This window comes from Prosopis cineraria, unplaced genomic scaffold, assembly GCF_029017545.1.
Source record: "Prosopis cineraria cultivar Desert tree isolate PC_DT_omini unplaced genomic scaffold, ASM2901754v1 PC6, whole genome shotgun sequence".
Classification (NCBI taxonomy): Eukaryota; Viridiplantae; Streptophyta; class Magnoliopsida; order Fabales; family Fabaceae; genus Prosopis; species Prosopis cineraria.
In genome coordinates, this window is record NW_026555337.1 from 37,881,311 (window position 1) to 37,953,399 (window position 72,089).

At 30.2% G+C, this 72,089-nt stretch overlaps 5 protein-coding genes and 1 pseudogene across 14 annotated transcripts; 3 read left to right on the forward strand and 3 right to left on the reverse strand.

Moving 5' to 3' along the window:
- Positions 1–776: 776 nt before the first annotated feature.
- LOC129314281 (ADP,ATP carrier protein 1, mitochondrial-like) lies at positions 777–3,954 on the reverse strand. Of its 2 annotated transcripts, XM_054957673.1 has the most exons (5): positions 3,797–3,875; positions 3,381–3,438; positions 2,048–2,558; positions 1,585–1,956; positions 777–1,384 (listed from the first exon to the last, which is right to left on the reverse strand). In XM_054957673.1, exons 2-5 carry the CDS (start codon positions 3,401–3,403, stop codon positions 1,088–1,090), a joined length of 1,203 nt encoding a protein of 400 aa, XP_054813648.1. In that variant the 5' UTR covers positions 3,404–3,438; positions 3,797–3,875; the 3' UTR covers positions 777–1,087. The 2 variants fall into 2 exon arrangements, with proteins under 2 accessions (XP_054813648.1, XP_054813649.1); XM_054957674.1 differs by lacking the exon at positions 3,381–3,438 and having other exon boundaries at positions 3,797–3,954.
- Positions 3,955–32,172: 28,218 nt separating this feature from the next.
- Positions 32,173–36,851, forward strand: LOC129314601 (zinc finger protein WIP2-like; annotated as a pseudogene).
- A 3,813-nt stretch (positions 36,852–40,664) lies between these two features.
- Positions 40,665–42,330, forward strand: LOC129312340 (uncharacterized). 2 transcript variants are annotated; one of them, XR_008593533.1, is made up of 2 exons: positions 40,665–41,047; positions 41,995–42,330. XR_008593533.1 is itself a non-coding variant. In XM_054954897.1 (2 exons), the coding sequence occupies exons 1-2, from the start codon at positions 40,870–40,872 to the stop codon at positions 42,305–42,307; spliced, it is 408 nt and encodes a 135-aa protein (XP_054810872.1). In that variant the 5' UTR covers positions 40,734–40,869; the 3' UTR covers positions 42,308–42,330. The 2 variants fall into 2 exon arrangements, 1 of the variants encoding a protein (XP_054810872.1); XM_054954897.1 differs by having other exon boundaries at positions 40,734–41,047; positions 42,078–42,330.
- Positions 42,331–43,928: 1,598 nt separating this feature from the next.
- On the reverse strand, positions 43,929–44,916 carry LOC129314353 (thylakoid lumenal 19 kDa protein, chloroplastic-like). Its single transcript, XM_054957770.1, is given in 2 exon segments — positions 43,929–44,624; positions 44,627–44,916. Coding segments are annotated over 2 exon segments (726 nt in total). The 5' UTR covers positions 44,832–44,916; the 3' UTR covers positions 43,929–44,103.
- Positions 44,917–49,689: 4,773 nt separating this feature from the next.
- On the reverse strand, positions 49,690–53,771 carry LOC129312528 (uncharacterized). Its single transcript, XM_054955173.1, has 5 exons — positions 53,629–53,771; positions 52,081–52,153; positions 51,694–51,779; positions 51,362–51,597; positions 49,690–50,969 (listed from the first exon to the last, which is right to left on the reverse strand). Exons 1-5 carry the CDS (start codon positions 53,763–53,765, stop codon positions 49,831–49,833), a joined length of 1,671 nt encoding a protein of 556 aa, XP_054811148.1. The 5' UTR covers positions 53,766–53,771; the 3' UTR covers positions 49,690–49,830.
- Positions 53,772–57,436: 3,665 nt separating this feature from the next.
- LOC129313485 (uncharacterized) lies at positions 57,437–63,614 on the forward strand. 8 transcript variants are annotated; one of them, XR_008593970.1, is made up of 3 exons: positions 57,437–57,559; positions 57,688–62,620; positions 62,740–63,614. XR_008593970.1 is itself a non-coding variant. In XM_054956642.1 (3 exons), the coding sequence occupies exon 3, from the start codon at positions 62,472–62,474 to the stop codon at positions 63,132–63,134; it is 663 nt and encodes a 220-aa protein (XP_054812617.1). In that variant the 5' UTR covers positions 57,437–57,559; positions 57,688–57,892; positions 61,290–62,471; the 3' UTR covers positions 63,135–63,614. The 8 variants fall into 8 exon arrangements, 3 of the variants coding, with proteins under 3 accessions (XP_054812617.1, XP_054812618.1, XP_054812616.1); XR_008593969.1 differs by having other exon boundaries at positions 57,688–60,679; positions 61,290–63,614; XR_008593971.1 differs by having other exon boundaries at positions 57,688–57,892.
- The last annotated feature ends 8,475 nt before the right edge of the window (positions 63,615–72,089 follow it).

Sequence of the window (72,089 nt, forward strand, 5' to 3'; positions counted from 1 at the left end):
CATATATTAACAGTCAAAAAATTCCTAAATGATTGATTTATAATTTACAACTAACTCTCATAAATTTTTAACTAATATTATAAATAATTTCAAATATGCTTATTTAATTTTTTAAATAATTTTTCTATATATTAAAAGTAACATCAAGATTAAATTCCCATTGACATTACATGTTATAAATAATTTTCATTAGTGATAGATTTCTCAACTGACTATTAATATTTTTTTAATTGCAAGAAAGAACTATAATTTTTTATTAAAGTTTTAATAATTTAAAATTTATAATTATCATTAATATTGTCATTTTCTCAAGCTAATTTGCTCCGTATCACATTGCATGTTTCAATTCTCAAAGATAACACTACAGATCTTTTTTCTGGGGGACCTGACGATTCAAAAAAAAAAAAAACCAATACTCTCCACACTTTCAGAGGAAAAAGAATAATTCTGTACAATAGAATAAATAAGAGTTAATAAATTTGGACCCAAAATTTCTACCAACAAATCCCATTAGATCATGTTTTTCCCTCGTACAGATAGATGTTACGAAGAGACTTGCCAAGAGGCATAATCCAACAATCCCTCCAAAAGTAATAATCATTTTGAATATACAAGTATTAAAAAAATTATTTTCAAAGAAAAAACTTGAATTATTTCAATCAACTGATGAATAAAAAATAACTCAAAATAAATAAATTTTCATCCTACGGAAATAATACAAACTTAAAGAAAGAACAAGATTAAATCAACACCGAAACTATACTACTTTCACCAAATAATCAAAAGGCTCAGCTGCAATTTATTCTAGGAATGAAAAGAGATAACTCTAGAACAATGTGTAATAGCATCTAAAGGAAAACTCCACGAGTGCCAGCTAATTTTCCAGACACTCAAATAAATCATCATGTCTATAGGACCAAAATTTTTGATCCAAAATTGTAACTTGGGTTCTGGGATTCATCTCCCATTGAATAAAATTATTAACCAAAATTTGCCGCAGCAATTAGTCAACAATTCTGTGAGAGCTCAACCATTTTCATCACCATCTAAAACTGGAAAAACGCATGACTAAGACTTGAACAAGAACTTAAGCACCGCCGGAACCGTACTTCTTTCCAAAGACTATCACCTGCAACTTGTCATAACCGGCGAGCACACCAGCCCCGGCAACGGCACGGAGGATGTTTGCACCAGCTCCCTTGAACAGTGACCTGGCACCCTCGTTCTTGAGGATTTGAGAAAATGCATCCAAGGAGCTCTTGTACTTCACAGCTTCTCCAGAGGTCATCATCATTCTTCTTCTAACAGTGTCAATGGGGTATGATGCTAGTCCTGCGCCATTGGTGATAAGCCATCCGAGGGCAAAGCTAGCAAAGAAGCTATCCTGAAATCATCGTTAAAGAAGAAAATTGACAAGAGGTTTCAGTGCATGATTGAAATTGTTCATGTAAATTGGGTTTAGAAAAGAAAGAACTGGTAAAATTTGAATAGTCGCTGTTAAGCTTGTCAAAAAACCAGCGTTAATTTTCCATATTCATAACATTAAAAGCAAAGATGAGGCAAAAAGAAAGGTTGAGAACCAACCTGCAATTTTCCAGTGAGGAGAACTGGCTTCAGGGAATCGTACATTCCAAAGTAGAGACCACGGTACACGATGATTCCAACACATGAGATGTTGAAACCACGGTAAAGTCCAGCAACACCATCAGATGCCAATGTCTTCCTGTAGACATCGACAAGTCCATTAAATTGCCTTTCTCCACCCTTCTTCGCAGCCTTTGCATCATTAGCCAGACGGGTACGAGCATAGTCAAGGGAGTAAACAAACAGAAGAGATGAAGCACCAGCAGCACCTCCAGAGGCCAAGTTTCCAGCAAACCATTTCCAGTACCCATCCTTGTCCTTCTTGAAGTTGAAGAGCCTCTTGAAGTAATCCTTGAAAGCAAAGTTCAAAGCCTGCAATTACGGTTCAGTTGCAGCATTAGTATCACTCTCATTAAACCAAAAAGTACTGGGAGAAACTATCAAATGGTACTGCCAGACTAACCTGAGTGGGGAAATAACGGATGACATTGGCAGTGTTACCTCTCCATAAGGAAACCATACCTTCATCCTTGATTGTTCTCTTAAAGCAATCACCAATTCCCTTGTAGGGCTCAGAAAGCCTACCGGATTTGATCATCTCATCCTGGTTCTGGATCAAAAGCTTAACACGCTCAATGGGAGCAGCAGCAGTTTTGGATACAGCTGCTGAAACACCACCCATGAGAAAGTCAATAAGAAAGTTTCCTTTCTCTGCTGGAGCTGCAACAAAGATCGGGGAGGCAGTTGTTGCAACAGAGGAGAGATCAGTAGCAGCTCTGCATGCAGGAATCACAGGATACTGCAATGCAGCATTTGAGTAGTTTCCAAATGAGCGCCTCTGGTAAACAGAAGGCTGATGGAAACTGCCATCATAACTCTGCATATTAGGTGAGAGACCATAACGGAGATGGAGCTGACTTGTGACCTTCTCAACAACTGTGGGGTGCTGGACCTGATCAACCATGGTGGCTTCCCTGAAGAAAGCAAGAAGCCGATACAATACTATGTTAGAATAGTCCTTGGTTTTAAGGATCAACCATAGTAGGAATCTAACATTTAAAACAACAAACACACGCAAATATGCTAATGTTGAAACTTTAACCTTAGCACCAAGAAACTAATGGAGCAAAAACTGTATAGGTTCAATCTACCAAAAGAGGAAAATTTTTGTCGGAATCAGAAAAATAATCTGCCATGGGAATTTTGAGAACCAGAAATGCAAGAAATACCATGTTGAGAAACACTCTTACTCTTACACTAGTCAGATGCACATTGAGCTCATATAAATAATAACATAGATGTCGAGCAACAACCCTATAAATCGTTGCTTGGAATAGAAAACCAGGACTCTGTAATGAAGGCTACTACACTACTTCACCCCAAAAATAAGAATAATAAATTACACGGGGCATGCTGATCATCTAATGCAGTTAATTAATGCATAGCATACAATCTTGAGTCAAGCTGGAACACAGGTAAATTGCATACTGGAGAAAAGGAAGTCAGTGACAGAGCCAGACAGAAGAATCTTGAAAACAAATCAATACAAACATATAAATGATGGTAGCAAACGAATTATTCGGCAAAAAAAAAAACGATGATCCAAATCAATTTTAGGGACAAATCAATTAATTTGAAACATAAAGAGCAGGCAAACTGGAGATCATAAACAAAAAGGGCTCAAATGTCCAGAGGCCACCAAGATCTAATACGTTGGTGGTCCAAATTCTTATGATATATTATTTCAAATTAAACAAATCATTGAAAGATCCAATCAAAGTTGAAAAGCAACAAACCTTTTTGGATCCCCAAGCAACATATAAGATATAGCTTACAGATCAAGCCAATCCAGATCTGATCATAAGAAAACAAAGAAACCCACATGCAATGGAAACTATAAGAGAAAAGAAAGATCCAAAGTTTACGGATTCAAACAAGATAAAAAAAAATCCCCAGAGGCCCAGAAGGGGGGGGGGAAAACAATTTCATAGACTAAAAAAAGGAGGCCGAGATGAGGGATCTGAAAGATAAAAAGTCAAATAAAACAGTACATGGCATACAAAAACACCAGAACAAGAACCAAAATTTGAACCTTGAAACTTGAAACATTATACAACAACAGATCTGAAACTCAGAGAAAATGGGGATACGAGTTAGATCGTAGATCTGGGAAAAGGGGGGGCCAAAGTGAGAATGATAGATTTATGCATACCTGAGAGAGTGAAAACAAAGCAAAGCGAAGAAGATTGGCGGATGAGCGAGAACCTTGGAGAGACAGAGGAGGGTATGGAGAGGGAGGCGACGTCTGAAAGGAGGTAAGTAGGTTTTTATTGGCTCGATGCGGACCGGAAGGAGTGGGCGGGCTGGGCTGGCCGGTGCGTGCGGCGTGCATCTCACCGCACACTCCTTTGTGGGCTCCACTCATGCTCTGTACCTTCCTATCATTCGTTGGATTCGAAGTTGCGGTTCCCTTTCGTTGCGTCTTTCTTTTTTCTCTTCCATCCTTTGAAATCTCTGAGAGTTTTTCGAATTAATTAATTATTAATATTTATTATATTATATAGTTTATACAATATAATTTTTAATCCCTGAAATTTTTTTACATTATCATATAATCCTTAAAATTTAATTCAATACAACTTAACTATTATAGTTTATTGAATTAAAGAATTTTGGAGGTTGAGTTGTCTCAATCAAAATTTAAGAATTAAATTGATAATTGAAAATAAATTCAAAAACTAAAAATTATATTTTTTGTGTGTGACTAAAATGTGAGAACTAATTTCTCTCATAAATCATAATAAGAAGGACAAAAAAGTGAGAAATTCTTAAATAAACTTAGTGCATTGAGTCATCAATGGTCCATCCAATAAATTTTTACCAAGTTAATCGTATTTTATTATTTTTTATGATTTTATTTTTATAAAAGAATGTCTATTTAATTTCTTGTATTTTCTATCTCTGCTATCATTAATGCTAAAATTAATTTATATTTAATGTTATCTAAATGTTCTATTTTTATTGGATGAATCATAGATGACGTTATGCATTGGATCTATTCAAGAATTTCTTATAAAAATATATTTTTACCAACTTGATGTAAATATTATGATGAATGGATGTTCATAACTCTATAGTCTCATCGTATTCAATTCTATAGTTAATATCATTATACCTTATAGCTTTTAAATAAATGGTTTTTTAATTCCTATAATCTCCAATGATATTATGTTGCACCATAATGTATACTAATTCTATTTATGAAATTATAACTCTTGGATATTAGATTAGAGGCCTGTAAATAAAAAGATCGTAGGCACATCAAAAATTACATTAATATGAATTGTCTCCATTTCTTATCTCTACGTTTCTCTCTTGTTTCTATTAAATTGTTAGTATTTCTTCATACTTTTATAACACAACTAAATTTATTTGACTTTATTGTTTTGAGCAGAATTTTATTATTTGCTTTTTCAAGAATTTGATTACTCTTCAACAAATTCTATTAAAAAATTATATTCCCTTCAAAAAAGATAAGCCACCAGAAGGTGGGCGCGTTTGGTCAAAAGTGAGCCAAAAGGACTTTTCCGCGTTTGGTCAAAAGTGAGCCAAAAGGACTTTTCCCCTGTGAAAAGTCCTCGATGAAGCGTGATTATAAGTTATATAATAATAATAATAATAATAATAATAATAATTATTTGTCGACGTAACATTCGGCTTACGTTTTTGATGTACCAGCTTTGATATTCCCACATATGTCGGAGTTTAACCATAAAATATTGTACATTAAAATCGGTAATCATGATAGATCAGAGATTAGACTTTAGCCATGAAATAAAAATAAAAATTATATATTAAAATTGGTAATCATAATAAATCAATAACACCTATATAGTATATTTTATTAGGAGAATCACAGGATTATTTAAGTAAATTATTTATAGAAAAATGTTGATAACAAGTACAATTTGAGAAAAAAAAATCACGTCCTTATTTCAATAACAATTCATTCTTTATCAATCCTTGTCTATAAATAATTCACGTGAGTAATTCTTGAATGTGATTCTTCCTATTTGATTTTTGAAATAATGGTAGTTAGGTCCTACATTTTTCAAGGAGAATCATATTCAAGGACTTAATAAGAAACTTATTAATAAACAATGACCAATACGAAATGAATTGTTAACACAAGAACATGAATTGGTTTGTTTCTTAAACAAAACTTATTATTAGTCATTATTTGTAAATAAATTTCTCTCCAAATTCTTGGTCGTGATTCTTCCTTTTTTATATATGAACTAAAAATATCAAATTTAAGCAATTGTAAATTTATAAATCTCAATTATAGATAAGATATTTAAACTTCAAATGCAACTTTTATCAAGAGATATTTGGTTTAGCTAGTCAAGAGAGTTGAATCAACTTATACTAGAGCCTCAAGTGAGTCATGAGATATATAATCTCATTAAATAAATATATTAAAACGACTCTTGTGGTATCTGTAAGGTCATCATTAGTAACAATAGTCTCCTGTAATAAGGGTTCGAATTAGTTTGAGCTAAAGGTGATAATGCTTCCTAATTTTTTAAGATATCGAGTGATGGAATCTAACAAAAATAATTCCAAATGCAACTTTTACGGCCTAGTTGGTTACACGACTTTTGGTTTTTGGAATGTAATTTTGCAATTTAGGACTTGAGATGTTGTTTGAAAATTTTATGATAGGCCAAAATTAATTTTTTGAATGCAAATTAAAAAAGCCACTGTAAGTGGATTAGAGAACTCACATTTTTGGAGGTCCAACTTTTAACTTTTTTGCTTGTTTGTACCCTCTTACAATAGTTATTGCTTGCTCTATTTTATTTGAACTTAGAGATCAAATTGTACATCTTATATTGAACAATTAATTATGTTAATGTTTAATATTAATGTATGTTAAATTATTTAGTATACATATTTTTTAATACATTAAAATTTATATTTTTATTCTTATTATTTAACATATCAAATTTTATGTTATTTGAAATTTTTTATCACATTTTTAAACATTTATAATATATTACACTTGAATAATAAAAATTATAAATCATCATAAATTAATGTTTTTTTTTATAATTGTACATTCAGATATATTTCATTTTATATAATCTAAACAATTTTTAATTTATCAAAATAACCTTTGAAAAAATATATTCAAACATAAATTTTGTTATAATAACTAACTTTTATTTAAACTAATTTTTATCAAATAAATTTTTGACAAACTAACTTTTGACTAAAGGAAAACCAAACATGCACTTAATTTACAATTGATAATTGAAATTGTTTATAATTATTTAAATTAATATTTATAATTTATTTTTTAAAATATTAGGAAAAACTTATTGTTCTCTTGAAACTTAAATATCATCAATTATTCTAATATGTTACATATTAAATTAAATTGATGATCCAAATTTTGTTGTATTTGTTTACTTTTTTCTGAATATATGAGAAAAGAATCAGAAATACATTTTTAATTTATTTGTCACTTTTGAGTCAAAACCAGTTGGCAACAATAAATAGAAATTAATTATTATAAAAAATAATCATCTTGCTAAGCTGATTTCTCCATATTTTTTTTTCTTCAAAAAGCATCTGGATATTCAAACAAAATGATATCATTCATCACCCCCCACCCCCGGGGGGTCGTCATTGCTCACGGAGTGTTTTCTTTTGTCATTTCAACAAAATTCCTCCAAAACTGCCTTTTGGCATTAGCCTGTTTTGATGGAATCTCCATGAAAATGTCACCTGGACAAATACAATACAACTACGAGTTGATGATAGCCACATGGCCTTTTGTCTATTAATTAATAATTAAAGAAATTTTGTTTAGTGATTGGATCGTTTTAATTGAAAATTTTTTAGAGAAGTTAAAAAAAATTTATCAATGAATGCTATATATTCTTTAACAGGCTCAACTAGAAAAGAGATAGCTATGGCCTGTGTAATGGTTAAGAGATTATACTAGCATAGTAAAATAATGTATAAATATCTGTTTTGATTTTATTACCATTTTTCAAAAAATTATTTTGTAAATTAATTTTAAAAAAATCATTTTAAAAACAAAATAAAAAATATGTTTGTTTTTAATATATAATGGTTGGCCTACCATGACAAATAATGGTTTAAAATAATCAAATGTAATTTGCTTTATTTTTAAAAAACTAAAGCATTTATAAGATCTTTCTATTTTTTGTTTTTCAAATAAAATATAGAATAGTTTTGGAAACATTTAATTTCAAAACACTTATCCAAACAATTTTTATATTTTTTTAAAAAATAATTCTTAAAAACGTAAATTAAAGAAACCCAAAATTTTGAAAGTAAAATCATAGATCTAACCCAGCTTTATCCATGGCTAAAGTTTCGACGGTTCACGAAATTTTTTATTGTTTATAACATCAATGGTATCCACTGCCTATACTTTGACTAATCTTGACCTCCACATTGTGGGATCATTCGTATACTTATTTGACTCCTTCAACTAAGCAAATCAAAATCAGTCTTCCCTTGGCATGAAATTATATTGATTGGCATGGGATATTCTTTTGCATAAGCTCTGGTATCCATTTCTTTCACCCGAGCTAATTCGATTAATAGCTTGCGAGCACCTCTTTAAATAGCTTGCCTTATATTGAGAATCTAATGATTGCTTCATTTTCAAGACTCAAACTCAACATTTTTTATCAAGATGATCAACCCCTTACTATTCGATCAAATACCATCAGGTTGTTGATGCCCTTCCCTATCAAAATTGGCCTCTAATTAGGTTCTTTGTTGTTTGCTTTTAAGTTTCTGTAACTTGCCTTCTAATTCCCCAAAAAAGAAGAAGGAGAAGAAGCATTTAGCATGAAATATTCCTATAGGCTTGCATAGAAATGTGTGAATATAAGAAATATTCTCATGCATTGGACGAGAATATGTAAATTTCAATTCTTTAGAAGTGATGCACCGCTTTAAAGAGTATATAGTATTTATCATTGAGGGGAAGAAAAAAAATTACTCTAGTATAGTAAATGGTGAATAGATGGTAAAGGGGCCGGAAGAATGAGTATGGAGTGAAACGAATGAAAGGGCAAAAAATCTTATTTTTCATATTTGACATGAAAGAAAAATAACATAAAATTCATGTTCAATTGGAGAAAATATTAAAAAATGTATATGAATAAACTTACTTGGTTTTGACAAATCAAGTAAAATTTATATTATATATATATATATATATATATTACTTTTTCTAATATTTATGAATATTGATTGATTTTATATGATTTTCCCTGATAGGTCTTATATAATAGGACAAATAAGTAAATTATTTCCTTAACTTTTAATCCAATAGCATCTTAAATCTATAACTTTTATATTGTATCAATTATTCTTTTAACTTTTAAAGACGATACAATCCGCCCTTTGTCATTAATAAAAGTTAACTTTGACTGTTAGTTAACTATAAAAATAATAGAAAAGTACCTTAAAAATTATAGAAAATGACAAAAACCTACAAAAAGGGCAAAAAAAACTAAATCAAGGACCAAAAATTTTTGGTCCTTTTTGTTATGTTTTAGTTAAATAACAATCAAAATTATCTTTTGTTAATGACAAAGGCTAGATTGTATCATTTTTAAAACTTGATATGGAACAATTTATACGATAAACAAGTTCAAAATCTATATGCTACTAGACCTAAAATTTAGAGAATGATTTACTTATTTATCCTATATAATATTTTGCCATAAAAACAAGTATCGACTAATAGAGTGATTATAACACAAAAACTTTTGAAGATGTGGATCCTTCAATTTTGTTTAAAGTTTTAAGAGATAGTGAAACTTTTAATCATTTGAATTTATTTCAATGATCAATTTGGTCCATGTAATTTAATTTTCATTAAGTGCTAATTGTGTAAAGTTATCCAATTTTAAAGACTTGCATATAAAAATTAAACTTCAAAGATTATATCGATAATTGAGGTAAAATGAAGGGATCAAAAGTTCTATTATCCAAAGTTTTAAATTTTCTTCTTAACTTAATATTAAAAAAATACTACCTTTAGTCCTTAAATTTTTTTCTAAATTATGATTTGATTTTTAAACTTTAACTCAAAAAAAATTAGGTCCTATAATTTTTTATTTAAAATGAGTCAGTCCTTCTATTTTTTTTTAACTCAAACAACTCAACTCTAGAATTTCTTAACATATAATAAAGGGAAAAATTTAAATATTTATCCTTATGTACTTAAAGTGTGTTATATGTAGATCTTTTATAGATTATTTATTTTAAAACTAACTTTTGTTATTAACATTACTAATACATTAAAATCCACTTTCTTGAATTAGAACTCATTTTTTGAGCTTATTTTATAATAAAATCACTTATTTTTTGGGCAAAAAAAACTATTTTGTGAGTTTCAGTTAGGAAAAATGACAGAAAAATCCATATGAAATATAGAAGTGACAATAAAATCTCGTGAAATGTCACAATTCTTCTTAAATTTTTAGAAACCTTTCTAACATTAATAATTTTTTATAAAAGGACTAAAATACACCCATTTTAAAATAAAAAGTAACAGCTTTGGCCCAAAAAAAAATATTAGTTATTAATTTAGTTTAAACAACGATTATTTTTTTTGGTAATGAATAAAACAAAACAAGCAATTATAATTTTTACTATGTAAATTTTTGATTCATTGAAATTCAAATATTATAAATATATAATTACTTTAGTTTAAGAAATAATTACTTTTCTTATGACAATTACATCAACAAAATAAGCAATTACAACTTTTTACATGAAAATTATTTATTTATTAAATTATAAGTATTGTAAATATCAATGACTACTTTGATTTAGGTAATAACTACTTTTCTTCTAATAATGATTAAAATAGAACAAGCAATTACAACTTTCTCTATATAAACTTTTAATTCACTAAAAGTGTTGTAAATATCTGTAACTACTTTAATTTAAGTGATGATTACTTTTTTTCTTGTAATTATTATAACGAAACAAGACATTATTACTTTAGTTCAAATTGGGGTATTTTAGTCATTTTCCCAACTCAAGAATATTCAAACAAGAATGCAAGACAAAAACTGAAAGTTTAAGAAACTTGAGAATGAAAGTTTGACACAAATCATTTATTCTAATTCAATTTAACCACTTGGCCTACGTTCAGTCTTCAAGATCATTATTGAGATTTTAAACTATAATCACAAGTTTTAATGGATGCTTATTACCACAGTACAACTCTTAAAACTACTCTGGCATGTAACCTTTCAAAATTTAACCCAAGATTAATTAACTAATCAAAGGCAAATGAGTAATTTTAAAGTAATATTTTGAGATAAATAGTTTTAATTAGGGAATTATTATTGAATTTAATTTAGAATGAAATCCAAATCCCAAGTTATAATTTTTCTAGAAAATAAAAATATTATTATTATTATTAAAAAAAGGACTATAAAATTGGGTTAATGAGGAAATACGACCCTGAACTCTTGCTTGAAAATTATCCTAAACTTTGAACTCTTAAAATATATAAATAAAACCTAAACTTTTAAATTCATAGCAAAATAAACCCTGACCACTAACTTTTTAACACAGTTACTATCCACACAAGTACTGTTCAGGATTTATTTTTCTACAAATTTAACCTTAACTGTTACAGTATACATATGAACAGTAACGATATTAAAAAAGTTAGCGATCAGGGTTTATTTTACTATGAATTTAAAAGTTTAGAGTTTATTTTATATATTTTAAGATTCAAAGTCTAAAGTGATTTTCGAGCAAGAGTTCAAATTTTTATTTGCTCATTAGCCTTATAAAATTATAAAAATGAGGAGCAGGGACGGATACAAAGAGTGTGTGTGTGTGTGTTTAGTGTGAATATTTTTTTAAAAAAAGAGAGAGAGAGAGAGAAATGAAATAAATAAAGTGGTACATACATCACTTTATTTCACACCCTTCTCCTCTTTCTTCTTCATTTTCTCTTCCCATTTCCTTTCATTCCTTAGGTGCGAACAGAGAGGAGAAAATAAAACAGAGCGTGCGCATGACTGAAGCTAATTTAAGAGGTAAGACTTTATAATAGAATATTTTAGATAATATTTTAAATATTTTAAAACTATGTAAGTGTCTTAAATATTTTTTTTAGTCATATTTCCTCTTTAGTTTTAGATTTTCAGATTATGCAAAATCTAAAGTTTGAAAGAGGGATAAATTTTTTATAAATAAATATAATTGTTGAGATTGTTGGTAGTATAATAAATATTTTAAAGTATTATTTTATTGATAAAATTTGAATTTAAGACTTTTGGGTTAAACCCTAGATCTCTATAGGTAGATTTTTTATTATATCTAAAAATATAAATTAATTTGTTGATGTTTAGGTGATTATTTAGGATGAGAAATAAATTATTATGACCATAGAATAATGATTCTAGACTTGAGACTAAGTTGGCAATTTTTGGATATTTTTATATGAAAATTTTTGGAATAACAAGGGAAATTTTGATATTAAAAAAATTGTTGAAGAATGATTTTAGCCAAAACTTTAATGAAGCTATTGTGAAGAAAGCCATTGAATTAAGTAGATATATTTAAATATATAAAATTGAATTTTAAAATTTAAGAGGCTAACACTAAGGTCTTAAAAAATAAAATGAAATAAAATAAATACCTAAGTGTTGGAATATGAATGAAAATTACATTAATAATATCATTGACACATTATGATATGATTTAAATATGGATTAATTGTTATTTGGCACCAATCAAGCTTTGAAAAGCTTTGAAAGTGTTGTAATTTGAGGGGTAACCTTTAACCTCGCAAAGGATGAGATAATCGAGAGAAATTTATTTTATGTATTTATATGTTAATTAATTATTTATGTTTGTAAAACAAATGAGTGTGTGTGTGTGTGTGTGTGTGTGTGTGTGTTCAAATCTTGAAATTGTTGCTTGTAATGCATAGGTAGCTTTGTTGAGATCTTATAATTTGTGACCAAATTAATTGTGACATGATTTGAGTAATGGGATTGAGGGTTAATTATAATGTGCATACTCTTGATTATAAATTATGGATTATGCATAGTGATGAATTATATATGAGCATGTTGAGTTTTTATATGATGCTAGTATGATTTATGTGGTAATATAAAAATTGATGCATGAAGCATGTTTGAAATATAATGATTCTTGATGCTTGTTGAGCAAGAAAGTTGATAAGCATGTGGGATAATTGTAAATTACATATATGAGTTTTGAAATGCATTTTTTTATGAGTATGATCATATGACGAGAATTTGCCTTAGTGAAGGATCTAGCAGTTGTACAAAATCCATATAGTGCTCAGCTATTAATCAATAATCTTAGGAGTTATAGCTGCTACTTACCTCGTAAGGTATTGTAGCATTGTTCACATTAAGGGACTTAGCCATACTAGCTTACTTGAAGTTTTAGGTAGAGCTAATCTTGGGCATGACACCCCATAATGTGTGATTTGGGGGTAACCGTATTCATAAGTGAATAAGTTAATCCTAAACTAGTAGAGCTAGTCTTGGGACTTAACCATACTAGCTCACTTGAAGTTTTGGGTAGAGATAGCCTTGGGCATGACACCCCATAATGTGTGATTTGGGGGTAACCGTATTCATAAGTGAATAAGGTAACCCTAACTTGATAGTCCATCACAATATGATTAAAACCTTGGGTAGTTTCACCATATGAACGATCCCTTCCGGTTGGTCCATGGATTTCATGTCAAAGGAAACAAGGAGGGTATAAGAAAAAGATTGATCATGCACATCATCATCATCATCATCATGCCATTTGAGTAATTGATGGTTATGTTTAAGATTATGATTATATTTATGGAAATGAAAAGATACAGTAAATATGTGAATAATATATATGTGGCCACTTGTGTCAATTTTGTACGAACATTTAGTATTTGTGAGCAATCATCCAATTTTATGCTTGACTGTATTTTTGAGATTATTCACATGAGTTATATGTTAATGTAATTAATATGATCTTGATATGATTATTTATATGGTTATCTTAGTGAATTAATTAACCACTTACATTCATGATTAATTATCATGCATTTGTATAACTTAAATGTACCTTGATTACTGAGTTATTGTACTCATCCCTTTATTTTAACATATTACAAGAGCTAACTCATCTAGAAAGAGCAGAGGAAATGAGCATTAGGCCAAGTGATAATAATTACTTTTGTAGGCCTTTCTCTTTTTATTTTGATATGTGTATTTAGTTTATAACATTGCTAACTAGAATAATATATTCTTGATCCACTTGCATTATAGGTTTTATGTTGGGTGGCAATGTATTTTGGGTCTTTGTGAATGTGATTTAGTGCTTATATTTATATTAGTGGGCCAAAATATTTGTACAAGTGAAAATAGTTATTATATATATGATTTGAGAACTTGAATATTGTTTTTGCCTTCCCTTGTGTTTTGTTGTCTAAAGGTGAGTAGTTGATATTAATTATATATGAATTAATTCTGGTTATTATAATAGTGGTGTATGTTGTGTTCTGGTAATGTCAAGGTAAATATGACAGTTATGGCACGACATTATATATGTAAGCTACTGCAAATACTTCTATGATTGAGAGATGTCATTTTTTATCCCTATTTTAAAATTAAGTTTTCAAACAGGCTGATATCCCATGCTTCTAAAAGCTCATAACTCTAATTTATTAGTTCAGGTGTTTGTTATGTATTGGTTCGAGTTGACTTTTTTTAGATCCCAATAAATTATGTATTTGTATTGTCTTATTATAGATTTAATGTTTATTTTAAATAATTATAGTAGGCCATGAACCTTAATCTTTCCTTTTTTATTATGGTTAGTTTTATCTAATTGCAGTTAGTTTCTTTTTATCATGGTAAGGTGATTAGGATGATTAACTCCTAATTATCATGGCAAGTTGTAATTTTTGGTTAAGTCTTTTGATAAATTAGGACAGTTTTACACCCTTCACTAGCAATGATGATGACCCTCCACCAACAACGATGGACCTTTAATAGTAATAATAGTGATGATTCTTTGTCGTCCTCCACTAGCAATGCATAGTCTAAAAATCAATCTTTGATATTTTTGATCTTCTCCATTACTATTGAGTTTGCGACAATGCTTGCTATCCTTTCAGCTGCTTTAATGATTTTCTTAGGTTATTGATTTTTTTACTTAAGACCTTCAATTTCTACCTTCGTTTTATGCATTGGTGTGACAAATTAAATATGCCTTTGATTTAAATGAGGTGAGTGAGATTTGCAAATTCTAAAAATCTAACCCACCATTTCCAGTTCAACTCTAAATTAGGTAGAGTAGAGGATTTTTAGTTTGATTTCTATCTTTGATTACTCCGTTGCATCTAAAGGTCAATTTCATGGTGAAAAAAGAAGAAGAAAAAGATAGGGTGATGGAGGAGAGAGATGCAAGGAACAATATTACATGTATAAAAAATTCGGTCAAAATATGATCAATTAACGTTCGTCCATTAAAATTTAATGGGAGGTACTGGATGCTTCATTTTGTAAAGTTTATAATTTATTTTGTATCACCTCATGATATATGTTAGATACTCCTCAAAAAATAATTTATAGTTAAATTTTCACATTTACCCAAAAATTTATTTTGTGAGTTTAAACGATATCTATTTAAACTTTTAAAAATAATCAAAATTTTTTAAAAAATATTTTTAATTATTTTAATAAGTCACTTTTGAGTAATTTTAAAAATAATTTGATACTGTAAATAAGAGAAAATGTCTTAAAAGATGAGATATGTGAAGACATCATAAAATTATAAAATAATTAAATAATAAATCATTTTTATCAAACAAAAACCAAAGATAATATACAACTTAAAAATAACAAATTAATAGGTACTTTTTAGTATTGTAATTAAACATAAAATAATGTCTATTTTTTTTATAAAATCTTTAAAATATTTAAAAATCATTCATTTGTTTAATTTTAAACAGGGCCCTTGATAAGAAATCAATATTCTCATTTAATTCCAGTAAAACTAGTTCTCATGATTTTAGCTTGGATAAAAGTACAATTTTACTTTTGAAGTCTTGAAGTATTCTATGAAGAATACCCATTGCTCTAACAATTAGTTTGAGTAATTTTGATTTTAAAATAATTAAAATAAAGTAATTTTATTTTTATTGTCAAATTCTCAATATTAATAGTTAGAAGTATTAACTAGCATTCCGAGGTCAACCATTAGAAACTTTAATGGAAAGAATAAAAATATTCTGTTTTAATTATTTTAGAGTTATTCAAAAAATATTTTAAAAATAAAAATACATCTTTGACTGTTTTAGCATTAAATGCATGGTCCCATAGGCTTTCAGTTCGATCCATGGTAATGAAATAAAAAAAAATAAAATCTCATTTGATACCGCTTTGGGATCGCGCAGACAAGTTCCACCACACAAAGTGATATACTATGTAACTACGTAAGTATGTATCATGACCTGACAGGATTTTTTAGCTCTTCAAGGAATAAACAAACATGCTAATTTTTTGTCTTGTCCCTTAGTATCTTTGAAATGCTAAACCAGCTAAATGAAAAAAATTAAAGAAAAAAAATAAAAACAAAAACAATCAGAGGCTATTTGGGCCCATAACGCTGTTGTTTTTGTTATCCACAAACTTGAAATTGGGAAACCATTGGGCTAACAATGTTTTGGTATTACCAACAAACCAACAATGTTATGGTATTACCAATGAGCGACTTGATCCAGTTGGCAAGGGCTACTATCGACATTTCTTAGGACAAAAGTTTGAATCTTGAGGAGTGACAGACGCGATAATTAATGCGACTTCAAAAAGATCGTCTCATCGACACCTCGCTACCACCGTAAGGTCTCCTCGGGAGGGTCCGGATTAGTCTGGGGTGGATAATGAATTTAAAATACCCTGATGGTTTATACCAAAAGAAAAAAAACAATATTATGGTATTGTTTCTCATTCTTTCATGGACTTTGTGTTTTTTAAGGCTTTTTTATTTTTTTCTTTTTGTGGCCAGAATCTGACCGGAGAGACAGAAACCTTCAAGAAGTTACTTGAAGGTGGGCTTGCTTGTTCCAAAGGTCTAGGCTTCATGGGCTATGAAAGAAATAGACCATTTCTCTTTCTCCCCCTGAAATATCTTAGTTCAATTATCAAAACACTCTTTGTTGCCAACAAGATGGTCAACTCTCAACTGTACAAATCCTTTATAATGTACAATGCAAAATAATACATACACACATTATAAATCTAATTGTCAAGCATCTCCACTTATTAATTCTACATGATTTATTATTAGTAACTTAACAATAACTTATGAATATTTGAGCATGACTTGTCAACATTCAAAAGACAAGTTATCAAATTTTAAAGATCAATTTGTTTGAATTTTTACAACTTGTTCTTTAGATATTGACAAGTTATCAATATTATGCTAAATAAAAATATGTATATTATAAACTTAATTTTTAAATATTGATTTATCACATTATAAAATACTAGCTTCTTTTATTAGATTCAATTTTGTTGATGTCAGGTAGAATTTTTTTTATAAATAGAGTAAAATGTTATGAGAGAGAAAATATTTTATTTATAATATACATAAATGCTCGAAAAACTAAATTTATAATTTTTCAAAAATATAATTCTTTTATTAAAAATGTAAGGTATTTTTTGAAGGGTTAGATGTTAAAAAATATAAGACATTTTTAATCTTTTAAGGTGTAATCATTGCCTTTTTTTTAAATATTCCTAATGAATAAATTATTTTATATTTATTTTATGATAAAATATCTTATTAAATATGGATAAATATAAAAAAATATAATTAGTTTGAAGATAAATAATTTTTATTAAGAAGTGAGATTTAGTTAAAAATATAAAGGTATGTTAAATTGACTTTCAAAGCAAAGTAATTTCCACTTGCATTATTCATTGGCTTTTCGGAATTGTGGATGGCCTTTTTCGAAAAATAAATTTTGTTATCCAATCATATGTTTAGTGAACATAATTTTTAATCCACTAGTCGTTTTAGTTTTCATCAATTTTGAATTAAATTTATTTCATTTTAATAAAGTCCTTATACTTTAATTGATTAAAAATATTAGTCCCTAAAGATTAAAATTATTAAGGAAAAATGAAACAATTTGTCTTTATAATTTTATTGAGTTTTTATTTTATTTTCTATAGTTTTTTAAATTTTTTCAATCCTTATAGTTTTAATAAAATTGAGTGATATTTATTATTCAAGTCTCTATAATTTCAATATTTTCAGTCCTTATACAAAAAAAAAATTATAGAGACTAAAAAATTACTTTTTTAAATTTTTCAATCCCTATAGTTTTTATGTTTTTAGTCCTTATAAGGATTGAAAATATAAAAAAAAATCATAGAGACTAAAATTAAAGGGATTAATGATTATATTTTTTTTCAATTATTAATGAATAGTTAACTTTTTTAAAAAAATACTTTTAAAATTTATAAAAAAATTGATTTAATTCTTCTAGACAAAAAATAAAAAAATTTATTTAATACAATGTTGACATTTTTATTAATTTTCTATGAAAATTCTACACATTTAAAAGTTATTTAAAATATATAATCTAAATATATAAATTTTGAGTAGTAAAAATTATCTAATTAATTTTAGAGTTATTTGATATTTTAATAACAGTATAAAAGTTTTTTAATTTCATTTTTAAAAAATAAAAAATTCAAGGATTTTAACTTAGAGAATAATATATTTAATCAATCAAACTATAAGGATTTAATTGAAATAAAATAAATTATAAGGATGTAATTTAAATTTAATAAAATTAAAAGAACCTACAAACAAATTCCTTTTCTAAAAGAACTTTTGGGTGTGTTGAACGATGCATTCAAACGCCTAATAAAAGCTACTTCCTCTATATATTTTATATTTTTTAAATAGTTGGATGTTTAAAAGTATGAAATATTTTTAATCTTTTAAGGTATAATTATTATTTTTTTTTAAAATATCCTTATTAATAATGATTTTATATTTATTGTAGGATATTTAATAGAAAATAAATATAAAAAGATAGGATTTGTTAAAAAGTAAGTAACTTTTTTATCATGAGTGAAATTCGATTAAAAATACTTTATATTTTTGAACAGAGGAACTATCAGTTATATACAAGTCATTTTTAATTAACTTATTAAAATTAAGATTAGTTAAAGTAATACAGCTGTTATAAAATTAAAAAAAATCATTTTTTCCAATAAATTTAAATAAGAATGATTTATTATGAAGTGGTGCATCAAAGATTGCAAAAAATAAGAGAGTGTCTTATATTAAAAATTAAGAAATCTTCCAAAATATGACTAACAAATAAGATTGGAGGCAGTATGTTTTTTTTTGGACACTTTATAAAATTCCCTTGGGCCTAACTCTTTTTTCTTTTGTTTTTGGTAGGAACTCTTTTGTTCTTGTTATCCTCAAACTTGGTGAATTGTAAACCTTTGGGCCAACATTGTCGAAACATTTTGCAGATCCATGATATCAGTTTTGGTTTATAAAACCCGTTCCATTTCCAAAAGAAATTCCCCTGTGAATCTCATAGCCCAAAATGCTAATTCAAATTATCTTATTGCTTCCCAGTCTTTTCATTGGCTTGTGTTTTTGTATGTAAACTCACCATCAGACAGCATACTGTAAAAAGGTTATTTGATGATGGATATACTTGTTCTTGTTCTAATGCTCCAACAGTTTTGTCAATAACAATCAATTCAATTAATAAGAATTTGACTAATAATTAATAAGTTCGTGAGTTCAAACCTTTTTATCGATGTGAGGATCTTATTATTGAGTGAAGAAATACCATTATAAGCACTTTTTTAACATAAAAGAATGCCTTGATCCTGATGAGCTTCCAAGACTTTTAATTCACTTAAATTTGATTAGCTTTCAAAAGTTATACTAAACTCCTATTAATCCAAATCAAAATGAATTTGATCAAGTGTGTGTAAAGCTCTCATGATGACATTTTTCCCATGCATAAAACTTGGATTCAAAAATTTGCTTCAAGGGAAATAGATGCTAAATCATTTGGAGATAGCTTTTGCACATCTCAAGAGTTCAAGATATATGATATTATCGCCATAATAATTTAGGAGTCATATTGCTCATTAACCCTAGATGTTAAATAGTTCGAAAAGATTGTTGTTAATTTATTTAATTAATTTTCACGATGTTGAATCTTCTTCAAGAAAATAACTCATTTTAAGTTAATCTAATTGTTATTATTTTTGACCAAATATAATTAATTATTTTAAACAAATAAAATATCAAAATAAATCATCACCTCCTGTTCTCCTTTGATAATATCGTTCTCTTTAATTTCAACATTTTATTTTATAATAAATCCAAACATAAAAGTAATATAGACTTTTAATTTTCAATTTCAAAAATAATTGGGATTGAAAATAAAAACAAGACATAAACTTCTTAATTATAATTTAAATGGTTCACATATGAACAAACATACCCGCTGTTTCAGAATAGAATAACATAAGACAGAGAATATAATACTTTTTATTTGGATATGATTTTAGAGCCAAATTGGTGAAATTGAAGGAACACAGAGAATATTATATTTGATTTCATATAAAACAGGAACCACTAAATTTGGACAAGGAATATGAGTGAGTAAAGTCTCATTGTCTCATCACCACTTATTAACATTTCTTCAAATTAAAGCTTGTCTTTAGTATTTGTGGCCACACAAAACATTATGTTTGGCTTTTCATAGTTGACAAGGAATTTAATTAGTGGAACTAGCTATAACAATATGATTATATATAAATATATATATATATATAATATATATATATATATATATACTATATTGATGTTGACGTATCATTATGTCCAAATAAATACTAGTATTGGTCTTAATCAACCATGAATAAATGAACTATACGTCCTAACAAATACATATGGTAATATTTCATTCTTTAAAATTTAATTAAGTCACATGTTACATAACTATTGGTGTAAAATGGTCTGAGTCACCCCATGCACACTAGGCATGTTAAAGGAGCAAGTCCCTAATCTAGACATCGATCCATGGTTCCTAAAATCTTTTACCTCAATTTTATCCAATCACTAGACTTATACCACTTAATGAGGCTCAAGTCAGTCAAGAAATCAAATTGCATAAAAGAAAATGGGATGAGTATATTGCTGAGAAGGAAAGTACTCTTCCGGTCTTATGTAGTAGTCATTAAGTATTCTCCTTTTTTTTTTTAATAGAAACCAAATCCTTGGTTCCAAAACAAAATTTCACGAGTCCATTAATTAAAAGCTTATATTTTTCTTTTAATCTTTCACCACCTTCTTTTAAAGTAAGACAGAGAACTAGAGGTTGTAATCAATGTACAAAAACCAAAGCCAATGTCATAAGATAACCAAGCTAGCAAATGAGCATCACTATTACAGCTTCACTATGCATTATATATATATAAATCAAATGTTTTAGTACTTTTTATACATCCTAGTCAACATCATCGTTTCAAAAAATTAAACAATAACACTGAAAGCTTCTTGTGGAATTTTCCTATGAAGTTCGGTTCCACATGTTTCCATGAAACAAACAAAAACTTAAAGCTTGATTTAGCAATATATTAGATAACTTTTTGTGCTCCACACGCACACACGCACACACACGAACATGATGAAAGGGTTGTAAGATGAACCCTAGTGAAAGAGAGACTGGGCTATCATTTTCTGAATAGAAATCAGAGCTGGCTGGAAAACACAGAGAGAGAAATCAATGGTCTGTAATGGAGCGACAAAAGAGCAGTGACGCTCGATGTGTATGTGAACAGTGAGTTCCAATTATGGTTTTGTTTATACATATCAATTGAGGCCTCTCATGTGTCAACTTCACAGCTCAGTACTCTCTCTCTCTCTCTCTCTCACATACATACACATAACACAAGGCGAAGAATTTTCTGCACACTTTGCTGCATGCACTGATACTTCGCTTTCAAACCGTATTAAGGGGACATATATATATATATATATATATATTATGATAGATAGAGACAATGTTTTGGATGGAAGAGAAATACTATTATAACCGGGTCAATCCAGCCAGGTAAATCGATAATGAATGTATGTTTATCATGATAGATAGATAGAGACAATGTTTTGGGGTTGAGGTGAAATAGTTTTGAAAACCAGGTCAAATCTAGCCAGTTGAACTGATAAATTATTGAATCAATATTTTGATCAAGCTAATAAAATGTTTCGTTGTTAATGAATTGATTTGACTATAATTTAATTATAATTTTGATAATTAACTCTTAAATTAATATTTTAATTGACTCAATGATTGGTTTAATTTTTAATATGCTGGATGGGAGAGAGAGCAAGCTGGCTAGGCTCTCCAATTTCAAGTTAATGAAGGTAGCTACCTCTAGCGGGTCTCTGTGACTCCTCAGAGAAACTTTTTATGAGGGAGCAGCGGGAATATAGCATCTTGCCACACATTTAACTCCAATATTTATCCTCACTATATATTAATTACTATTCTTATTATACGCAAATAGGTTCCATGTGCAATCTCTATAATATTAATTTCGTCTGCCTCGTTTATATATATTTTGGAACTTAATTAATAATTCAAACATATGCCCCTTAGAAACAAATATTTATATATTTTTAAGTAGAAGAGGTTATATAGTCACTAAAGCACGTTTAAGTTTGTGTAAATATAGTAAATGTTTTTAAAAGAGTTATCTCCAATCATGTTTGATAATATCAAATAGTCATAACTAAGATGTATCATAATTAAAATTGAGTGTGCTAAATTCGGAGGTGGTATATATACTTCCAAATTTTTTTGTATATGACTGTTAAATGTTGAATAGCATTTTGGTCAGCGCACATCTGTTTTTGAAAATGACCGATGCGTCTCAAGAATAATTTCAGAAACTACAGGTTGTTACAAATAATTAATTATTTAAAATTATATTTTACAATTAATCATACATAATAGAAAATATTATTATTTTATTTTTATTATAGTATATCGTGAACTAAATAATTGAAACAGGGTATGTCTTTTGGGGAACAAAATTTATCTTTTCATCTTAAGGTTTCTTGTTTCTTAAATAATTAAGTTGTTGGGAGTTGATTTTCAATCACCTGACATTGGAAATTAAAGTGTCCATTTTTTACCTCCATTAATCTAAGAGAGATTGTTTTATTTTCTACCGTGAACATAGAATATATTCCCTGTCCATCCATGTCAAAACAAAATTTTCTGTCAATATTTTTTGTTTAAGTTGTATTACGTTGAATTGTATATAATCAAGAATATTGATATACAATCTATTATTTTAATATACGTTTTTTTTATTGTGCATAGCTGTATAGGTGTCCTACTATTAGAGATAATTTTGTTTGATATATAGTTGGGTACTAAATAATATGTAAACATCTCTCATGATAGAAATTTAAACCTTGATTTTTTATACTGTTCGTTGATTACCTTAATATTAGTTTTTTTACACGGAAAATCTCCAAGTGATAACAATCGTAATGGAACAATGTGCATGTGCGAGAGAGCATTTACTATGCCGTATATTAAGAAACATTTTGAAGCAGAAAATAGTCTCAATCTTGAGAGAGAGAGATTTCAGACAAGCTATTTAATATAAGTCTGGCTTTGCTGGGCGCAACGTCATTTTCAAATTAACCTTATTGTCTATGGGAGCAATATAGATAGGTATTAAAAGAATTAATTAATTTAAATGAGATCCTAAATGTCAAACTTCAGGAATTTATAATTTTATTATGATAAATTTATAATTTATTTTTTCAAACTTTAACATAGTTGAAGAATAAATAAATTTATTTTCTTTGTTAAAATTTAAAACATAAGTTGTAAATTTATCTAAATAAAATTTAACATTTGAGACATAATTTAAATTAATTGGTCCATCTAAAAACTCTTTGTCATTCTCCCTTAAAATTTTGATGTAACCCTTTTTTTTTTTGAAAAAAGTTGCTTTTAATATTTTGTGATAGAATTCTTTTTTTTTTTTGGTTTTTTATATGGCGTATGATGACTTAAACCACTTCAACAAATAACAATTTAATAACGATTAGTTATTATTTTATTTTTTATATAGCACATTGTTTGATGAGATATACTCACCGTTAAAAAATGCAAGTAGTTAACTGCTTTCAAACTAACTCTACCTTTTTATATTTATTTCTATTAAATACCCTGCAATAAATATAAATTCATTCATTAATAGGAACACTTTAAAAAAAAGGTAATGATTACAATTTAAAATACTAAAAATGCTTTACATTTTTTAATATTAAACTCTTCAAAAAATGTCTTATATTTTTTAAAAGAAAGAGTATAGTTTATCAAACAAAACATTCAAGATTGTACAAAATTCAAATTTGGATCTCTCCATTAAAATGCTGTTTTGAATTTTAGCCTCATTTTTATTTTAATTCATCAGATTAATTTTTTATTACTCGTTTAAGCAATTATAACCCTTTGATTAGCATCAATATACTTGTTACTTAGTCATCAGATTATCATTTTTTTTTTGTGAATGTCATTAGATTACTTTTAAAAGGCCGAAATCAATACTAAAAATTTGTTGAGAAATATTTTTGGGAATTGATAGCCATCAAAATTGATCCATCAACCAAGAATTAAATTGAAGAGAAAAAAAAGAGAGAATGGAAGAATCTTTGTGATCAATTTTTAATTTAGATGTGTTTGATTATATGTTTTCAGTATAGTTTTTTGTTCTTTAAAAAATAAAAAAAAGCTTATTTAAAAATATGTTTTCTATTATCTATAAAAAATTTAAAAGTTACTCTCTCTGTACAAAAATATAAGGCCTTTTTTAACGTGTTGAATGTTAAAAAATGTAAGATATTTTTAATCTTTTGAGGTGTAATCATTTTTTTTAAAGTGCCCCTATTGATAGTAATTTTATATTTATTATAGGGTGTTTAATAAAAATAAATATGAAAAGATAGAGTTGATTGAAAAGTAAGTAACTACTTTATTGAGGGGTAAGATTCGGTTAAAATTATTTTATATTTTTAATAGAGGGAGTATTTGAAAAAAAATCAGAACATGAAATTTTTTTTTCCTTTTTTTAAATCACAATAAAATTAATTTATAAAAGAAAGCATAAATTAAAGTTCATTTTGGTGTACGAAGAAGATAATATGGTCCAGGAAGTTATGGATAGAGTTTGGGTTTTGGATATGATGGGTTTCTGCATGTTGCCTGAAATTGCGGGTTACACCACATCTGTTTTAATTAAGGATGTGACACTTTACACACACACACACACACATATATTACCCAATTCTTTTAGGCGTATTTTCCTTCTGGTCTTACCCGAAAAAAAAAAAAGCCCTTCTTCTGGTAAAAGAGAACTTAATTTCAGGCTATGTCAGTGATTTCAAGTTTGGCTCTTAAAAATGTAGAGTAGCGTTAACATTCTGCAGTAGATCGCCTATCGCTGGAAAGGGACTGTCAATGCTAAGTCTGAATTAGTATGGTTCTTGTTAAAATTTTCTCAGCTGTTATATGGCAAAACCAAGACATCGATGTTTTGCCACAATAATAAGAGGTTTTATTTCACTGGATGGAATCGCTACATAAATTATATAATATTATTATAATTTATCACACACACACATATTAAGTTTTTAAAAATGTTATTAATTAAGAGGCCTTAATGAATGATTTTCAAAAATATTCTTTTTAACATTTCTCTATCTTTTTTAATGGGGCTCAAAATTATTTATTTCACTCTCCTCATTAATGCCTACACATATGTTTGCACATTTATCTCAACATCTTTATTACTGCTACTTTATCTTTATGCTATTACTGTCCTGTTAAAGCCCAACATTTACTATCATATAATATAGTCGGTTTTATAGCAGTTCGATAGCACTTGCCTTTAAGTTTATGAGGTACTTTACAATCGCAAATAACTCCTTTAGTTTTTCTTTAGTTAAACCACCTAATTTGTATCATATGTGTAATATCCTTATTAATTTCTCCATCATATTAAATAATAGCTCCCAAATATTTAAACTTTTTCATTTGAAATATAATCTGATCTCTTAATTTCACTTTTAAATTACTACTAATTGATATCTTATTAAAGTTACAGTGCAAATATTTTCTTACTCCTATTTAGGCAAAAATTGTTTGATTTTAATGTTTTTATTCATAATTTAAATTTATAATTAATCTCTTCTCTTTTTTCCGCAACTAGTTGTTGCCCTTTCACACATATATTGTATAGTACTAATATAGGGAACCAGACTCCCTTCTTTTCCAAAGTTACTTTTCAAAGTACTTCTCCTAGCATATGATTATAAGCTTTTTTTTGAATAAAAAATAAAAATCATATGTAAATTTTTATCTTTGTATTGATACTTTTTTATTAATCCCCTTAATAGATAAATCACTTCTATAGTTGCCTTATTTAACATGAAGTCAAACTGATTCTCAGAAATACAAGTTTTCAATCTTAATCTATGCTCAATCACTCCTTCCTGTAATTTTATTTTATGATTCATAAGTTTAATTTTTTTGTAGTTAGCACAATTCTAAATATATATTTATTTTTATAAATAAGAACTAAGGTACTTTTCTTCTAATTGTTAGGCATTTTTTTAGACCATAAGGTCTCATTAAATAACTTAGATAGCTATCCCACTCCTTTTTCATCTAAACATTTTTACACTTCAATAGGAATACAATTAGGTCTTAGTTCTACCATTTATCATTTTGTTATTAAGAGTTTTCTTTACTTTACTATCGCATATTTTTCAATAAAATAATAAATTTTATTTTTTTTATGAGTTACTAAGTCCTCAAGACGTCGGGTGTTCTGTACAGAAAAAATAATTTCAGAGCTTTGAGCACTTGGTTCAACTCATAAGAAATTGTTCTAACATAATTAGTGATCTTGAATTCAAATATTAATAATTAAACAGTGTTAAAACCCTTATTTTATAGGGCATGTCATCCGAAAAGTTCTGTAAATGCCTGATTTGATTTAGTCTGATCCTTACTAAGTCTTCTCAACTGGATCTGGGACAGTGCTATATATAAGATCAGGCGCGCGAGCAATGAAAAAAAAAAAACGTGATTTTCTTTGTCTTTTTTGCTGTCAATCCATGGAATAATGCATTCACAAGGACAAAGGGAATTATTCGTCCTTTTTCTTCTCTAACCCAATGAAAGCGATCGGATCATGAATCCTGAAATTATCTTTAAAATTACTTTATTTTTTTCTCGTTATGATTTAATTATGAAATTTGAAAGTTTATATGGTACGCACAGATTCTTTTTGCCAACATACATGGTACACGCAGATTCAATCAATGGTTTTGCAGAGCATTTTTATTTTTTTGGGCATGAACATTACTTTCACACATACAAGGTAGATGCTATAGCAGAGAGACAATTACTACTGAAGTCATACGAGACATTTTGTTTACTTTATTATATGTTCTAATAATCTTGTTATTCGGCTCTATCTTATTTTGTTTTATATATTCCATAAATTTAAAGGTTTTTTTTTTCAATTTTTATGCTCAAGAAAAAAATTACAAAGAAGTAATTAATTGTTAATATGTCTCCTACAATTAACTTATTACTATTTGGTCTTATAGAGAACCTGTGGAAAAAACAAATGGGGTAAGTTGTAAAATTCTCAATTTCAGTCACAAACGTCAGAGGAGGAGTCATCATAGCATGAGGGAAGAAAAACAAAGGAGTCATCATAGGATGTTTTGGGTAGAAAAACAATGTCATAGCTGAGAGGTTAGCTAGAAATAATGCTCGTGAACTAAAAGACTTTTTTTTTTTTTTTAAATTTTGAGGGAGGTGGAGTTGATAATGAGTTGTTATTAGATCTTTATGTTTCTTGATATATAATATTTGTCTAATTTATTCTAAGTTAATACAAGCTTTTAGTTTACATTTCAATTAAAAAAAATTATCTACTATTATAATATAAAGCTTTAAATACACATGATTGATCCAATCATATTTTATTCAGACTAGTTAGGGCTCCGGAAAAGAAAAGTTGCCATTAAAAAAAAAAAATCAACTTAAACCCTTTACTTCTCATTTAAGTGAGGTTTTTTTTTTCCTAAATAAATTTTTTATTTGACGAGTTATTTGCCAAGGTTTAGGTTTGGGTGAACCCAAGAAAACAAGAAAATTTTTATTTAAACATCTTTAATTAGCTCCGCATATATTTTATAGCAAAAAACTTAAAATATAAAGAAGAGAATTGCGTTAGGTCTTTGATAGTCAATATAAAACTTTACCAAATCTGATATTACAATCCATATAGAAGTAGCTGACTCCATCCAATAATATAGCACTTTTTGTTTTATATATATATTCTTAATAGAGTGAAAGGAATATTATATTTTAAAGAAAAAATTAATTATTTAATTAATGTAATATAATTTTGATTTTATTGTAATTCAATCCTTAAATTTTGACTTGTTATAATTAAGTTTTTAAAGTTTTAATTTGATTATAACTCAATTCTTAAAGTTTTAACTCAGTTATAAATCAGTGCCTCAATTTTGACTCTTACAGCTCAATTTTTATAATTTTAACCACTTAAATATTGGGTACTATATCTTAAAAAATAAAATTATAATGATTAAAATTATGTTAAAATTTATTACTAATATTTTAAATTACTAAACCATTTTAATCTTTATAAGTATTATATATTATAAATATTAAAAGTTTAAAATATTTTTAATCTTTATAGCTTTATTTTTTAAACTTTAAGGACCAATGTTTAACTGATTGAAATTATAGAGACTAAATTATAAAAAGTAAAGTTCAATAACTGAATTAAAATTAAGTTAAAATTATAAAAATTGAATTATAACGAATACAAAATTTAAAAACTGAATTACAATTAAATTAAAACTATAAAAATTAAATAATTAATTTGTTCTATTTCAAAAATCTTCAATCATCACAACACACAAAGTCGATCATAGCCAGCTAGCAAATAAATGTCACACACACGCACACGCACACGCAAAAGTATGTGTTTCTATCTCTATATAATACATAACTTAAGGTGGAAGTTTTCCAAGAGATCATTTTCATTTCTCCTTGCAAATTAAGCCCAGAATGATGTGTCATTATTAGACCAAAACTTAGCTTCTGGCCATCGCTGTTTCTTCACTGTCCTCTACTTGTTCCATATCTATGTCTGTATAAATAGAGAGACGCACAACACTCTTCAAGCTCACATAAAAATGTGTGTGATGTGTGGTTTTGGTCTCTACGCGTCCAACCTGTAAAAAATGTCACCAAATTGAGCTGTGTGCTTGACAAGATGAGGTCCACGTGTTCGAACTTGAAAGCTTGGTTGTTTCTTTCAGGAAATTTCTCTCTCTGCAAAAGGTTTTTCTTTGTAAAAGGGTTTGACGAATTAAATTCACTAGACGATATACATGACACTCATATCTGCAAACTCTTTAATATAAATATAAGAATGAAAATTAAATTACAGACAATTCAAACGTCATTCTCTACTTGGTGCCTTTGCTATTTTTTTGTGTACAAGAAATGCACCTTATTAAATACTCTCTCACCCCCAAGTTATAAGAGAATTCCAAATCAGATTACGCATACCAAATAAAATACAATAATACTTTTTTTAAAATAAAACTATAAGCTTTTAAAAATTTACATACTTAATCATTACATTACAAGATCATTTTAATTATCTTTTCACTTGAAGGATATTATTGAAAAAATATCATGAATAAAACCTTATTTTTTAAATTATCTTATATTTTGAGATAACAAAATTACTTCAAAATTATCTTATAATTTAAGAAACAGGGAGTAGTACATATGTAGCACGATGCTAAAACCATGGAATGCTTATTTTATATATAATTATATTACCTTCAATATCTATATGACCCTCTCAACTTCAAATTATAAGACATTTCTAATAATATTTCACATGTCAACAAAATATTTATTTCCTCACTTTCATGAAAAAATAATATGCCTTACCTTTTCCCCTCCTCAATCAGCCCTTTTATTCTGCAGAATGAGAAGAAGTGTTTAGTTAAATTATATTTCTCATACCTATATTAATTATTATATAGAAAGGTGAATTTGAAAATATAATTTCGATATGCCAAACTTAACCAAGAAAAAATGTTTTAGAATTTGAACAGGAAAGAGTACATGTTCATTGTGCTTGTGCAACGTGGGATTTTTTTTTTTGGGGGGGGGGGAGTATAATAAGTTGATGATTTGGAAATGATCAAAGAGGGCAACAAATTCAGACTCGCACTCTAGAGCCAAATGATAACATATCGGGAGAATGACATTAAAGTTTTAAAATAATAAATTTATAATAATTAAATTCCAGACAAAATAATTTTGAAATTTTAATTATAACTATTAATTTAGATAATTATAAATTCAGGGATTCTCACTACAAATATAAAACATTTAAATTTTAAATATGCTTCCTCTATCCCTATATATAAGATATTCTTAAACGAATCACGCGAATCAATAAAAGTTAGTTATCTACTTAAAAGCATAGTAATATTTCAATTTTACCCTTAATTATTATAAATAAAAATAATTTTTTAAGTAAATTAATAAGTACTTATCTTTTTTCCTTTCCAATGTAATAAGGTACAATAATCCATTTATTGAAACAATAAAAAAAATATTCTAACAACTTTTTATATTTAAAGATAAAAAAAAAGATTCTAGAAAGCTTCTTATATAAATAGGGATGGAAGGAATAACTCTTAGGTCCCGTTTGCTTACTAAAAAAGAATAAAATGGAATATATTCAAAAAAATAAAGATAAAATAAGATGAATCAAGGGGATAGGCAAGCATATTCATAAAAAAATGAGTAATTTAGTTTATGAAATTGAGAATCATGATTCATGAAATTTTTAGAGGATGTGATGATTATCACATTTGTAGTATATATTAATAAGTTTTATCATGCTTCTTATGAGGAAAGGATGATTTAATTTATTTTTATTTTAATTTTTATAACTCTTTCTATTCTTTTATAGTAATCAAAGGAGATCTTAGTTTACAGTTGGGATTTTTTATTGTAATTGTTTCAATTAATATTTATAATTTATTTTTTACAAAGTGTCATCTCCTTAGATAATATGTCTAGGAAGTAATATGACAATATAAGAAGGGCTAAACAGTATAGACACGGGACCCAGGCAAAAGGTGGAGGCTGGTAAAGCCTGAAACAACTACTCGTTTGCTTGCTTATTGGAGGAAGAGAGAAATTAAATAGAGAAAAGTTAAAAATTAATTGCACAATATAATCATATGTTATATATATGTGTGTGCCTCTCTCTCTCTCTACAGGGAGACAACCTGCAAGTCCAATTTCTGACTCCGGCTTTGCCTTTCTCTTTAAAAAGCCTTTAATTCCTCTTCTTGTTTCGCAGGGGGTAATTTCTTCCCTCTTTTTTATCTTCTTTTACCTTCCACCCCATTATTATGTTCCACAGCACCCATAAACTCATAATATGTCTTAGACCTACATGCTTATTAAGAAAACATCACAACTAACTAGAATGCTAACCCATGAATCGTACATATGTATATGCTAAGTTTCTGGCCAGTGTTTTGGGTGGATGTTTTTTAGACGTTGGCTTGTGTAAAATCTTCAAATTAAAAATGAAACTTATTAACATGACAAATTATAATTATTAATAAAATAAATAGTTCAAAAAAATATTACAAATAAACAAAGCATGTAGCCTATAAATATTAACTTGTAGAATGACAGAATTAGTTCGCATGAATCCTTAATTAAACTATACAAGAACAATAAATCATAATATAGTTAAGCTAATGTTCAAGCCACTTTATCAATATTCTTAAAGATGTTTAACAGACGAATACATCAGTAATTAATTCTAACTAATAAGCAGTGCAATACATCCTTAGCTCTACTGTCATTGGTTCAAAACGTTATTAATATCAACACAAAGAATTTATTTATATAGATTACAGGGTCGATAAATTAAATAAGTATGTCAATCAGTTTACACTTTAATTAATCCCAGTAGTGAAAAATAAGCACATACACCAAATTAATAATAAGTGAATGTGCATAAATATATGGACACGAATCATATGGAGTTTCTTTACATAAGACCGACTTCCCTGCAATATATATATATATATATATATCATATATATATAACCTTTGTTGATTTTACCTTTTTCTTGTTTGACCTAATCTACCTCAACTTTTCCTTACCTTGAAACATGCCCATATGGCTCTCCATTTCCCCTCATCACCATATCCTCTCTCTCTCTCTACAGTATTTAATCTTTTCCCACTCACATATAATTAAGCGCACAAAATAATATTTATACACTGATTTTCCAACACTGGCCAAAGAAGCAAGCCATCCAAACCAAAACATTCACCATGACAGATCCTCAGTCTTGGTTCAACTTCATCCCTCTTCTTCATCCTCCTCACTGCTCTTCCTTCTCTACTTCTCATCAATCCAACGTCGTCTGTAATTCCTTATACCCTCTTCATGCTCAGTTCTCTAATAATCACTCCACATCACCAGCACCATCTTCCATTATTCAACTCCAAAGCTCTTCTTCTAGTTCCTCCACCTTAGGCCATCCTCCAAATTCCCCTCCTCTCAAAGAAGCCCTGCCCCTCATAAACAATTTAAGCCTCACAAGAAGTACTGAACCATCTGAAAGAGCCCTAGAGGAGGAAGATGAAGAAAAGAATGAAAGAATGGAAAAAGAATGTGGAGAAGATGACGACGAAGACGAAAACGATAGAGGAACTGTGACTGTAGCCCTAGGAATAGGGCTTCCTACTAGCATGAACACTTCATCATCTTCTTATTCTTCTCATATGGGGTCATCAAGCAGGCAGATCTCAAATTCTGTCGAAATGACTGAAAAAGAGGAACTTGGTTTGGTTTCTGGATACCCTTTGGAGAGATTAAACAAGGGCCAGTATTGGATTCCAACCCCTTCCCAGATTCTCATTGGTCCTACTCAGTTCTCTTGCCCTCTATGCTTAAAGACTTTCAATCGATACAATAATCTTCAGGTACTTGATTCTTGTTATTTCTTTTCCTTTCTCGTTAATTCATCTGATTTAAGAGAAGTCCCTAATTTTTTCCCTTCTCACAGATATGTTCTTTCTTTTTCATAGTTTTGAACTTTTCTTCTTTAATTTTTTGTTTTTGGCACTCTCATCTAAAGATTCATATCTGAACGTGCGCTGTTTGGTCTGTCTCAGACTTCTTACCAGTACTTTAACTGATTATCTAATGTTGTTTTCTTCAAAAAAAGTTAATCAATTACAATTCTTTGAAAATGTTATTTCTATATATACTTTTATGTGTCACCTAGAACGTTGTGCTGCACGAGTGAATGAAAAGAAGCTAGACACATTATTAACAGCCTCTTTCAGGACTCAGATATTTCTTTTATCAAAATTCAGTTGTCTGTGAGAGTCTGAGCTTATTCAGTCTGTGAAAGATTTCAGTCTGTAAACAAAGCACCTGAACAGTAAAAAAAATTATATAGAAGACTTATCTTTGATCAGATGAAAGCATATACCTTGGGACCTCATGTGTCTGAAGGCTGATGATCCACTCTTCCTATACCTTTGATTTGCATATTTCACGAAGAATTGAGAAAAAGAAAACCTCAGCGATAGATCTGAGCTATAATGAACTTTCTGTACAAATCGTACGAACTTCAAGTTTGTGCTAATTTGTCTCATCTTTTTCTGGAAATCTGAAATCAGGTATAACAAAACTATCTTAAGAACTTCTTTTGTTTTGATTTTATTTGTTGACATGAATCAAGCTTGTGAGTTCATCTTTCACATATTGGTTATATATATATATATATATCGGAGAGATCTAAATATTTACTCCTCAACGTTGGAAATTAGAGAACATGATGAAAACAGTAGCTAAAACACTTGGATATATAATGAGAGCGAGCTTTCTCATCAATTTTTACAGTTATGTATATCAAAGAAACTTCAAATATTTACTAGGTTTTCATTGTGCCTGTCTTGACTTTTCTCTTCTATGTTCTTTCTTTCTTTCTTTTTTTTTGGGACACTATCTCTAGATGGTTTTAACTTCTCTAGTTATCTTTTCTAGCCACAACATAGTTAGAGAGAAAATAATAAGCCATGTCATGGCATCAGCTTTTAAGAAATAAGATGGTAAATCAAACTTTAAACACTTCGTTTTGCTTTCTGCCCATTTGAGGGCTTTCATAAAATATTAATTAGGACTTTTCTTCATTTAAACAATTAATTTGAAGTAAATAAGATCTTTTAGTGTTCTAGAAGCATTCAAATGGAAAGCAACAAATTCTACATTTTCGTCCCCCTTTCTCCTTCCTTTCATCTCTTTATCCGTACATACAATCACTTTTTGATCGTAGAACATCTGGATTGAATTTGAAAACCATCACAACAATATACAAGCAACTAATTAACCTATATCTATCTTGATTTTGTCTGTAACAACTCAGAAATTTGCAATTGAATGAAACTAAGTTGAAACAAAAAGAGGAAGCGATTAATAGGATGGGTTTGTGCATGTGTTTGTAACATGAGAGAGAGAGAGAGAGAGTGTGTGTGTAAATTTATACAGTCACACACACGTTCACTCGCTTGTTTCCTTTGTCGGTGGTTCTTCCACTTTAGTCTGCAACTTTGCTGCGTTATATTTGAGTTTTTGATCAATGATAATATTTGTCTAGGAAGCAAAAAAGAAAAATAAAATAAGGAAAACATAGACTAGTTTTAAATATACTCTTTCCATTAAAAAATGTAAGGCATTTTTAGCATAATCTCATTCTCTAATAAAAGTTTATCTTCAAATTAATCCTATCTTTCTATATTTACTCTTATTTAATAGAATATTTCACCCTAAAATAAATATAAAGTGATTTATTTAATAGAGACACTTAAAAAAAAAGATAATAATTTCAACTTAAAAAATTAAAAATATTTTACATTTTTAAATACTTAATTCATTTAAAAATGCCTTACATTTACTTACTTGATAGAGTTTAAACTTCATAGTTTCTATAGGGACTATCATGATAGCACTAGCCGACAACAGGGTCAGTTTATCAGTTACACACACTCACACTAAATTAAGAGGAACATTAATTATAGATTGACGAGAGAAAGGTTTGGATGTAAGTCTACTTATATATGACATTTGAACGCCAGCTAACAGTTAAATCACAGCGTTAATTTGAAAGAGAAAAAAGGCCTAGCTATAAGTGTAATACATGGGGCATGTGCGTGTGGATATTTAGATAGGTGTAATCTCTCATGTACCTAAAAATCAATGTTTTCGAACTTTATTTTCATGTTTGTGAGAGACCATGTTCTAATAACACATGGTAATAAGGCCTATCCAAGTGTAGTATTAGTATATTCTACTCTATAATACCTGTAACTATAATATATGATGTGTGTAAGAGAGAGTATTGTAATAGCACAAGCAAAACTAATCAAGGGTTGATTTACCCAAGAAAAATAGAACAAACATTGTAATTGAAGACAATTTATGATGTGGGAAAGTGTGATTTTTAAAATTTTGAAGAGTGTTGTGAGTCTCATGTTGTGAAGCATCATAAAGTGGTTTATAAGTTTAATTGGCTCTTTAACTCGACAAAATAATCTTTTGGAATGGATTTTTTTTTTGAACTGTGCTCATAATAGAAAGCTTTTTTTTAAATATTTTTGTGTGTGTGTATCTTTGTGTAATAACAACACTTGTGAAGTCTATATTAAGTGTAATATATGATTTGATTCTAGTAAGAAATATAAATCTATTTATTTAATGAGTGTTTTACGTGACATGATAATAATTATTGACTTAATTAAATTGTTGTCAAAGATTTTGTTATATGATACTTAAAAAACTAAACATCAAATTTCAAATTTGTAGAGGAGACTATAGCTTATGTGAGGGGTGTTAATTTATCTTGATAATTTTCAAGTATTAATAAAATTTAGTAGTTGTAATTGAAATACTTATTGTTATTGAGTGAGTTCACCCAGATTTCCAAATATGTAATTATACTATAATAGATGGAGAGAGAGAGAGAGAGAGAGATGGTAATAGTACTAGGATATGTACTCATATAAGGTGGATCATAAAAAATCTTAGTATCTAAACTATCGTTAAAAAGAATGGCGAGCCAGCCAACCTGTGTGAAGAGAGCTTGTTCAAGAAGTCCCTGTGCGTGTATCATCACTATCAAAATCACGTGGAAGATAAAAGACTGATGATCACGGCTTTTTTGGTGGCATTACAGATGCATATGTGGGGACATGGATCGCAATTCAGAAGAGGACCAGATTCTCTAAAAGGGACACAACCATCAGGAATGCTAAGACTTCCATGTTACTGTTGTGCACCAGATTGCAAGCACAACATTGAGCATCCACGAGCCAGGCCTCTTAAGGACTTCAGGACTCTTCAGACTCACTACAAGAGAAAACATGGCATCAAACCCTACATGTGCCGGAAATGCGGCAAGCCATTCGCCGTCAAAGGTGACTGGCGAACTCACGAGAAGAACTGCGGCAAGCTCTGGTTCTGTCTCTGTGGCTCCGACTTCAACACAAACGATCTCTTAAAGATCATGTCAAGGCCTTCGGCCATGGCCATGGACCTACTTTTCCTACTTTTGCCTCCTCTCATGATTGTTGCTTTCATGAAGAAGACGACCCTGCTTCTGAGATTGAACAAGATGGTGAGAACTGATCAGAACGTACTCATCTATAAATGCAGCTAGCTACTAGCAAGGTTTCATCATTCTGTTATATATTATATTAGCTTGTGATATGTATTTAATTTCTTCTCTGATGTGTCCATGACTGTGTTTGTACGTGTGTGTGTTTTTTTAATCATGCATGATGTTACTTACTTTTGGGTTAGTTATTGCATTATGTTTGCTTTGTTGGATTCTGTGATATGTAAATATATGTCTCATTGAATCTTGAGATGATAGCAGTGATATATATGTCCAACTTGGTGACTTTCATGCCTTATGTATAGCAATCTAATGAGAAAAAAACAGTGTTGTTAGTTACAAAATTTAAATTAGAGCTAATAATAAGCTTTATTAAGCCCTGAAACTCAGAAATAAAAGTGATTAGCTCAGGATATCATATAACTCTAAACATTTTAGAATAAATATTAAATTACTTTTAAACGATTGTAATCAAAATTATAAAGTTTGTCCGTTGTGATGCACATGAAAAGTTTTTAGTCTTTTGAGCTAAAAAGAGAAGGTAAAAATTATCTACTCAACTTTTTTAGGCTGAAGGTGTAAATTTAGTTATATATTATTTTTCAAAGAGTATTTGGTAACTTAAACTGTTAGATTATGTGAAATAAATCACGAACTTTAAAAAATGAAGCATTCAGTAGTCCACTATCAATTTCAGCTAATAGACATTATGTGGGGTCCACAATGACATATGGCATGACACGGGCACATCACATCAGCATGGTAAAGGTGTGAATTTAGTTACTAACTATTTTTCGAGGAGTACTGGGTAGCTTTTACTATAAAAAAAGTCCAAACAACACATTTCCCTCAATTTTAACCAAACACTAGTTATTTTCATACTTATGAGAGCTACAAAGCATTAATCTTTTCAATCTTTTTGCTTTTACTCTCAATCTCAACTTGAGAAGAAAAGGTTTAAAGAGTTCTTATATGAAGATATACATAAAGACAACACTAACAAAGTAGAAGAAATAATTTATAACTAAATTAAGCTAGAATCAAGCTAAGCTTTTTCCATATATAGTAAAATCAAACTTCTATTTCATTGGCATTGCCCTTGTGAATATCTTCATATAAAAACTCTTTAAACTTCTTGTTTTTAAGTTGAGATTGAGAACCAAGGCAAGAAGACTGGAGAGACTAATATTTTGTGAGTTTCATAAATAAAAATAAATGGTGTTGGGTCAAAATCAAGAGGAATGTATTTGCTGTCTATTTTTTTTTATAGTAGAACTTCCCAATGTTCCTTGAAAAAAATTTGAGGTTAAACTTACATCTTTATCATGCTGTTGTGTCGTGCCCATGTCGTGCCACAATGGGCTCCATATAATGTTTGTCAATCAAAGTTAATGACAAGATACTGAGTACTTTTTTTTAAAGTTCGTGATTTATTTTGCATCATCTAATAATTTAGATTATCAAATGCCCCTCGAAAAATAATATATGGTTCAATTTGCTACTTTACCCTATTATATATGCATTAATGTATGAGCATGATTTATATATATAATTTGTCCATTTAAAAATTTAAAGTATTTTTAATTGAATCTTCTCTTCAATAAAATAATTATTTATTTTAAAACTAGCACAATCTTTTCATATTATTCTTATTATTTAACAAAATGTTTCATTTTAAAATAAATATATAAAGTGATTTATTTATTATAGATACTTTTAAAAAAGTATATTAATTATACCTTGAAATACTATTTTGAATGAAGAGAGTATATGTATACAACGATTAAAATCATGGATCATCCACCAACTCATCAAGTTGAAGTAAGTGCTATGAACTCTTATCGTCTCTTGAAAATTTGTCAGAATTCAAATTCTAAGTCTTATGTATGTATAACAACTTAGTTAGGAAGAGGTTATCCTTGCAAATAATAATCTCTTACCTGCTCCTCGTGAAGGATCTGTATTTTAAAGACATACCTCTTACAAGATCCCTAACACGCGCCCTAATGTCCACGTACGTCCTCTTCAAAGCATAAGACAAATCTCCATGCTCAATTTTTTTAATTTGTATATCAAATTAAAGAGAACTTAAATTTGGAATTAAATAATTAATAAGTAGAGTTAATTCAATCTTTTGTATAAACTCAGAGATCAGAATATCATATCCGATCCAGGTGACCCTTGCTCTCACTAACTATGATTTCTTATTAGTAAGTAAAGTTAATTTAATCTTTTGTATATTTTTTGGTTGAATAACAAAAACAAGACAATCCAAAATATCATGGCAAATTACACGTACGTACTTCTAAATTGAATTTAATTGTTTTTTAAAGTATAAATTAATCTGACTATATGTTAAAATTTGATATCAACGATTCAAACAAAAAAATGTATAGAAAAAAAGAACTAAAGAGAAACAAAAGTAGACGTTATACATTTTGTGAAGGGAGTGACAAGGCATTATGGCATTATTAGCATTAGTAGCCATGAGTTCTCCGAATGTTGAAGCGTGCAATTTTTGCCAAGAGAGTATACATTTAGAGGTTTTGAAAATAATTAAAAGTCTATAAAAAATTGATATAACTTCAACAACAATTAAGATATGGTTGTGTAATTTACATATAAAAAAGAAAAAAGCAATAGTAAAATTTTCAATCCTTTAAATTTATCTCAATTATAAATTCAGTTCCATAAATTTAATTTTTATTAATTTAGTCCCTTATATCTTTTTAAATTATTACATGAGTCCTTTAAGTTTTAAAATACAAATTAAATTTTAAAATAATATAATTTGTAAAACATATTGATGACTTGATATGTATATATATACTTAAATAAGAACAAATTCACCCTCAAATCATTTAACTTTTTTTCAATATAATTTCTCACATTCACAACTAAACAATTGCACTTTTTTTTTATTAATTTACATGGATACATGCCGGTTCGCATTCGATACTCATCACATGTGACCAAACCATGGCCTTTTATTTTATCTTAAAATGATCTTTTCTGTTTATTTTGAATTAATTTTTAAATATTTTAAATATTATATGTATTAATATGAAAATTATAAAAAATTTTAATGTTAAATTTGGATTGTCTAGAATACATTTAGATTATATGTAAAAATTATAAAAAAATTATATTAAATAGTTATCCAGATTATACCTAAATTGTCCAAAATATATTCAAACAATTAAATTATTAAAATTATAAAAATTTTAATATTAAATTAGACTTGGATAGTCAGATTAAATCTATACTAGCCAAATTAATAATAAACAAATTGATTAAAAAATTTATATTTTTAAAAATTTATATTTTGATAAATATAATTAAAAATACAAAATTTTAAATTTGAATGGTCTAAATCTTGTTAAGATAATAAGAACCATGATTCTCATTCTTAGATGAGCATGAAAGACAGTCCAGATTTAACATCAAAATTTTTTATAATTTTTATATTAATAAATATAATATTTAAACATTTAAAAATTAATTTAAAATAAACAGTAAAGATCATTTTAAAATGAAATAAAATGCCATGATTTGGTCACATCTTGATGTGCCTTCGGTGCATTGAATGTGAACGCACACGGATACAATCAATACTTTATTATCCATATTAACAAAATTTAACAGTGTTACTTTCTTTTTAAATGATTAGGACCAAATAGATAACTGAAGTAAATTTAAAAATTTAAATTAATAAAATTTAAATTTAAGAGATCAAATTAATAATTAAGATAAATTTAAAAGGCTAAAACTTACATTAGCTTAAAAAAATTTATATACTTAATTTTATATACTTAAATCAAGAAATGTATATCATTTATAGATTATTTATTTTATAATAAATTTTAAATTTTTATTATTATATTATTAATGTATTAAAATTCAATTATTATTTTTTATTATATAAAAATAGATTAAGTATATAAGGCTAAATACTTAATCTTTTCTTGTAAAAAATTTTAACAAGACAAACTACTTATCAGATATGGATAGATTGATTTCTCAAGTTCTGTACTATACACTATATATACTATTTCATTTTAAAAATTAAAGAGCAAATTATAATGTTTATATATAATTTTATTTTTTAATAAGTCAATAAATGAAAATATTTTGATTCTTCTAATTAAAAAAATGATAAAAATATTTAAAAGTCATTCTGGAAGCTTAGCAGGAACCATGAGGCGTGAGTCGCAGTGCCTTCAGGAAATTCCTCCTTCGCTCTCTCACTCTCGCTATCTTGTTTTGGTTATCTCTGCTGCGAAAGGACGAATTTGAATGGCTTTAGCGATCAGTCTCCCTAATAACCTGCTTCTGTGCAAAGCCTCGCGTCGCAAATTTCCGGTAAAGTCGTACTCTCAGATTCAGACCAAGAAGCGATGCTTGCGATGTAATACTCTTTACTCCGATCAAGACAATTCCCCGATTGCTTGCTCTTTCCATGGCCACGCCAACGGTATGCTTTCTCATCTACTCGCTTCTTCCGATGACAATCCAATATTTCTCCCCCAATTTCGCTTCCATGTTCTTTTCGTTTCGGTCCTTACTCAGCAGCCACTGATTTATGATATTTAATCGATCTGTTTCTGGATTCTTCTTTTTGCGATTTCCGATCTCTCTTTGCAAGACTATCCTTGGAAAACTTTACACAAAAATTTCTATCTTCTTGTTGTCTTGTCTTGAAACTTATTCCTGCTTGGTCCGTTTGATATCTGAACCTTGTTACGGAAATTACGTCGCAATCTTCTACACTCCCCGAAATTCATCAATTTTCAAAGACTAAATTAGTGCTCTGGCCTCTTGGTATTACAAGTGTAACTTCTTTATTGGTCATAAGTATCCACTAACTTGTTTGGAGTCAATCCTGTTCCAGTTACGGTCGACCACTAACATGCTTTTAATAATTTTAGTTATTTTTAAATTTAATGATATCGTTTAAAACCATATGTATCAACGTATTATAAAAATTTTGGATTATTTTGTGGGTGTTTCTTCTCTGAATTACTGTATAGTTTTCTGTTTTTTTTTTTTTATTTTATCAAGTTGGTTTAAAAAGTTGGATTTGGAGTAGCAAGATTTAACAAGAATCTATAAAGGTATATATCATCTAATCATTTACAACTTATCAGAATTAATAAAATTATGCACTTCCACCAAAAAAAAAAAAAACATTATGCATTTTAGTTTATAAGATCTGAAACATTTGCTTAGTTACAGATAATGAGGATAAACTGTTCTTACTTCTTACTAATCTGAATCCCATACCAACATCAAATGAGCTTGCACGGAATTTTGAGTTTGAGTATGTGTCCCAAATAGACCCAACAATGTTTGATGAGTTTGATTGAGTCGGATTTCATATAAAAACATCGCTAGAACTTACAGCTCGAACAACTATTTCAGGTCATATTGGGCTTGTCTTCAGCAGAAGCCCAGCCAAACTAGCCCATGCAGATGCCTAAAGTTGTGTTGGTGTTGCATTGCAGGAGACAAAGGGTTGTTCTCATTTTCGCCACCACACCAAGGGATAGATGGGGAGTGGACAGACGAATCAGGAGTGATTGTGTACAAATGGAACGACAGAGACAACAGAACCAACACTGGTCGCTCCAATTGGAAGAGACGATGGAGCTGTTGTGCTGAGTACGATGAGAATGCCCCTCCTTGTAGACGAGCCTCCCATGTTTCATATGACGATGGTTTCACTTTGTACTAGTTCTCTCTAATCTCTCTGTCTCTAACACAACACACACAACACACTCTCTCTCTCTCTCTCTCTCTCCTCTCTCTCTCTCTCAAATTCCCATTCTGTATTAATGGTTTTGTTGTTTATTTAGAGAACAACATTGATTTAAAACAGCATATTCACGTATGAGATTACACACGAATACTTCCCCACCTAAAAATTGAAGACATGAGGCTGCTGATTTATGACGGTGCTTGTGAGTTTTCTTTGTTTTGTTTGGTGGTAGTGAGGCTTGATATATAGAGTACTCAATTAGGGTATTGAAAGAACACACAATCAATATCATTTAATCATGAAACAGACCGCGCTTAATGAAAAAAAAAAAAAAACTATTTGTTGTTGTTGTTGTGAGTCTTAAACGAGTAATAAAGATGTGGAGAAGCTGGCCAAAAAGAAGAAGATGGGGAGAAGATATTGTAGTTTGTGTTGTGAGGATTATAGCCGCAAACAGTAGCGGGTTTTCCCCCTAAATTTATACCTATATGAATTATGTATTCCATTTTATTAGGTAATAAAACTTATTGTTTTATTGTAAGAGTCAAAAGAGAAGGAGAAAAGGATACAATTGTTTTAGAATAAAAACTAGTTTAGAATTTTTTTAATAATAAGGGTAATTAGTCTAAGTTTAATTTTCTTTTTCTCTCCTCTACTCCAAACCCTAATTTGGAGAGGAGGGGAGGATATCTCTACATAATCTTTTGATATAATTATCTAATTGAGTCAAATTTATCCGGGCTTAATGGAGGGTCACTTTTTCAAAAGTGTTTCACACAATTTGAGATCTAGTGCTTATGTGACCATAATCATTTTACTAGGACCAACGCGTATTAATTTCAATTTTTAAACCAAGCAAAAGCTCCCCTCTCCTTCCCTTTATTTTTTATCAACCAAACAACCCCAAAAAATAACTAGCGCATTTCTCCCATGTTTTTCTCCATTCTAGTCTTAAGTTACTCAGATCAAATTTTGAGGAGACTTATGGAGAAGATGGTTCAACTTGTGCGGATTATATATATAAAGAAAATGCAGTCCTTCCCAAATATACATATTCTAGTTCCAAATTAATGCACTCATCATCCAAAAAGAAAAGGATTGTAAACAATGATCGATGAGATTGGCCGGGAAAAAGAATGATCAATGAGGCTAGTATCAGAGCAACAGTGTCCACAAACTTCAATTCAAGAATTCTTTTAGAAGGTCATCGCATGCATGCGTACAACGTACTTAAAGTCAGTTGGTTATTAAACTGGTCGTATGCGAGCAAGGTACTGACGTAAAAATCATAATCAAACTAGATCAGATCAGTTACGAACAAATCATTTCATTGAGTCAAGCAAGGCACTAGTTCAATAGCATACCCACCGAATTGACTTGAATTTCAATACTAAGCATCCCTGATAATTAAGAGTGAGCTTTCTATTTTGGCCAAGACTATTAGTGTTAGTCAAATCTGCATTAGTCACTCGAACTTGCCCCATGATACAGAGAAATGCAGGATAACTAAGAAGTGGGAATCTCAGGCTACAACCAGAGCAGTATTTCGTTCTTGGTCAGAAACAAGAAAATGTTTCTTTCAACTCAGAAGCCACAATTAACAGCTAAGACTTCTCTTAAATTTCATATGGACAATGTCATAAACAGCGGCCATGCTAATTTCAATATTTCCGTATCAGATTGAAACCAAAACATAGCAGAATTCCAAGCATGACATAAACAATATGTTGATAATACAGAAAAATCATGCATTACCAGAGACAACCTCAACATCAGGAGGATCCCACAGTCTTAAAAGACTCATGAACATGCCTCAGAATCTCCTTGTCTCTGTTCCACTCCGGCGTAGGAGCATTCACGAAATGGGCATAAAGCTTGTTCTTGGCACACGTCACAGAAATCAAACTATGGGTTCCAACCCCGTCGATCTCATACACGTAATAGATCTGGCCGTTCTCGTCCTTCTTCTCCTCCGACGTCAAGCTGTCCGCATTCGCTATCAGATCCTGCAAATCCACGTCCGACAGCGCCAAATTGTTCAGAACCGTGTCCTTCGGAGCTAATTGGCGAAATCCAGAAAGGAAAGTGAGGTACTCTTTCTCTGTTTTCTTCTTCGGATTGAAGAATTCGCTGTCCGTTCCGTTCGTTCCCTTCTCGACCTTGGAGACTAGGCGCTCTTTCCAGCCCTCAGGGACGTCGTAAACGTACTCGGCGGAGTCTTTCTTGCTAGAGTTTCCACCGTAGCCGCCGTAGTTGGCGGCGCTGGCGGCCGTGCCGTAGTAGACTTGGTAGTTGCGGAGGAATCAGCCAAGGAAGGAAGAGGAGTGGTCGTGAGTACGGTGGCAATGGCGGCGGCGGTTATGGCGACGGAGAGCGGTGGCTTGGAGGATGAAATGGGAAGGAGGGTTTTGGGAGACAGAGAAGGTTTGGATGGGGCGGTGGTTGAAGCGGCGGCGGAGGTGGACGAGGAGATGGGTGGTGGTGAGAAGAGGGTGGCCATGGCGGTTTGGATTACGTGGGAAACGTTATCCCTTTGAGAGGTTGAAGGTTCATGCGTTACGTTTCGTTATCCAAATCCTACTGAGGCGGAGAATGGCCGTGGAAAGAATTTGATGCCTATGTGGCTCTTGTATCACCAATAAGATTGTGCCACGTCGTGATTAGAAGGGGTAATGTTTTCCCAAAAATCACGGTTAACTACATGCAAAAATCAATAATAACCATTAAGATCACAAATGTTAAAATTGAATTTGAGGACTATATTCTTTATTTTTTCAGTTTTAAAAAAAATAATGTTTTGATCAAAGTATCCCAATATAAAAAATTGTACATTTAGTCAAGCTATTAAAGATCGAACCGGTCAAATCGATTAAGATACTAGTTTAAGGGTTAATAATTTACATTTAAATTATAATTAAATCATGATTAAATTAATTATAAACAAAATATTTTATTAAACTTTCCAACCAGATAGAATGATCCAAAATTCCATACTATGCATATAGTTTATTTTTATGGATATTTTGGTCATCATTATAATGATTTGTAAGCTGTGGAAAAGAATCCGGATACTTAAATTCAATTTCAAGATTTTATAATCTTTAATGCTTATTATTTATTTCCCCATGTCCTTGTTTGTAAATTTTTTAAAAAATAAATCATGTAACTTTTTTCAAATTGAATTTTTTGGCAGGAAATAAAGTGCAAATTGAATTCCTAATTTCATGCATTTGGGTGTGGAAAACCATTTTATTGGTACCAATAATTTTTCTCAATTTTTAATTTGGTACCTCTATTTTTTTTTTCTTTTTCATTTCCTACTTCAACTTTCTCTCATTAAAAATGTTAGCCCCTGTAGATAGGAAAGTAGCCAGAGGGACCAACTGAGGAGAAGACAATGTTAAGTCCAAAACATTGAAAGAAAACCGAAGACGCACATGATTTGAAGGAAACTTTCTTCTTGTCGGTGAAAGATATCAGCGATGATATTATCACCCTCTACAATCAAATGATCTATGAGGTAAGAGCCAGTGAAACTTGTGCCGCTGATTATGACAATGCCGAACTCTTTTCTTTTAATCCCCAAAATGTTCAGTATCTCTCCCCCATCGAAACCAGCTGAAACTTGTCCCAGCCTCTAATTTCATTCTTCAGTAGACAATAGCTTCAATTGTGGAACATCTTTTGATAGAGTATGAATCTCACATGTCCAACAAGCCCAACAAGATTAAGAGGCTCACAATGTAAAAGTGATTAAATAAGGCCAAGAGGCCAACAATCGATTAGTAGCCCAAAAACATAAAAAGATCACATAGATGGTTATATGAATAATGACACATTCCATTGCTCTAAATTGATTAGCTTAATAATTTAGATATTAATCTAAAATTTATTTAAGTTTTGTTTCCTATTTCTAGATTAGGATTTTATTTAAAAATGTAATCCCATGATTTTTGAGATATAATATCTAGATTACATCGTTGATTTTTAATTATTTATTTATTATTATTTTCGTCAAGCTAAGATTTTTGAATTAGGGTTTTTGAGTCTTAAATAAGTCTATTTATAAATATGCATTGTAAGGTATGTTTGAATTTGAATAATGAGATTATTCTTATTGTTAGAGTTTATGGCATCCTGAATACAAACATGATCAAAAGCTTAATCAACTCTTATAATATTTTTGAAGTTAAGATTGTTAAAGGCAGATGCTTTAGAGAATCTTCTCCTTGATCTCTATTGTGTTTTTGTCTTTATTTTGACCTCTTTTTCCATATTTTTGTTCCTTTCCTTTGTGTTTCTTGTGTTTGCTTTGTGTTTCAGGATTCTATTCCTAACTACATGATTCTACTTTCGCATCCCTTATCAGTTGGCATCAGAGCTAAGCTTACTAGTTTGTTAGTTTCCTTTCATCTTTCTTTTTCCTTTTACATTGTTCTTCACTTTAGTTTCATCTTTTGCAACCATATCTATATCTTTTACCTACTTCTTCTAATTTTGTATTTGCAACCTTTTTCCCCTCCTTGCAAAAAAAAAAAGAAAAAAAATACTTAAAAATTCGTACAAAAATAGGTAAAAAAAGGCCTAGTTGTGTTGAAAAAAAAAAGCATTAGTGTGCTAAAAAAATCTGAAAATTCCAAAAAAGAAAAATTGCAAGTTTGAGAATTGCAATATTAGTGAAAAGGTTTTCTAATTTGAGAGATTCCATTACAAGTAACAAAGTTGCCTATTTTATTAAACTTAGGCGGTAAGATTTTTCTATTCATTTACTTTTTCTTTTCTATTTTTGGCTCCATTAGTTACATTCTTATCATTGTGATTTTCTATTTTTCTTTTAGTTTTTTATTTTTTTTGTCCTATTTTAAATATCTTTCCTAATTTGGTCTTTGACTATCATTGCAAGGTACTCTTCTCTTTGAGTAAGCCCTTCACTTTCTATTTTCATCTAGTTTCTTATTTTTTTCTTTTGAGTGTTTGATTCATTTGATTTTTCATTCCTTATTTTGTTGCTTTTCATGCCCTTCTTCATTTTCTTTTATGCTTAATTTTATTTAAAAATTTTGCCTTCTTTCACATAGATTTTGAAAAAAAGAAATCCTCTTTTAAAAAATTTGTTCATGTTTTTCTAGTATATTTTAATTTGAAATATTTACACTTGATTGTTTGAGTTCTTTGATTTCTCTTTGTTTCATTATTAGATTTTAATCACAAACTTTTGCATTTTAATCACAATACAAAAGTGGTTAAATAAAGCCAAGAGACAGACAATCAACTAGTGGGCCAAAAACATAAAAGAATTTCATGGATGATTGCATGGATAAATATATCCCTGGATTGCTCCAAATTGATTAACTTAATAATTTAGATATTAGTTTAATATTTTATTTTAGTTTTGCTTCCTATTTCTAGGTTAATATTTTATTTAATAATGTAATCACATCATTTTAGGAGATACAATTTCTAAATTACATGGCTTATTTTTATTATTTATTTATTAGTATTTTCGTGAAACGAAGATTTCTGAATTAGGATTTTTGAGTTTTGAGCAAGCCTATATATAGGCGTGCACTTTTTCATTATAAGGTAAGTTTGAATGTGAATAATAAAATTATTTTTATTATTAAAATTGATAACTCTTGTGAGTCTTAATACTTACTGCGGCATCTCGTGGTGAATACAGAAATGATCAAGAATTTGATCAACTTTTGTAATGTTTTTGAAAGTTAAAATTACTAAAAACAAGTACTTTATAGAATCTTCTCTTTGATTATTATTGTGTTCTTTTCTTTATTTCGTCTTCTTCGTCTTTCATATTTTTGTTCCTTTTCTCTATGTTTTTTGTGTCTGTTTTGTTTTCAGGATTCTACCCTTAACTAGCATGTTCCGCGTCCCCTGTCATCTTCACCCTAATTGTGGTTTCATGCCATGCCAAATGTTTCCTCGTAGACCTGCATCTTCCCCTGGCTCTCTTTAATGGCGTTGAGCTCTCCCCTCACTGTCACTTCTCATATGGCATGATGAAGGGTCCCTTCGTCAAGAACATGAAAGTAATCTTCACAGCATGCTCACCTTGGAGTTTCTTCCTTCTTTGGGGCCATTAAAGCTCGCCAGAACAACTCTTCATCATCTATACTGTGCATGAGAGGTTGCTGGCTATATGACGCAGATCCGCTCAGACTCGGTTGGATTCATGGCTATGGCTGTGGCAGCGGCAGTTCCTCAGCCGTGGTGGTGAGGAAAGGAAAAGTTGTTCTAAGTTGAATGAGAAGCTTTCGAAGTATACACTAATCGTGACACTTAATGACAATCACAAAGAAAATAAAACAAAGAAGGTGGGTGAACAGTAACTTGGGGCCTAAAAGTTGGGCACTAATAGAGAGTGCTTCAATTCATTTCCCATCTTCAAAATGACAACATGCTGTAGCAGAATGCAGAAAAACAGAGAAAGCCAAGCTTGCTGATGGAGATCACAACCCCTCTTTTTAGTGTACCGATATCAACCTGTTGCATGAAGATCGCTAGCTTCTTGGTGATTGGAGATAGCCCTATCACACGAACAAAGATTGCTTGTTGAGACCCCAAATCGAATGAAGCATGTTATACAAAGCTTAATCCTTTCGATTTTCTGATTTAACGTCGTCTTTTCCTACGTTGGTCGTTAGGCAATTTTCCAATCTACTGGGTCCAATGCCTTTAACGGAAGAAAGTTAAAGAAGGAAATAAAAAAGGGCAAAAAAGTAAAGGTACCAAATTAAAAGTTGAGAAAAATTATATGCACCATCAAAATAGTTTTCCCTATCGGCATATGAACGGGTATGGAGTCTAGAAAAATATTTGGGATTAAATTTTGTATATAATATAAATAAAATTTATTTAAAAAAATAAAAAATATTTATTTAAAATTAAATACTAAAAATATAATAATAATTGTGTCCCAATGTTTCATTTCAGTAATAAATTGAAAACATGAACAAAGATGTTAAAAAAAAGTTAATTGGTAAAAGATCAAATTTAGTTGTAATTGATTTATAATATTGATTTTAAAAGAATGTAATAATAGTTTATGAAATAACTATTATTTTAAATGTACAATTGATTTTATCAAGATTGAGAGTGTTCTGGTATATATTTAAAAAAAAATATAATTTTAAATCTTATAATTGATTATAAGATAAATCCAATAAGGCACTAAGTGCCACTGGCAAGGCGTTATAGATATAACCATTGGCTAATTTTAAACACATTATTTTGCTATATAAAAAAGATTTAGACCGTAAATCTACCCACACCATCACCACAAGTTTAACATTATCAGAACATGGGGATAGTAATAATAAATAAATTATATCTCACTCCATAATCCCAAATCACATAATTGTCACAACAAAATAGCTAAATGTTGATAATGATCCATCAAAAAGCATCAACAACATATAGCACTAACAACATCTTAACACACACACACATACACACACAACAAAGTCCACCCAAAAGAAACATCATGTGTCTGAACTTATTGACACTTCTTGCATAGCCGTCGTTTGATGAACACACTCGTCAACCTGTTGTTGAAGAGATTCAAATCGTCGTGATTTTCCATGATCACGCCATCGACAAATACACTTCTCAACCTTCCGTTGAAAAGACTCGAAATGCCGTAGATTTTCCGTGATCACATGCCGTAGACGTTCCATGATCACGAGCTCGGGAAAATTGACGTGAGATGTAGGAGTTGCAGGAAGAGAGTCCTCAGATTCAGAAGATGTAGGATTAGAAGCACAATGAAGATCCCAAGCACCATCTTTTCTCATGAATCCCATTCTGGACAAATTGTTAATACCAATGGTCTCAGGAGATCTTCTTTCTTCCTCATCAAGATGATGAACCTGGAAGTGTTTGAGGATCTCAGTAACAAAAGAGCCATAAGGAAGTGGCGCGGCGGCTTTTCGCGCAAACGCTGTCATTCGATGGATCATAAAGTACGGGAGATTGAAATCCATCTTCTCAAGCAAGTAATACATCATCAACATCTCAGAGTCACTTGCATAAGCAGAATTCCAAGATTTGTTGAAGAAACAATGTCTTACAACGTAGTGTAGAAGCTTGTGTTCCATGGGGAAGTCTACAATAGCTCTATATTCAAAATCTTCTGGTACTTGCTCCATTTGTAGAATCCTAGCGACATATTTGTTCTCATCATAGCCCTCTAAGATCCTAACATTATATGGGTTATCAGTGAAACATGGTCCCTCTATTGTTGGTAGTTTAAGAATGCTAGCCAGAGTTGCACAATCCAACACAATTTTGGTTCCTCTAACCTCAGTTTTGATTGTTGTTCCTCTAACATCCAAGGTTAAGTTAGAGTAAAAGGCACGGACAACCTTTGGACTCCACTCATGTTTCAGTTCCAAGAAGAAACTAAAGGGCTCCAAGGCATGTCTAATCTCAAAGTTATTTTCATACAGAAATGAGAAATCTACATACCAACTCTCAAGAGCCTCTTTATTTACAAAATACCTGTTGAACTTCTCCTCCTGAGCCTTAGTTGAAAGGAGAGGAGGATGAGAAAAGGAGGAAGCTTTGACAGGCATTTTCTTCCTTTCAGTGTCCAAGTGCTGATGATGTTCCATTGACTGGTCTACAGAGATTCCCATAATATTTCACTCGATATCTCATGTACAACTTCAAATTATATTGGGAAAAATCACAAATAAGTACCTGCAAATATTAGTAACAAGTAACCATTAAGAACTTGAAATTGAATTCAAGTATCATGGTCCTTTTCTCAATTTACTAATTATTGTTATGACTAAAATACCCCTAAAAGTAACTGAGTAAAGGTGCATTTCAGACAGGGGCATTTTAGTCAAAACATTATTTTTAATTTGCACAAAAGCACCATGATCCTGAAATTCAATTTCAACATTTTTGTGGTCCTGGTTACTGATTTTCGCAGGTCCTTTGCAATTATATTTCCATCAAGTTTGCGTGTCCAAGCTTTTTTGCTACAGAGACAATCCAGATCGTTACCTTTTGCCGATGAATGAGGAGCTTGTTGAGTAGTCATTAAAGTATTTTGAATTTCTCCACTGGTTGAATCTGTGAACTCATCATGTTCAGTTACATCATCAGAAGCATCAAATCCAGGGTCTACTGATATGTCACTATTTTCAACATCTTCTAATGAAACCACATCATCCACAGAATGGCAAGCTTCACAAAGCCAATCAACAGGAACTATTCTCACAAACTTTTTCATACAATAGCTGCAACCAAAGACAAGCAGCATTAATTCAGATACATATATTGTATATATAGCTTGCGTCCACAAATGTAAGGTGGCTGAGATGATAGATCATTACACATGTTGCTTAGCTACTTTGCATTCAGAGCAAGTAGCAATTGCTTCGGGCCAACCAACATTACCACATATATCACACGGTTCAACCTGCAATGAAAATCAACACACAAGTTTGTAGGGGGTGTGTGTGTAACATATATGAGTAATTTCTCTGTCAGTGAAGTGACTAAAGTAAAAACAAAAGAAATATAAAATGGTAGAGTAAAATGAGGTAAAGTTAGGTATTCAATTAGAAATGAAATGAGGAGACAAAAGATATAGCTTAAGATAAACTTTAAAGATCAAACTGGAAAAAAATAATGAAAGTGGGCAAGTAAAGTGAAAATTTGGGCAAAGTTAAGACTTAAGAGATTAAAATGCAGTGGGATTAATTAGGTCTTTCTCCTACTCTGTGTGTGTCTTCATGCTGCACTTCCATGATGTTATGGCTTCTTATTACTGTAACTTCTGGGCTTCTTCTTCTGCAAGGATGAGAAAGAAGAAAGGATAAATCACGCTAGATAACTTGGGTAGGGCCTAAGTATGACATACTATGTATAAATATGAGAGAATTACATTGAAATTTCACTCAAAAAAATTAATTACTATGAACTGCATTGACAAGTGAATCAAGGCTATTGACAATTGATTGTGTTGTCAATGGCCTTGATTAAGTTGACTATGAATTTTATAATAATTAATTTTTTTTTGTATAGGACTTGAATATAATTTTTTCTAAATTCTTTGTTCTTTTGCTATGCAATAGCATGTTTGACAAAGGCTACTTACAAGGAATAATGAAGAAACTGTTAATCTTTTAAATTTATCAAAGCTATTGATTTAGTTATTTAAATTTAATTTTTGGTAATTTAATCTTTTAAATTTGTATCATTTATTGATTCAATGCTTATTATTTAAAGAAGAGTTTACATTATTAAAATATGCTGACAAGCCATAAAAATCAATGAAAAAGATGTGTAATTATTTAGGCATGACAAAAAAAGAAAACAAACTCAAAAATTCAAAAAAAAACAAAAAAAACAGAACGTTAAATAAGTAAGGGACTAGACAGATAAAAATTGAACTAATATGAGGGACAATTTGTTGTTTTTTTAAATCACATATACAAGTCAAGTTATCAAAATAATTTAAAGTCAGGCCATTTGTGTCTCAAAACTTTAAGGATTGTTATCTTAAAAAATCTAAAGCACTAAATTTTTTTTAAAAAATAGATTTGAAGGGTTGAATCAATAATTGTGACAAATTCAAAGATTTAAAGATTTCATTATCTCGACTTACAGTATAAAACACAAATTTAAAATTATATCACGTATAGCATAAGTGTACCAAACTCATTGACAATATCATTATCAAACATCACAGACATTTTAAGCAAAGCTGAGATATTCAAGTATTGACTGCTGAACAATCCTCACTATGAACAGTAACATTGAGTTTACCAGCTGACACAGGAACACATACTGCATGAACATGAAGCACCACAACCAAGAGAGGAAAAACATTAAAAATAATAATAATAATTTTGAAACCCACAAAAACTAAGAATCTGGAAAGCCAATGCCTTTCTTCTATTGGGAAGCACACCAACAAAAAAAAACCCTTCAATTCTGGAGGGTTAAGCAAAAGACAATTCAGAAACCCAAATTTTGCATGCATTTTTGAAGTATCAAGCTTGTGTACTGTAGAAATTGAAGTCTTTTACCTTGGTTATTTAAATTTAAATTTAATTTAATCTTTTAAATTTAATTTAATTTAATTTAAACCCACAAAAACTAAGAATCTGGAAAGCCAATGCCTTTCTTCTATCGGGAAGCACACCCAAAAAAAAAAACCCTTCAATTCTGGAGGGTTAAGCAAAAGACGATTCAGAAACCCAAATTTTGCGTGCATTCTTGAAGTATCAAGCTTGTGTATTGTACAAATTGAAGTCTTTTACCTTGGTTCAGTGTATCCCCATTCTACGTTTCTGGACTTTGGCCTTGTGCGTCTTCGCTTTGAGCTTGCTTTGTAGAGTGAGAAGAAGATCGAACGAGCATGAGACATTTGCTGAAGAAGTTTTGAAATTTGAGGCATGAAAGAAGCTGCTGCAACTTTTGGCACAATATGTAAGCAAAGTCACTTAAAACGGAAACATGGCCACATGGGGTTGGTTTCTCCTTACCGCGTTTTCTAAAAGATTGTTTAGTCAAATATAAATATTATTAATTATTTAGTTTTTCCAAAAAAAAAAAATATTAATAATTTATTAATTCTTTTTGACTATTCCATCTGCTTGGAATACAGTACAAGTAGTATTTCAATACCTGATAGTGGTACAAGGCTTTTTTTTTTTTTGGGTTTATAAGTAGTGATTAATTAATTAATGTCCTTTTTCACTTAATGGCCCTGTCAAGACTCGAGATATTAAAATTACTTTTTTTCACATTATTATACTCAACTAATGATCATTATTAAATGAGCCTGAGCGACTCTGAACTGGCCTTGGTTTGATTTGAAACATGATTGCTAAGTTGAGCATCTCCCCATCATCTGCAAAGCGAACCGCTCAGTCTCCACATTAAGCAACTCCACTGGCGAAGATTCTTTTATGTTCACCTTTTTTTTAGCGTTTGAACTGACCTTGTAAATTTGTCATTGTTAAAAGGAAAAATGAAAAATCACAATCAAGGAACATTGAAAACAATTTAATTACACTACAGAATCAAATAATTTTAATATTACTCTACAAGATCAAAAGAACCTAAATGTAATTAAAATTTATTGTAAAAAGATAAAATTACCTTGATATATATTTGTTGTTTTTTTTTTTTGGCCTAAACTGATGTATATTTGTTGTGATAGGAGAATTAGTTGTTATTAAAATGAAAATGAGACCTTTTTTTTTTCGAATAGAGTCTTGTTCACTAGATTATGATAATTTTTCGCTACCAAGTTAATATTTTTTTAGTTGTTAATAAAGGAATTGATTGTTGTTAGAATGTAAGTGAAACTTGTTTTTTTTTTTTTTTGAATGAGGACTTATTTATCAAATCACTAAGTTGTTCCTCTCTACCATCAAGTTAATTTTTTGGTATTGTTAATGAAAGAATTTATTGTTGTTTAAATGGAATTAGGACTTGTTTTTTTTTTCTTCAAATGGAGACTTGTTTACCAAATCACAATACTCATTCCTTTCAATCACTGAGTTACTTTTTTTGGAGTTGTAATAAAAAATTAATTTTTATTAAAATGAAAATAAAACTTATTTTTTCTTAAATGAGGAATTGTCGTTAAAAGAATATATATATATATATACATATAAGGGATAATTTTACCTTTTCACAACAAATTTAATACTACCTCCATTCCAAATTATAAGATACTTTTAAAGAAGTTTTTTTCGTCCCAATATAAAAAACTTTGGATAGATTAAAATTTTATTAAATACATCAATTTCAATATTACCCTTCCTCTCTTTATAATTAATTTTCGTCGCTTCTCTTTTTAATATATTAAATGATGGGTATTTTTAAAAGTTTATATTTTTGTTTTGAAAAGATAAGGTTATTAAGTGTATTTAATGAGATTTATTGATATATGAAATTTTATTTAAAAATATCTTATAATTTGAAATGTATGGAGTATAATTTAAATCCTTTATTATTTGATCTTGCAGCGCAACTAATTAACTCCAGTGATCCATGATTGTGATGTTTCCATTTTAAAACCACTCCTATTGAGCTCTATTTATCGAAGATGTATCAATGTTCTCCGTTCTCCTTGGATCACCTCATTGGATGATCTCTTCGTTATTGTCGTCATTTTGGTTTTGCTTTATTGGTGCTAGTTTCTTCCCTGTTGTTTTTAATGTGATGAGTTTTTCTGTTTTTTTGATAAAAAACACAAAGTTCATTGAGCAAAGGAAAATGATTACAAGGAACAAAGCGCCCGTAAAGAATACTTAGGACCTCTTTAGAAACTTATTTTAAGAATAGTTTTTAATTCTTCAAAATAAGAGAATAAAAAAATTTATTTAATAATGTATTTTTAAAAAATATTTTAGAGAATAAAATACAGTTTTTATTATTATGAGAATTGGTGTTTTATAAAATAAAAATAGTTTCAAATAACCCGTTAAGAGCTATTTAGAACTATTTTTATTTTATTATTATGAGGATTAGTGTTTTATAAAACATGTTTTGAGAATAAAAAAATAATAAAAATAAACTTTTTTATTTTCTCTTAATTTCCAAAATAATAATCACATAACACTTAAAAATTATTTCTATTTTTTTATTTTTCAAAATAATATTTTATTTTTTTTTTCAAAATATTTTTTAAAAATACATTACCAAATAAATTTTTTTATTCTTTTATTTTAGAGAATAGAAAATTGTTCTCAAAAAAAAAAATTTAGATAGACCTTAAATTTCTTCTTGATGTGTGTCTGTTGTAGGCTATGTTTCTCTTGATAGGGTTTTAGGGGGCCCTAACCTTAGTGGGGAGCCCATTACACGATGAAAATTCTTGGATTAAAAAAAAAAATGAGCTTCTAAAGTGAGTTAGGGTATTTAGTGTGTGTTTATATTAAAAAATTTGAAATTAAGGTTAAGAAAAAAATTTATAACTGTAACAAAATTTATGTTTGAATTTTTTTTCAAAAGCCAATTAAATAAATTAAAATTTATTTAAATACTTTGATTTAAAAACTAGTTGAAATATATAATGATAAAAATAAAAATAAATTTTTATATATTTTTATGATTAATTTAATATTTTTTAAAAAATATTAAATTTAAAATTATAATTAATAAGCAAAAAAATCTTAATTTTTAGCTGCAAGAGCCAAGAGGATGATTCAGTAAAAAGGTGGCAACGGCCAACAAGCTAAGATGTAGGGTAGAGGTGTTCACGGGACGGGACGAGACCAGGACACCCCCGTCCCGTGTCCCGTCCTGAAAAAAAGATCGGGACTGAATTTTGGTCCCATGTCCCGTCCCGTCCCGTTCCGAAAGTTGTCCCGTTCTGTTAAGAGTCGGGACGGAACCAGGACAAGATCGGGACGTCCCGTCGTCCCGATGAATGAAATAATATCAAAAAAAATCTAGATAATAATGTTCATTAAAATTTTAAATCATATAATTTATTAAGTTTAAAATCAAAACAACACAAGCACATAAATAAAAATAATTTAAAATCAATTATTGAATTATATTAATCACAACTACATATTATAATAACAAATATAAGTGATCTTTATGCTATAAGATTAGCAACAACAGGCAAGTCAAACACAACATCAAATCATTGTTCTTCTACTTTAGTGAAGATGTACTAAGCTAATTACTCTTCTAAAAATAAGCAAGAAATATGTTATAAATAAAAGTTATTAAATAGATAGATATAAAAATAAATTATATTAATATAATTAATATATTATAAAGAAAGATATCGCCATGTTTATTCCATGCCATTAAAACTATCAATATAAAAAAATTTTAGTTTTAAATAAGAATTGCAAGTATTAAAAGTATAATTGATATACTTAATATAAGTATAAATTATATTAATATAATTAATATATTTAAAATAAAAAATAATATATATAATATTCGGGACGGGACGGGACGTCCCGATGGTAATCCCGTGTCCCGTCCCGAACCCTTTTTTTATCTCGTTCTGTAAAGTCCCGTCCCGATTAATTTCGAGTCGGGACAAGACCCGTTCTGATATGATCGGGACAATACCGGGCCTGAACACCCCTAATGTAGGGTTTAAAACCAACTAGTTTATGGTTGCTCTCTATCGAGCATAGGGTTTCTCTCTGAGGGAGGAGTAGTCGTCACCAATGGTGACTGTTAGTGAGGGGTACTCTTTTGTGGTTTTGTGTGAGCTCCATCACCTACTATGATAGAGTTTTTAGAGTTGTTTTCTGTAAGGATTTATTTGGTTTCTTCCTCTATTTCTTCTTCTTCTTCTTCTGATTCTTTCTTTGTCTTCCCTTTCTTTTTTCTAGGTTCCTTCTCTTTTTCCTTTCTTGACTATGGCAGAAGGGGAGGGCAGCTCCTGAAATTCCAAGAAGAGGTTGCATCTTGTCTGAAAATCTCCGTCAGTAGCGAGACGGACAGGTGGTGCTCTAATCGAGAAAATATTTTTCAAGAGAAAGCAAAATCGTCAATCGGTCCTCTATGTCATTCAAGATTGATGGGGCTTGAAAGAAGGTGAGGATGTTGATGCCATAAATGCTGGTATTCCGAATATCTTCATTTTTCATTGTGAATCTTTTGAGAACAGAGAGCGCATTCTGTGTGGACGCCTATGGTTAGTTCACTCTTGCATTATGAGTCTACAATTATAAGACGACTATTCGACAGTTGAGGAAGTTAATTTTAATCTTGTTCCATTCTGGGTTCAATTCCATAATCTTCCCAATGCAACTTTGTGTCTAGAAAATGCCATTCATATGGGTTCTCAAGTGGGGGATATCGTCTGGGTTAAACACCCTGAGCCTAAGGGAAGAATATTGTGTAATTTTCTTCATGTTCAAATTCTCATTGACACTACTAAGCCTTTGCTTCCTGGTTTATGGTCTACTAAGCCTAATAGCTCTGATTTCTGGATCAAATATGAACAGTTATAAAGTTTTTGCTTTTGTTGTGGTATTATTGGCCACGATAGTCGTAACTATCGTAGTCAACCTCCTATTCTAAGGGAGGAAGATAAAAAATATTGGTATGGATCTTGGCTTTCAACTTTAGCAGCTAAGCTAATTGATGCTAATCTGATTCATTTTAAGGAAGAATGGACTGAGAAAGATAGTAGGAGGAAGATGGTGGCGCGTGCCAATTCAAAGCCAAAACTGTTACTCTGACATAGCAGAATGTCCCCTCCATGTTAGTAGTGGTAATGAACGTAAATCAAGTATGGAATCTGCCCCCTGCCACATCATCCGAAACCACCGAAACTCAGATCATCCTCATTTGAGCCCTACCATTTCTAAGCCTATTCTTATGACTCATAATCCTCCTCTCAATATTGGGCCAAGGTCTGTTGAAGATATTGGGCCATCCTTTTTGGTATCAAAAGTTACTTTGTCTAATGACAGGTCAATCACCCCTGGTAGAAGAATTAAAAGTCTACGGAGCCCATTCAAGAAAAGTCTAAATACTGTTGAATCTGGTAATTCTAAGGCCATTATCCCGTATGTTCCTGTATCCCTGTTAACTAAAGTATCAATAAAGCTCAAACGTGTGGACTTGTAACATGACTTTGAGGTCACGGATGCTAGTAGACCCCTGAAAAGGTGAAATTTATTTTTGGAACCTATTGATGCTAGCACAGATACCCCTGAAACTCATTCAAATCTGAAGCCCAAAAGTCTCGATATTGTGTTAAAACTTCAAGTAGAGCTAGAAACAGATCATCCTCTCTTTCAAAATGTGTGAATGATTCTACTATTGGAGATGACAATCTGGTTAATGTCCCTATTGCGGTTGAGATCGACTTGCTTAAGGATTGGTTCAAGTTTAACTCTAACTCAGATGGTTCTATCTCCACTTCTCTTGCTGAAGGCTCCGGTGGCTTGCCTCATAAAGCCACTAAGGGGCCATGAATCTATTATCGTGGAACTGCCAAGGGCTTGGAAAACCTTTGGCAATAAAAAACCTCAAGGAGGTTATTTCTAAAAATAAGCCAGCACTTGTTTTTCTCATGAAGACTAAGCAACGGGCATCTTATCTAGATCGCATTAAAAAAAAGTTGTGATATGAAGAATGCATGGTACGTGGATCCATTAGGACTCTCAGGGGGCCTAACCCTTTGGTGGAAGAATGATGTATCTTGTCAACTTTTATCCTCTTGTAAAAATTATATTCATTTAGCTTTGGCCTCCATGGTATAGTAGGTTCCCACTTTTGTCTCATGTATATATAGCCCTCCTGTTGAGTCAGACTGAAAACTGATTTGGAATGAGATCGGTCAATGGGCTAAGGGGGTAAATGGTTCCTGGTTATGCATTGGTGATTTTAATAACTTATTTTCATTGGCTGAAAAATTAGGAGGCAACCCCCACCCAATTAAAAGAGTTTTAAACTTCCAAATTTTTGCAACAAACTATGATTTGGTTGATTTGGAAATTAAGGGTTCTTGATTCACCTGGTGTAATCAGAGGGTTAATGAGAATTGTGTTAAAGAAAGAATTGATCGGGCTATGGCTAACTCAGCATTCAGGGAGTCTTTCCCTAAATCTTTGGCTATCCATGTTGATCCAGTTGCCCTAAATCACCATTTCCTGCTTGTCTGCTTGTGCTATCAAGATAGAATAACTCCCTAGGCCTTCAAGTATGAAATTAATTGGGCTTCTCATCCTGATTTTAAAAATATTGTTAAAAATTCTTGGTATATTGAAGACCCTTTATCCTAACTGGTCCCTTAATTCATCTCTTGTACTAAAAGTTACAATCGTGCTTTAGTTAAATGGGGTAGAAAGGCCTTCCCTAATAATAGGAAGGAAATAGATCGTACTCTACAGCAGCTTGCAAATCTTAATGAAGGTATTCTCACCTCTAAGATCAAAGAAGAGATTTCTTCTCTTACTAAGGATCTGGAAAGACTATGGAAACTTGAAGAATCTTACTGGTGGTAGAGGTCTCGGGTTAGCTGGAGGTGATCTTAATACTCATTTCTTCCATGCTTCAACCAAAACTAGAAGGCAAAGAAATCAAATTGTTAAATTGCGTGATAGCTCTGGCCAATGGTTTGATTTTAAGCAAGAAGTGGCTAGCCTAATCTCTGACTTTTATCAAGACCTCTTCACTAAGAGTCACATTCAGGATCTTAATCTTATTTTAAGCTATATCCAACCCTGTATTAATGATTCTCAGAACGACTAGTTAATTTCATCCATTACTAGAGAAGAACTCAAGCAAGCTGTCTTCTAACTTGAGGGATCCAAAGCTCCGGGGCCTGACAGATTTAATGGTCACTTTTATCAATCTTCTTGGGAGGAGGTCAGTGACTCTCTTTTTCTGCTTGTTAATAATATTCTGTTTAAAGATAAAGATCCTGGCTCCCTGAATGAAATAAATTTGACTCTTATACCTAAGATTGAAAGGCCTGAAACGATTAGCCAATTTAGGCCTATAAGTCTTTGTAATTTTGCCTTCAAAGCCCTCTCAAAAGTCTTGGCCAACAGATTTAAGGGTATTTTGGGCAACTGTGTTTCTGAAAGTCAAAGGGATTTTGTCCTTAGCTGGCTTATCCATGATAATATCATCCTAGTGCATGAGGTGTTTCATTTTTTAAAAATGCATAGAGCGCGAAATGACTGTTTCTTTGCCTTTAAAATGTATATGAATAAAGCTTTCGACCGGCTAGAATGGGATTTCATTGAGGCTGTCTTAGCCAAGATGGGATTTTATAAAACTTGGATAAAATGGATTATGAAATGTGTGATGTGTCCCGCTTTTAATATTCAAGTTTCTAGTAAAAACATTGCTCACATTTAGCCAGAAAGAGGGGTGAGGCAAGGTGACCTACTATCTCTATACCTCTTCATAATTGCTACCAATATGTTATCTCTTATGCTAAGTAAGCATACTACAAATGGTGACTTAACAGGAATCAAAATTACTGATGAATGCCCAATGTTGACTCATTGCCTGTTTGCTGATGACACAATTTTATTTCTTCATGCTGATAGAAAAAATTACAGCATCATTAAAGAGCTCCTTCAATCCTATTGCAACACTTCAGGTTAGCGTATTAAATATGATAAGTCATCATTATTTTTCTCTGCAAATACTACATAAGTTGTTAAGGATGAAGTTTATTCTTTCCTTCATGTTAATGCTGTGGATAATCCAGGCTCATATTTAGGCTTACCAATTTTATGGGGGCTTTCAAAAGTTGCTGCTCTTGCCTTTGTGAGGGACAAAGTGGGCAACAAAGTTCACAACTAGAAAAGTCAATTTCTTTCCTTTGCTTGGTAGAGAAGTTATGATAAAGTCCGTAATTAATGCTATCCCTATTTATCCTATGACTTGTTTCAAATTTCCTAGGAAGACATGTACTGAATTGAACAGTCTTGTTGCTAATTTCTTTCGGGGGCAGTCTGATTCTAGGAATTCCATTCATTGGAAAGCTTGGAGCAAACCATGTGCCCCAAAGAAGGACGGGGGCCTTGGTTTTCATGACTTTATGAATTTTAATGATGCGCTTCTAGCCCAAACAGCATGGCGAGCATTGTAGAACCCTAGTCAATTATGGGTACAAGTTCTTAAGGCAGTCTATTTTCCTACTAGTTCCTTCCTTCAGGCTAAAAAAGGGCCACGAGCCTCATGGGCTTGGAGTAGCATTTTGCAAGGTCGTGACATACTCTTAAAAGATGCTTGTTATAGAGTGGGATATGGGTCTGATATCTTAGTCTGGATTGATCCATGGATAGCTAGATTGCCTAACTTCAAGGCTGTGCCCTGTGATAGTGCTATCACAGATAAAAATCTTAAAGTTCAAGACCTTATTTCCAACGAGACTTGGGATTTACAACCCATTTTATCTACAGCTTCGACAATCACCATTAATCAAATTCAAAAAATCTGAATACCTTTGTATCCCTCTTCAGATGTGATTGTTTGAACTGGAGCTAATAATGGAAAATACAGTGCTAAACTTGGGTATAAGTCAGAATATGACCGACACCACCTTGTGATCATGACTAATCCTAGCTCTTCTATTGAGTTCCCGAAGACTCTTTGGAGGAATGTGTGAAATCTAAATATTCATCCTAAAGCTAAGCATTTCATGTGGAAAGCTCTAAGTGGAGTACTGGCAACACGGGAGGCTCTTTTCTCAAGGAAATGTGCTGCTGACCTTCTTTGCCCTTTTTGCAAATCTCGATCAGAATCTATAGAACACATGTTACTGCTTTGTGATTGGTCTAGAAAAATATGGTATGGCTCCCCTCTGACTTTAATAATTAATCCCATGCATATATCCTCATTTGCAAATTGGTACGATCTCTTCGTGGCTGATGATAGTCCAATTACTGATTATGACAAATCTTATATAGCTTGCCTATGCTGGAATATTTGGAAAACCAGGTCTGTATCAGTCTTTAATGCAGCAGCTCCAAATCCCAGCCAAGTTTTAATATCAACAGCTGCAGCAGTGAATGAATTCTGGAAGATTAATCACTCATTACCAAATATTACTAGGTCCTCTGAGATTTTCAACTCTGTCTGGAAGCCCCCAGATTCTGGTATTGTTAAAATTAATTGTGATGGAGCATTTTCAGAAGCTAAAAAAATGGCAGCCATTGGCATCATTGCTTGTGACAGCTCTGGGTCCTTTCTTAAAGGCTGGCGTAAGGTTGTTGATGCTGATTCTGGCTTTTTATCTGAACTTTTGGCTTGCAAGAAAGAAGTACAATTAGCCTCTGAATTTAATGAAGCAAGGTTATTATAGAGCTGGATTGTCTTGATCTCTTTCAAGCCTTGATTCACAGGAATATTTCTTATTTTCCTTGGCCTTGTCATGGGTTGCTGGAAGATTTATTGACTATCATAAAGTCCTTGCATTTTCTCTCCTTTTCGTTTGTCAAACGTGAAGGTAATTCTGCTGCTGATTGGATGGCAGCCTCCACTTTAAAGGATGTGGATGCAAATGGATGGGTCTTCTGTCCACTACCTCCTCTTATTTGTCTTCTCCTCAAGGACTTTGATCGTTTTTAGTCTTCTTTCTAGCATCCTGTGTTGAATCGTGACAAAGAAGGAATTGGTTGATTTGTTGCAGCTTCTTTTGTTTTGTCTTATTCTAGGTCTTTGCCATTTTGGCTTTTGACTATTATGTTGCTTTCATTATTTCCAGTTTGTAAACTCTTATGTTTCCTTTAATGGAGATTCTCTTTGGTAAAATAAAAAAAAACAAGCTAAGATGTCAACGTAATTGCTACTTTGTGCTAATAAGAGGGAAGCATGTGGAGGCTTTAGTTCGATGCCGTGTTAGAATTTATTCAGAAGCCTTGAGGGTGCCATGGAGGAATGCTCGAAGCAGAGAATTATTTATGCTCTGTCACAATTCTTTCAAGCATCTGAAAATAATTTTTATAAAAAAATAAATTGTAATTAACATCTAACCTATATTGTCTTATCCATCATGGAAATGTTTAGCTTTCATTAATAATCTCAATCTTAATCATGTACAAGTCGAATATAATAAATGGTAAAAACATACTTGCTGGTTTTATTTATAAATTATTTTTACTAATCTCATTAATATTAATACAATAAATGTATAATAAATAATTATAAATAAATTTCAAAACTATCTCTCAAATGAAAAAGCAAAAAGTGTAATTAATCAATACTCCCTTCATTAAAAAATATAAGACATTTTTAATTAAATCTCACCTCTCAATAAAATAGTTACCTACTTTTCAACTAACCTTATCTTTTTATATTTACCTCTATTAAATACCTTACAATAAATATAAAGTTATTATCAATAGAAGCACTTTTAAAAAAAGACAATAATTACACCTCAAAAAACTAAAAATATCTTACATTGTTAAACATCCAACTCCTTAAAAATGCTTTACATTCTTTAACGGAAAGAGTACAATATTATTTTTTTATATTTTCTCCTACTTTACGGATATAACAAAAGTTACTCCCTTGATAGTGAAAAAGCTACTCTTATTTTACCATGCACTTATTGGCGAGGGTTAAAAAGAATTAGTTAGGATGAATTTTGAGAAGATGCATCCTTTTAAAAGGGAGTCGAAGGGCAAAATAAAAAAAAAACAAACACATAAAAAAAGACTACCACCACTAATGGGTTTTCAATCTTCTATCATGAAAAAGTGTTCTTTTTCTTTTGATTTAAATGCTTTAGCCAATGAAAAAGACAGCAGGGACAACAACATTTCCTTAGACTTAAATGCTCATTTCATGAATAAGAATGACTACCCAACCAACAATCAAAGTGAAGATCAACATATTACAATGAATGACAAAAGACATGATAAGAATATCTATCTTTATGAAATATAGAATATTACTATGTAAAATTTATATTGCAAAAACCAACAAAAAAATGAATAATAAATATATGAAGTTTAATACCTTTAGATACATGTAATCATGACTAAGAATATATCTTCTGTCCTTCCCAAATTTTAATGTCCGAGATTGAAGCAATAATCTGTGAATCACTTATCTTGATCTAGGGGCCTCTTGTTCCTCAAATATGTAACAAATGAGGAGAGATGAACTCTTTTAAATCTCTAATATTTATATTCAGATCTTGAGGGTGGCTTCCATGCTGAGGATCATTTCCTGAAACACCAGATCCCCATAATAAAAATAAACAATGCTAACCAAAGTGACAACATACACAAATTTGCAAGTAACAAAAACAAAATAAGCATAGGACAACATATTAGTAACAAAAACAATTCAAAGTTGTGTAGCTTTCTTTTGAAATGAAACTGTAAAAAAATTAATAAAAAGAAGTTGCGTGAGTGCTTGCGCATCAATCACACGAGATCTTAACTTTACCACATATATACGGTCTTAATTTTAACTTGTTAGTTTTTCTTGAACCTCAGGGCAGGGGAAAAAACTGCTATAGAAAATAAACTAGCCAATAATTATATCTTCTCTCTTAGTGGCATTAATTCCCATGTTCTAAGCATTGTAATCTGGCTTGAGACTAGAATCAAAATACATTAATAAATTCCTAACAAGAACATAACGAAGCATAGCCATGATGCCAAACAATGCACCGCTACTTTAAATTACAAGCAATAAAATGCTGGAAACTGAAAAACCACAACAAAGGAAGTAAATTATGGGACAAAATTTAAGCAATGGATTTTCACCCCTTTGTAGACAACATACATTAAACTTCTAAGCTAGAGTTTGTGCTTGCATCTTTTTCATCTCCTAGAAACTTACATAACTTAAAATCTAACCCAGCTTCCCTTAAGCCATTTTTTCGGCAAAAAAAAAAAAGTTAATTAGATTATATGATTTATCATGAAATTTAACATCAATAAACTTTTGAAACAGAGATAGATATGAGAGACAATACAATTGAATCACTAAAATAGCCACTATGTAAAAGAAGAAGGTTCTTATCAAATGAAAAACATATAACCATTTACAAGATTTTGTTAAACTCAAGCTGTTAAGATAAGTTGAATGGTATTACAACAAGAGGGATAACATCAATATACTCAGTTTCAACGAGAGTCATTCAATACATTTAGCATTAAGTTATGAAAACAAGGGATGCAACTTATAGAAAAACAAACACGCATGAAAAAAAAAGGACTTAATGTGAACATGCAACGACTCATAACAATTCTTATACAACAATGAACAAATTACAAGTCTCTTGCAAGTTTACTAGGAGTTAACAAAATATCACTTATCAAACTTAAAAAAAAAAAAAAAAAAGAGTTCTATGGTGCTAGACTAATGCAATCAAATCACATCTGAAAGAGCAAAAATGTTTTGCTTGATTGAAGTAGTGCTTGTCTATGCTAGAACAGAAAAATATGTCAAATGATCAAACTTTTCAATTATGTACAACATAATCTATATTAATAAAAAATGGTTTTACATAACAAAAAAAATCCCAAACCTTGCTTTGCTGTTTTCCCATTTTACGTTTTTCGATTCTGGCTTTCTGCTTCTTCGCTTTAAGCTCCCTATGTATAATGAGAAGAACACCGAAGAAGTTTTGCAATTTTAGGCATCAAAAAGCAGATGTAACTTTTGGGCATGTAAAATGGAAGCAAGTCACTTTGAATAGTGTAGTGATAAAAAAATTAATTCAAATATTTAAATTATAATTAAGAATTATAAAATGTAATAACTATTATTTACTCTCTCAAGACTTTTTATGTTGTTTTGATTTTTGACAAAATGATATATTTGTGCTCATTAATTATTATATATTGGGAAATAATTATTTTAATTGAGCTATTGATTAAAATAAAATAAAAAATGACTATTTCTTTTATGTAAAGTTAATTATCAATCAAATATAACTAAAGTAGTTATTAATTTTTAACCTCTTTATAAATCACAAATTTGTATAAATGACAAAATGACTTTTTTTTAATTATGTAAAGTTAATTATCAATCAAAGAGAAGTAGTCATTCCTAACCTCTTTATAAATCACAAATTTGTATAAAGGAATTAGTCATTTTTTAATCTGTTTTAATCAATAGCAATACCAAAATAGTCTTTTCCTTGTATACTTACACTTGATTGAGAAATAAATTTGCAAAAAAAAAAAATAGTCATTTTATATTCCATTTGAATCAATAATCAAAACAAAGTATTATTTTCCAATGAATTATAGTCACAAAAGGAAAATGTGTCATTTCATCAAAAATTAAAATGTCAAATAAGTTTTTAGAGACTGAATAGTAATTATCACATCTTATAATATTTAATTATCATTTGCATATTTCAGAGTTTTTTTTTTCATTCTCCCAAGAAAAAGATTGTTTACTCTAATATAAAATATTTTTAATTATTTGGTTTTCAAAAAAAAAGTATTAATAAATTATTAATTCTTTTTTCACTATCCATTTGCCTGGAATACAAGTAGTACTGTTTCAATATCTGGCATGTCTATATAAAGAAAGTATATCCAAAAAAATATCTGGCACAAATAAGGCATTTTTTTGGCTTTTAAGTAGTAGTTACTGTTCATTTTACTTAAATGCCCCTGTCATGATATTAAAATTACTTTTTTTTTCACATTATTAGTCTCAATTAATTACTAGTATTAAATGGGCCAGAAAGGCTCTGAACTGGCTTGGTTTGATTTGAGCTCCCCTGTTGTGATTTACTAATTTGAGCTGATAAGACAAAAGCTTGTGGAGGCTCCAGCTCCATGCTGTGTCGGAATTTATTTAGAAGCCTAGAGCTGGGGACCCAGTTTGGGTTCTCACAATTGTGATAAAAATGAACCATTCATTATTATATATTATATTTTTTAAAATAAAAATTTATAAAAATTATAAAATAATTTTGATAAATTGTTTATTTTTAATATGGTCTAGATTTAATTTAAATGGTCTAATTTAATATTAAAATTTTTATAATTGATGTATATTAATTATCCAGATGTGCTTTGTCTAGATTCAATATAATGTTAATTTGGATTGTGCAAAGCACATCTGGATAGTTAATATAAAATAATTTTAAAAATTTTAATATTAAATTGGACTCTTTAAATTAAATCTAGACTATATTAAAAATAAAAATATTAAAATTATTTTATAAATTTTATAAATTTTTATTTTAAAAAATATAATATATAATAATGGTTTAAATTTAGACCATTCAGATCAAAATCTCGATGGTCCAGATTTCATCACAATGATAAACACCCAAATCAAACTCCTAGAGCTAGAGGCTTGAGACTTGTGTTTGTTTTTTTTTTCCCCCACAATCGAATAAATTCTCAATTACAAAAGATTACTCAGCACATTGACGCCATTGCTAAAGAAAAATGGAAAAATGATTCAACATAATAATGGTCAGACTTGTATTTCTTTGAGGCTAGGAAGTGAAAAGTGGGAAATATGCTTCAACATAATCCACATTTGGACTGTGCTTCTGAGCTTTTAAAAGGCACGATGTTGTTTGGGTACGACATATTGGGGAGCTTTTAAATGTATTGTCTTTGAGAAAAATGATCTCCCTTAATTTTTATAAGGTTAAAAGTTATTTTTACCCATTAATTATATGCTTAGGAACATTTGGCATTTTAAATTTTCATGTGACACAATTTTGCTCGTCAATTATTGGATACTATACCATTAAAGAAGTTAATTTTAATTATTAATTGACTTTAAAATTGTAAAAAAGGACCCATAAAATTATACTTAAGTAATCTATAAGGAAATTAATATCAATTAAGTTTCTTAAATTACATATAAATAATAGGATATAAATATTATTTCTTACCCACATAAAAGGTGAAAATACGATTTTCACCAATCATTAGTAACTTAATTGATATTAATTTTTTTATATGGTACTTATTCACAATTGTTTAGGTTTTTTTTTTAAAAAAAACTTTGTTCAGCTTGTTAGATTTTTTACATTAAATATATTTAAGGATAATATAATTTATCAAAATAGTTTAAGTTTTTTGGTTAGACACACCTTAAACTTTATACATCTTTAATCTACATTCTAATTTTTAAATGTGGGCTTCTTTAAATTATTTATTTCTATTATAATTAACAGATAAAATTAACTTTTCTTTTAAGGGTAGAATGTCCAATATACAATTTTTAAATGTTGAAAAGGAAAATCGCATTGCCTCAAAATTTATGATAATACACTTGTCCTCCTCTTTGATCCTCATCACATTCAGCTGTTCAAGTGGGCACCACCGTGGACTCTAGCAAAATGCATATGTTCTACTCTATCAATATTCACTTTTCTCGGGCTTCTGATATGAGCAAAAGACTTGGAGTTTCTCTAACAGGGGATCTTGAAAAGTATTTAGAAATTCCACTCATGCATAAAGAATTTGCACCCATTTTGGAAAGAACAAAAAGAAGAATGGCAGGGTGGAAAAGCAAGCTCCTCAATCTTGCAGGGAGATCTAAGCTCATCAAAGCTGTCATCTCTGCTAAGCCTAACTACTTTATGCAGACTATGCTTATCTCAATAAGATTTTGAATGAAGTTCCTCAATCTTGCAGGCAGATCTTACTTCATCAAAGCTGTCATCTCTGCTATGCCTAACTACTTTATGCAGACTATGCTTATCTCAATAAGATTTTGAATGAAGTTGAAAAGCTTAGTAGAGGTTTTCTGTGGGGTGACACTACTGAAAGGAAAAAAAATTCATGTTCTCTCATGGTCTAATGTTGAAACTAAGAAAAATTATGGGGGCCTAGGAGTCAAGAAGTCGAGATTACAAGATGAAGCTTATATTATGAAGCTTTGCTGGATGCTTGTGACTCACAATAATAAGCCTTGGGTTCAGGCTTTGAAGGCAAAATATAAGTGTGGTTCTGGCAGAATTCCTTAAGTCAACAAGAAATAGAATGCATCATCTTTAACTTCGAGAATTATTCTCACTGTTTGGGAAAACTTCACTAAAGGGTTGGAAACAAAGAAGATTTTGACAAGAAAAACTCGATTCTTGGTGGATGTTTGGTCACCTCTTAATGCAAGCATCGTTGACCGTGTCCCAAATATGGTGGGACTGGTTGATCTTTGAGGATGAAGTGTCTGATTATGTACTTCAAGCTGAGCTGAATATGCTACTCCTGTCTAATGTGGTTAAAACCCTTACTCGCAATCGACCCAGATTTAGTTTGAGTGAGAGAGATTTTTTTTATTTACTTATTTGGTAACACTTCGCTGATGGTCACTTCTCTGTTAGATCTGCCTACTCTTTTTATAAATGCAGATACAACTAGTGAAGGAAATTTCAACAGGAAAAGCATTTGGAAGCTATAAATTCCTAAGAAGATTAAGCTTCTACTTTGGTTAATAGTACATAGTTACATACTGCTAAACTCAGATATGGGAGAGGGTTGCTGGATTCAAATATCTGCTCCCTAGGATGCACAAGCGTGGAAGATGAAGTTCATTTATTTCGGACTTGTTCAAAGGCTGAATCTAGATGGAGGCACCTTAATTTCTGGCAGGTACTGGGACAATTTTAATAGAGGCAACATCTTTCAAAGAATCACTTGGGCTTTGGTAAATGAAGCTGGGAGGAACCACACTAAGCAGATCCCATGGAAAATTCTATTCCCCTATACATGCTGGGATATTTGGGTTGCCAGATGTAATCAGATTTTCAACAATGGAGAGACACATTACAGCAATAACCCTGACCTGACTTTATACAAAGCAATCCAAGATAGAAGAATGCTTGTCTTCTCCAATTTGCATGGGAAAAGTTGTCTGTCTTCTAAGACTAATAGTAGAGAACCATAATTTTGTTTCTCTTGAAGTCGCTGGGTTTTGCAACTCCGAAGAAGATGCTGCCAGTGCTGCTATCATGAGGTCAGAAGATCTCTCTTGGGAGCCCGATTTCTTTAGGAAAGATCAAGATGCTAGCAGTACTGAAGCTGTTGTCCTGAGATCACTTAATCAGGATTTAAACTTCTGTTGGGCGAGAGGTTGCAAGAATGTAGAAGAGATCCTTAACTCTGCGCATGCGTATAATCTTTTAACTAGGGACAAACTCTACCGATCCCACATTTGCAAGCTATTCTTAGTGAAACCAAAAGTCTTATCATGAGAATTTGGAATGTGCTTTTGCCCTTTTCGTGTAATCCCTGTTCTGATTATCCCAGGTCCGTTTGGTACGATAGAAATGGATAGGATGGATTTAAAAATGGAAATAGAATTGCGAGAAGTGTTTGTTTGGTGTGATGAAAATTCCAGGTGGAATTGGCTTCCATAACAGAACTCAAATTTTCAAATTCCATCTTCCATTTTCCAATTTTTACTAGGACCGGTAATTTGAACAGGTCAAGTTTATTCGGACAGGATTCAATTCGGGTCGAGCTTATTTAAATGCAACTTAAAGTACCCCACTATTTCTAAAAAGCCCATATATAAATATTTTATATATTTTATTTAAATTATATTATTATAATTATAATCAAGTTAATCTCAATTTAATTAAGGTTAGACCACTAACTTAAAATCATTGCTCCAATTAATTCAAAAATTTTAATAACTTTTAGGTAAACTGTATTTTTGTTTTTAAAAATATGAGAAAAATAGTCATCCTTATACTCCTTTAATCCTAAATTATAAGACATTTTTAAACAAAATCTCATATATCAATAAGCCTTATTAAATACATCTAACAATTTTATCTTTTCAAAATAAAAATATAAACTTTAAAAAATGCCATTCATTTAATATATTGAAAAGAGAAGGGATATAAATTAATTATAGAAAAAGAAAAGGTAATATTAAAATTCTTCAAAAGTGTCCTATAATTCGGGACGGAAAAACTTCTTTAGAAGTATCCTATAATTTGAGACGGAAGAAATATTATATAAAACAAAATCATTTCATTATTAGTAAATACTATTTTTTAATTTTTTTAAATTTTTATATTGTTTAACCCTTATATATAAGAGGTATTTACTCTAATTTATTTTTAATTTTTAACTAAGTAAATAATTATCTAAGAATATTATTTATCTATTATATTTATCTAGTAGTAGAGTTGAAAATTGGTACATGCCCAAAGTTTATTATTAAATTTTTTAATTTAATTTTTACTTTAAAATTACTTATCGTATTTTATAAAAATACAAAGTATATTTCTTTATACTCAAATGATGGATAGGACTTACAATTTTTTTAAGAAATGATTGGGTCTTAAAATATAAAAATTAAT

Bases quoted from the DNA above. Each gene is read 5' to 3' on its own strand.
- LOC129314281 (XM_054957673.1), bottom strand. From the start codon at position 3,403: ATGTTGCTTGGGGATCCAAAAAG. The intron at 1,957-2,047 runs GTTAGTCTGGCA...CCGTAATTGCAG, and splicing joins TCCGTTATTTCCCCACTCAG to GCTTTGAACTTTGCTTTCAA. The intron at 1,385-1,584 runs GTTGGTTCTCAA...CGATGATTTCAG, and splicing joins TCCTCACTGGAAAATTGCAG to GATAGCTTCTTTGCTAGCTT.
- LOC129312340 (XM_054954897.1), top strand. From the start codon at position 40,870: ATGGCTTTAGCGATCAGTCTCCCTAATAACCTGCTTCTGTGCAAAGCC. The intron at 41,048-42,077 runs GTATGCTTTCTC...GTTGCATTGCAG, and splicing joins TTTCCATGGCCACGCCAACG to GAGACAAAGGGTTGTTCTCA.
- LOC129312528 (XM_054955173.1), bottom strand. From the start codon at position 53,765: ATGCCTCAAATTTCAAAACTTCTTCAGCAAATGTCTCATGCTCGTTCG. The intron at 52,154-53,628 runs GTAAAAGACTTC...TCATCCTTGCAG, and splicing joins TGGGGATACACTGAACCAAG to AAGAAGAAGCCCAGAAGTTA. The intron at 51,780-52,080 runs GTAGGAGAAAGA...TTTTCATTGCAG, and splicing joins AGCATGAAGACACACACAGA to GTTGAACCGTGTGATATATG.
- LOC129313485 (XM_054956641.1), top strand. From the start codon at position 57,579: ATGATAGAGTTTTTAGAGTTGTTTTCTGTAAGGATTTATTTGGTTTCT. The intron at 57,893-62,770 runs GTGAGGATGTTG...TTGGAAAACCAG, and splicing joins TTGATGGGGCTTGAAAGAAG to GTCTGTATCAGTCTTTAATG.